General features: G+C 43.6%; 1 protein-coding gene across 1 annotated transcript; it reads left to right on the top strand.

The window, feature by feature from the left end:
* The first annotated feature begins 4,695 nt into the window (after window positions 1-4,695).
* LOC135552128 (zinc finger protein 516-like) lies at window positions 4,696-35,021 on the top strand. The gene is made up of 5 exons (XM_064983550.1): window positions 4,696-4,766; window positions 21,769-23,453; window positions 25,287-26,672; window positions 30,471-30,535; window positions 31,229-35,021. The coding sequence occupies exons 2-5, from the start codon at window positions 21,920-21,922 to the stop codon at window positions 31,277-31,279; spliced, it is 3,036 nt and encodes a 1,011-aa protein (XP_064839622.1). The 5' UTR covers window positions 4,696-4,766; window positions 21,769-21,919; the 3' UTR covers window positions 31,280-35,021.
* Window positions 35,022-64,819: the final 29,798 nt, after the last annotated feature.

The following is a 64,819-nucleotide window of genomic DNA, read 5'->3' as shown; positions in this document are numbered from 1 at the left end:
AGAAATCAGAACAAACCAATTGCTTTGCTCGTCGAAGATGATATAGAATTTCACTGCTCTATCTCGGTAGCCTGTTGGGTAGATTTAGACGAGGCAGATCTTAGTGCAAGACCTGTCGGTGATGTTCCCACCGCAGACTTGCGTGCACTGAGACGTTACGTCAAAAGGAGGTGTGAGCTCTTCCTCCCCACCATGCTCTGTAGGAGGGTCTGCTTTTTTGACCCAGAGGGTGGTCCTGGATGAAGGGAGGTGTTATGACTCTCGCTTTCACATTCTGAGCAGCTAACGCTTGACTTGCAGTTCTTGGCAATGTGAAAGGAGGATGAACAACATTTAAAGCATATGCCATTCTCTTTCAGCCTTGCGTTGGTCAAGTGGTTACTCGCGGAAGGCGCGGCACTTCCGTAAGGAGTGAGGCTACTTGTGGATAGGGCACTGCCGTTCAGAGTTCTCAGCTTTCTTGATAGGCTTGTCTGAGTCTGAGGGGGTAGTGGGGGATACCTCTGTTTTGTGAACTGAGACTTCAGTCTGTCTGCTTTGCTTCCAGGGAACTTTGTCTGCTTTAGCAGAAACATCGGCAACAAGGTTGAAACTGGGGTCGTTCATGATTCTGGCTTGCTGGATGACGAAGTCAACAAAGAAGGCAACAGGAGGGAACGGAACATGATATTGTTGCTTGTAGTTGGAACCAATGGAGATCCATTTATCTTGTAACCCGAAGGGCAGTTTCTGGACTATAGGGTTAACAACTCGAGCTCTATCAAGAAAAGCGAGACCACGGAGGTCTCCTTCGGACTTGGCGGACTGAAGCTCCATAAGCAGGTCGCCCAACTCCCTCAGCTTTGGGTAGTCCTTGTTGGAGATCTTGGGGAAACTGTTGATTTGTTTGGTGAGCTCACTTTCTATCATCTGTAGCATTCCTCAAGTCTATCCCAAACAATCCCCAGACCTTATTCTAAATGGTTTACATAAATGGCTCGGATTTGTTTTATATGTTCAGCAGACTCTCTTCCAAGTGAAGATCCATTTCTTCAGTATAGGTTAAGTCTAAGCCTCTGATGGCGTTGTGAAAGGAGCGCCACCAAGCCACCAAGCCCTGTAGCTTGGTATTTTGGTATTTTATTAGGATCCCCATTACTGTTGCAAAAGCAGCAGCTGCTCTTCCAAGGGTCCGCACAAAACATGAAACATAATACAGAATGACACAATACAGAACATCATTAGACAAGAACAGCTCAAGGACAGAACTACATACATTTTTAAAAAGGCACACGTAGCCTACATATCAATGTATACACACAAACTATCCAGGTCAAATAGGGGAGAGGCGTTCTGCCGCAAGGTGTTGCTTTATTTGTTTTTTGAAACCAAGTTTGAGGTCTATTTGAGCAAGAAAGTTCCATGCAATAAGGGCTCTATATAATACTTTACGTGTTCTTGATTTTTTTCTGGATTTGGGGACTTTGAAAAGACCCCTGGTGGCATGTCTGACGGGATAAGTGTGTGTGTCAGAGCTGTGTGTAAGTTGACTATGCAAACAATTTGGGACTTTCAACACATTAATATTTTGTATAAAAAGAAGAGGTGTAACGGTCGTCTGATGAGGAAGGATCGGACCAATGCGCAGCGTGGTAAGTGTTCATGATTTTTATTCAAACTGAACACTAGAACAAAATAACAAAGTGAGAAATGAAACTGAAACAGTCCTGTCAGGTGCAGAACACTAAACAGAAAACAACTACCCACAAAACACAGGTGGGAAAAAGCTACCTAAGTATGGTTCCCAATCAGAGACAACGATAGACAGCTGTCCCTGATTGAGAACCATACCCGGCCAAAGAATTACCAAAACATAGAAAAATTAACATAGAATGCCTACCCAAATCACACCCTGACCAAACCAAAGTAGAGACATAAAAATCTCTCTAAGGTCAGGGTGTGACAGTACCCCTCCCCCCCAAAGGTGCGGAATCCGTCCTCAAAACCTGAACCTATAGCGGAGGGTCTGGGTGGGCATTTATCTGCGGTGGCGGCTCTGGTGCGGGACATAGACCCCGCTCCACCTCTGGCTTGGCCCACTTTGGTGGCGCCACTAGTGCGGGGACCGTCACCGCCGACTCCGGACTGGGGACCCTCGTTGTGGGCCCTGGAATGGGCACTCTCGTAGCGGGCCCCAGACTGGGCAACCTCGTTGTTGCATCCCCCGGACTGGGCACCCTGGTTGCGGGCCCCGGACTGGGCACCCTCGTTGCGGGCCCCGGACTGGAGGGCGTCGCTGGAGGCTCCGGACTGGAGGGCGACTCTGGAGGGACGAGACGCAGAGACAGCCTGGTGCGTGGGGCTGCCACAGGGCATATATATCCCTGTCTTGTCTCATCATCAGAGGACATCTCTACTCCTGTGAATGGCTTGGGAGTGTAGTAGGATTTAGCTTGCTCCATGAGATACTCCTTAGTTCGCTGTGTGGGGACGAGTTGGGTGGAGTCGAGCTTGAGTCTGCAGCTACTTTTCTGACTGCCAAAATCAGCAGCGGCCTCTAGAGCCTCAGCTTCAGCCACTGCAGCAGCCTCTTCATTTTCCTCTTTCAGCACATCCATAGATGCTTCTAATTGTGTTTTTTTCTATGTTCATTCTCCTTTCTTTCTCCACAAAGGAGAGGCGAGCTTTTACAGCTTCTGCTTTTGCCCTTGCTATAGCGTCTGCAGCTCCAGTAGGTGAGCTGTTTGAATGGTAAGATGAGGCCTAGGCACAAGACCTGGTCTTGAAGGTGCATGCCTGCTCCTCGGCCATAGTGTGTTGGAAGTTGTCTGTACACTGTCGTAATTATCGTAGGCCTCTCTTGGCGCTGTGACGGGTTAGCGGTGTCTGTTGCTTGATCCAACTTGTGGTCCTGCCCACTAGAGTCCTGTCATTTCATGATAGGCCGATGGTTTATAATGTGTAGGTGTATTGTCCATATGCGTTACTGTGCATATTTTGACAGCAAGATAAACGCCTTCACATCAATAATCCTCAAAGCACGATCTCCATGTTCACAAGATTTATTGAGTTGAAACAGCGTGAAATGACAAGGCTTCCTAAGGCATACAACGTAAAGGATGGATGACGATTGAAAGCGGACAACTAAAACAGAGCACTCTCAGCTCTACATGAGTCAATAATGACCAACTTCCTCCTAACAGGTTACATGATGGGTCATTTTCTAGCTAAAGGAAAATCTCCAGCTCAACACTAGGGGGAGCCAAATTCAATGTAAGTAATATGGGTAAGTATTAGAACGAAAACAGAACAGTAGGTCTATGTGAGTTGCATTTTAAGTGTTACGTAGGCCTAAAAGTGTATTTGGTCTGTAATGCAAAATCACATGTTAGATGGTTTGTTGTGTGTGATCGATGACAGTAGGGTAGGCTTTTATGATAATTTAATAATAATCTGAGTTGCTACATTTTTTGCCCACATCTACATTTTTGCTGGCCCTACCATGAACAGATTTCTGCGTATGTCACTGCCTACCTCTACAAAAACATGGTTACTTGGAAGCATTTAAAGACATTTTGGGAATATTTGATGGTACGATAAAGTAATCGAAACCACTATTGATTATGGCCAATGTGTGATTCTTGTTATGTTGGACCCACTCCATGGGACCATGGGTAATGCTCCCAGCTATTTGCCCAGAGATTGGGGGGTGGCTGGTGGGGGAGAGATTATGTTTCTGTGGGGTAATTGGAGATTAGGGGATCGTGTGGCATGTCTTTTCAGACACACACACAAAACTGGAGCATTTGCTTAATGGTAGGGCGAGACAGCAGAGTAGGCTTTGTCCTGTTCAAGCGACAGCTGTTGCCCACATTGGTGAGATGATATACTCAAATCTGTACACTCCCAACTGACATGGCAACCTCAGAAGGTTTCATGGACATTCTAGTTGTTGTGGTGTGTTACTTTCATTATTGGATTGTAACTTTGTATTTAACATAATAGTTTCATACTCACATAGACAATTTTGTTTTGTTTCGTAAATCTAAGTTGGAACCAAATATGTCAATTTGAATGAATACAAGTAATATTGGACCAGATGGGTGAATCTTATTGTCTTCTCCTTGTCCATTTACACTGTTCAAATTGCCTTCTTTTGTGTTAGATTTGACATGCTAAGTGTTTGCCTCCTTTTACAAATTAATCTTAATAAAATAATATAATTCTACCTTGTGCTTTGTATTTATTTTCTAAACATTGAAATCAATGTTGCATCCGTGTTTGCACTTGTGACAATACAGTAGGAGAGAGATTTGAAGGCATTATTTGAGCAGCTAGTGGCAATAGTAGGTAGCCTACATAACATTTTTTATTTGACATTTTAGTCATTTAGCAGACGCTCTTATCCAGAGCAATTTACAATAATGAGTAGATACAGATGAATCTCTTGAGCGGTATGATTGGGAAAGTTATGTCGGTCTATTAAATAATGACATTTTATTGACACACTAGTTTGAAAAACATTTGGCTTGTATTGCCAACAATGGAAACCCACGAGTGTTCTCCTGTGAAATTCCATTCAGCCCACATAGGATTGCTGAGAGCTGTAATGAGGCTACGTGAGTCAGGGTAGCTAGCCTACTTTATTACACATCCAAAACAGAGATAACGTAACTATCAGCCACTGTGGAGGTGGCGTCACGCAGACATCTTCACTTTGAAGTATGCCATCGATGCACAGTCATCTACTCTGCCCTTAGGTTTTTAATAACATCAACAACGTACAGGTAAGAAGAGAACGATTATAGGCTGACATTACCTACATTTACAAGCGTTTTTATAAACGGTGATGGGTTCGCGGGTTATTTTACATAATTATTTGTTTATTTATTGGCGGTGGATGTCCGTGTAGAGGCAGTGTGGAGGGATTATTTAAACAGCGCATTCCATTGAAGAAATTAGATCAAATCTTGCCTAATTTTGTCATAAAATGTTTTTATACCTAGGTTACAGAAACTACGGTCTGGTGAAAGCTTAGGGCGGAGCTTAGCTCCTACTTTTTTGTTTTGATGCGTTTTTGTCTTGAAGCCTATTGCTTGTAACTGTCGAGTACTAAGCCGATTCTATTTCAAGGGTAGCGAGTCGAAACGGGACATGGAGACCATGATTAAACGACTCGCCTAAAATTTTGCACTTCGGGCATATTGAGCGCAGTAAGAAATCACGCCAGGAATTCATCTGGGAGCAGGAGGCTATAAACATATAATTGGAGGATTATCCCCGCTAAAATAATTGGACAACTTTTTAACGGATGTAGGCTACTGTCATCGCGTTTTTTTTTATTTATTCTAGTGTGTTAGGCTACTGGAGGACAGAACAAATTCGTTTAGCCCTTGATTATAGTCAGGTAAGGGACTTTTTTAACTTTAAAGATGGAAACAGACTCAAGTGATATTAGGTTATGCAACGAAAGTCCATATGCAAATATTTGCCATTGTTTTAATTATTGTTTTTCATGGTGTCCCCAAAAAGGTTGAGCACAAGTGCATTGTTCTGAAGAGGAGGGGATGAACCGTCCTTCAATGGTTAATTAATTCACAGTGCGAACTTGATGTTCAACAGGCAGCTTAGAAGGTTCTATAATATCTAGATCTATAATGTATATTGAAGACAACTTGACTTGATTATAGACAGCGTGTCATGTTTGACTTGACTCCACAAGATAACGAAAACAGGCTAGGCCTACTCTGCTGTCACACAATTGCTTATCCTTTTCACCATATATTTCTGCCTCTTTACATTCATAAGGCAGACTATTGGTGCTATCATTGTCAGTGCACATACACAAACTTGTGTTTGTGAGGGGCCCTAACAAGAAACAAGGCGCCTATTGTACAAGATCAGCAACAGATTACTAGAATTCTTTTTCTCTCCACTCGCTCAATGGCTTCTCAGTCTACTCCATCTGGACTGCCTAAAAACCCACACAGGCAACTTTAATATTTGAACGTCTTTGTCCTTCTTCAACTATTGCTGCTGTTTAACCTTCTCACCACAGTAAGGAGACCTATAACGAAAATATGGACAGTTTCTCTAAAGACAGTTAGACCGTCGCCATGTTGAGTTGTATTTCTGTATTGCAGGTAGGTATCCACACAGCATGCTGTAGAATAGTCAGCCATGTCCAGAGACACTAACACAACCCTTTCAAATCTAAGTCTTGTGATTAGGGAGAATTTACAAAACCTTCGGTCACCCAAGTAACAATGGCTTGGGTGACTTGCCTCCTGGATAGTCCTGCACTTTGAAAGAAAGCATAACAGTGTAGGCCTGATGCAGTGGACATAAAGCTTGGCAAAATAGGATGTGACATATAGTAATCTGATGATTAGAGGCCTGTAAAAGTAATGATGTGTGTGTATATAGATGGAGAAAGATGCCTGTAGATGGATCTGGATGGTTGAAAGACTGTCTGTCTTGTCTGTCTATCTCCAGGCCATCAGACTGTTAAACAGTCACCACAAGCCGGCCTCCGCCCAGTACCCTGCCCTGAACATAGTCACTGTTACTAGCTGACTACCACCCTGTACTCTACCCTGAACCTTAGAGACTCCTGCACTATGCACATAGTCATTGAACACTGGTCACTTTAGTAATGTTTACATACTGTTTTACCCCCTTCATGTGTATATCCTGTATTCTAGTCAAAGCTAATCCTATATAACTACTGCTGTACACACCTTTTCTATTCATATATTGTCCATAATGTCTATATACACCATCATGTATGTATGTGTGTATTTACATTTTTGGGATTTGTGTGAATTGTTAGGTATTGCTGCACTGTTGGAGCTAGAAACAAGTATTTCGCTGTACCTGTAATATTGGCAAAATATGTGTTCGAGACCAATAACATTTCATTTGATTTGACAGACATAAAGACAGACAGATATTTTTTTGTACAGACAGATGCAGACAGACAGATATTGTAGGTAGACAGGCAGACGGATACATAGGAGCTAGAGATAGATGGATGGGTAGATAATTATTTAAATAAACCCCCCCCCCCATACACACACCATCCCCCCGCGTGTGGCCAACATGTGGGGAGGTAATCCGGTGCTATTAGGGTAATCTTCTCAGCATGGCGATCAATCGGGAGTATGCTCAGCAACTATCAGGCAGGCAGAGTATTGCCGTCCCCCAAAAAATTAGGGGCAAGGAAAAATGATTTAATCATACAGATTAAGTGGGAGAGACGTGGCGGCTGGGGTGGGGTGGGGGCATGGCGGAGGGAGGTTGAGATTATTCAGTGATAGGGTTTATCTCGAGAGTTGTTTTGAAATCATGTGGATAGGTAGGATCTTGAAATCATTGCAGTTGTGTATTATTACCATGATGGGGGTATTCATGCCGCTTAGTGCTGCGGGTCAATGTATGGTACAGGACAACCTGCTTAAAAAAAAGATGACCTCATATAATCAATAGCCTAATAGTAATGGTTAACCCCCATCTAAGTCATTGTTATTATGCTGAATAGAAGTAGGATCCAATTTACAGCATTGTAGAAATTTACTGCACTTTACTGTAAGGTCAGTTTTCTGAATAACCTACCTCCTGTATCAGGCACAGGGTACAGTAGTGGCATCATTAGTAGTATGCAAATTCTCTGCTGTGCCACTGTGGACCACAAACTGAAAAACACCATTCATAGTCAAGAATGACAGTTTAGCATAACATCGTTGACATGTTTCAAACTCAGACCGTGAGGGTGCTTTTGCTTAAAGTTCTTTGTGCAATAATGTGTGTAAAGGCTGTAGAGAAAATAAGAGGGGTTTTGGTGTGTTATTTTTGCATGCTAATGACAGTGGGCAGTCAACATGTACTGTAGGTAAAAGAGAGAGAGAGAGAGCGAGAGAGAGAGAGCCGTGTGTGTGTGCGTGTGTGTGTGTGTGTGTGTGTGTGTGGAGAGAGCTCACTTGCGGCAGCTGTGTTTAGAACACACATGCTGGTGTCTGGTGAAGACCTTGGCTCTGGTCAGTTGGCAATGCCACAACTGAGAGCAATGTGGGCAAGGGACTTTGTTCTGGCATGGTGTGTGTTTTTTTTTGTGTGTGCTTGTGCATCCGTTAGTGTGTATGTGCATCAGAGAGATTATGCTGTAGGTGCATCTTCTCTTTGGATGTTGGTACTAAATAGAGTGACACAGGAGGATCGACTATCTAACCATAGAGGCTGTTCATGTGTCTGTCTTGGCAGCATTCAGGATGCTTACTGTTCCTGTTTTTGGCTAATTTTGGGATAATTTGAGCATTACCATGCTTCAAATGAAGTCCTGGTACAGTGCTTTCAATCAGGTTAAACAAATAACCAGATGGGTTTGAACAAAATGTATATACAGTACACAGTGGCACTTAAGGACCAATATTAGGCATCTTTAATTTTAAAAATCACTAAGGTCTCCCACTCTATACAGATGGGGAACATGTTGCCTGATTAGTGAATGGATATAGGTGCCAACATTTGTTATTCTACTTGCTATTCTGCAAATTAGGCCTAGTCAGTTAAGATAACTATATTGGGAGGTGTCATGTAGTTTTAAGCAACTGATTATTCATATGGTTTCATGCAAGTGGTTGCATTGTTACTTTTTAAATCTGCAAATTGCCTTGTGCTACTGCTAATACCAGGGGTGGGAAAACTACAGCCTGTGTTTTTTGTTTGTTTTTGTGGTAGATTTTTATTTTGGGTTAAAAAAAAACACTCCAGGCCACACTCAAATGTCTACAACTAGATAGAAAGCATGTAGAAATTATAATGGAACAATATAGTTCCAAAATAACTGCCCCTTTTCTGACCCTCATTGTTTTTGACAAATAAAATCGGTCCCCAAAAAAATCTGTGCAGCCCTCTGTTGAATTTCAAAATCCCGATGTGCCCCTCGAGCCAAAAGTTTGCCCACCCCTGACCTCTACGGTACATTGGATAGAGCCCCAAAAGTCTCTACAATCTGTATTGCTGAATCGTTACAGATTGCGCTATCGAAATGAAAGATAATTTCTGATTGAGTCTCCGCTAACGCTGGAACATTGCCTTTAAATTTCAATCACACTGTAATGCTGCGCTTCCGCAATACAGATTGAAAAAAAAACATTGTCACGAAGGCCGTTATTGTAGCTACACTTCATACGATGAAGTTAATATTCATATCTCTGACTTAATATAGCATTTAATGTATTATTCGTCCATTGCAAATGTGATTACAAACCATTCAGTTGAGTTGGTTCTGTTGTTTGGGTTGAAAACTGACATTGCGTTTACACAGACAAACTCCATCACCCTATTGATGCACGGTCTGCTATAACACTAGACTTGAATAAAAACCGATGTCCTCTGGAGTTGCTGAGCAACCTTTCTTTCTTTTTTTGTCCCATTTGAAATCAAGCTTATGTCACCTTTTCATATCTGAATTCCTGCCTGTTCTGTGTCAGTGCTTCATTCTTTTCTGTGTCTGATCATGCTTCCTTATGGTTGACGTTCAAATAGATGCATTACAGTTATGCAGACTTTCCAGCCATTCAATGATGACATTAATTGATCGATAAAATACTAAGGGAAGTCGATAAAGCAGTAAGACTGTGAGTTTACTCATTAAGGCAGCTCCGATCTATAGTGTTTCTCTTGGTCTGTCTGACTGTGGGTAAATACAAACTAACCAAGATTCATCAGCTGGGAAAACTCGTACTCCCATGGTTCTCCTCTCTCCTCCCACTATTGCTGTTGTATTGACCCCTTGGATTAATTTTCTTACGACAGGTGGCGTTACTTCTCCGCGACGCTCGTCCCTCAACCGACCTGTCTTGTAGGCCATGGAACTCATACTAACATTTTTGTATTCCCGAGCATCCGCCATTCAAAAATGAAAAAAATGTTCCTAATTTGAGATATCACCGCACTCTCGCATGACTCTCAATGAAATAACCAGAATAACTAGCTATATCATTGCAAACGCTGTGACAGTGATTTAATAGTTTGCAATTAAATAAAAACAAAGCAGAGCTATCTCCTGCAAAAGTTATGTACAAGGACGTCAGTCGCCAGTGCAGTGACTTGATCAGCGGCTTCGCTAACTATTGTAGCTAGGTTACAGACATATTTAGCTAGCTAGCTCTACATAAAAACCTTTTAACCTTTTAAAATTACCATGAAGTTGTAGACATGCAGGCCCAAACTTAAGAGGGACAGTTATCAGAAATCAGTCCGTTTCTCAGCAATCGCTAACGTTACGTTGTATCGTTGATTTAGCTGAGCACAGCAGTTTCATGAAAACTCAGTGTAAGCATTAGTACCACTACAGTATATTGCTAGCTAGCTTTTTTGGAAAGATTCAATATTGTGTATGGAGCACTAAATTGGTAGCTAGTTGGTTAGCAACATTGTTTCAGTGACTTGCTCAGCTAGCAAGCTAATGTTGGGCACATTTATGATAGCTTTCATGCCCATAGTCAAAATTCTGAAATACTTCCCATTGAAGTACAATAATCCTTAGCTACATGTAAAACTGGGTGACTTTCTACCCAAAAAACATTATTTACATATAAAAAACATTATTTACATATTCATTGTTTTAGCTTAGATCAACTGTTTTGAGGGAGACATGGGGATCAGCAGACAATGTTACCTACTGTAGGTAACAGTTTCAGATCTTATATAGCACATTGTAGCCAAACTCCTTTTGATCTATCCCATTACTCTTTGTGAGATACGAGACATATCACTGCAGGCGGAATCGTTGAGTTATCTGCCGTAAGACAATGCCCTTCGATTCTTATTTTCAGAATCACCATCCATTACAGCCAAAATAAAACATTTCAATGAGAAGACTTGAAGCCAAATTCTCTGAGGTAGGGGAGGGACACATATTGATTATGGGGCTGCCTTGTCTGTATTTCAATATACAGATGTAAAATCGTAATTTGATCATCTTGTTGCAGGAAAACTTTCCTGCATGTCAAGACATGTAAAACTTGTAGTGTATTTGAGGTTTACAGAGGCTTTTGAAGTTTGTAACTTCCACTTTGAAATTTCAGACTTGATTTTCAACCCCTACAAAAATGTCCATGAATTCTAATCCACATAATTCAAATGTCTTATTGCTGCAGGATTATTTTCCTGCTGTAGCAAACTGGCTCAAATTAAGATCTCACATCTGTAGGGAAAACACTGGTAATTTGTCCAGATGGGAGATGAGGAGGCGAGGCAGTCCCAGATCCCTTCTGTTCAGCCCTCTGAGACAGGGAGAAGAAGACAAGATTGGATGGGTGTCCGGTTACCTATACTATAGTCTTCCAATGAGGCGGTGTTGGAAAAGATGCTGCACCACCTCAGGGAACCTGATCCCGATGCAGCCAGCTGTAATTAAATGCACACATGAAATGAGGACCGATTTGGATACCACTTCATTAGAATGGTCCCCCACAAATGATGTTAAATGCTCAAACTGTACATTTTAAGCTCCAATGTGAAACGTTTTTGGGAGACCCAACCAAATTCACAGACATATCTGTAACGCACATTTCTTTCCCATTGAAAGCAAGTCTAAGAAGATGTAGATCTATTCTATGTGCGATATTTTTAGGCTTCCTGTTCTTAAGTTTTGCATCTTTTACTTTCGGTTTTATACACTAGCTGAAAATACAATATTTTTGGTTATTGAACATGTATTTCACAGCGGTTTTGATGGTACAATGATTCTCGACATTGCTTGTTTTGTCACATTAACTGAAATTAGGCTAACTATTATAATTTTGGCAACCAGGAAATGGTGGAGGGTGTTCTGCATATTGCACCTTTAAAAATGCAAGGAGGATCAAGGCACTCTCTAATTAAATTGCGTTGATTTGTATGGCATGTTGAAGGGAACAAGGATTAAAGACTGACACGTTTCGGCAGCATGGCCTTCATCAGGAAGTACACAGATGTACTTTGCACTTTGCACTTCTATTTACAAAAATACCTACTATTGTGTACCCTAGCAGTGATCCCACTCCTTCTTTCTACAAACTATTGGTTTTATTTAGTGACTGCAAGACTGCAAATGATTTAATAATACTGTTTTTAACAAGTAATTCAGCCTAACTATTGACCAACTAATATATATATATATATATATATATATATATTTTTTTTTTTTTTGTCTGTAAAAATGTTTCAGATATGGCATTTTATCATATTTGAAAAACTCCTGTCCTACATATTGACAATAGGATTTAATGATTTGGTTTATTTCAAGTAGAATTCACATTTGTTGACAACTCAATCCAATGCTAAACAAAATTGGTTGTTAATCTGTTGTCTTTGTGGGTAGTTACTTCCTGCTACATAAGAGTGATAGCTTAGATGTAGCCTATACAGCCTTAGGCTATATGTTTTACCGGCTTTAGACTGCAGTGCCTTTCATTTCATAATTATATAAGCTTTCCTTACTCTTTACTCTTACCATGACAGAGATGCATCTGAAAATGTTGTGCTTATTGCCAGGCTATACGATACTAGGATTATCACTATGTTTAGCACCATTTCAGCGTCAATTTCCACCAATTTCACCTACAATTTGATCAATCAGGAAATTGCCACGTATACTGTTATAAGTATACAATTAGCAAATTTACGCTCATTGTAATCTCTGTATAGTATTCTACAAAACATTAACCTGCCAGGCTGCCACTAATTAAATGTGAAAGATGTGCTGTCTGCGAAATCTGATGAATTGGATGAGATGGATCATATGTGTTGGGCCATAATACTTTAGATATTCTCATTTCGGTATTCGACCCTTGTAGCATTTCAAATGATTATATTCACTATGTTTGACAGAGAAACAGACAGAGGGTTGGATGGAGAGAGAGGGAGTCTGAGCTGACCTTACCATGATAATCTAATCCCTGTCGAGAGTGCTTTTTTTAGAGAGCAAGTTAATGCCACCAGATTATACTCCAGTGTCTCCCACACCGACCAATCGAGGCTGTAGAGATGGAGAGGTCTGTGCTGCACTGTCAGGCCCACCAGGAAAATACAGGAAACACCGGCTCATATACACAACATTCTGGAATTGCTCAAAATCTGGCTTTAAACTCACCTAGGGGAGCTATATGTGTGTGTGTCTGTGTGCATTTGCGTGCATTTTCTTCATTCCCTCAATCTCCATGCTCAAGATCCCTCCCTGGTTTACCTCCAGCACATTTCAGTGGTGTTGCAGGCCTGGAATGTTAAAAGGCAGCTCATTGAGCAGCTCATCACATGCTATCAAGAGTAATCCCTGTGTATTTGTTGTGTAACCGGGTGGAGCATTGCGCACACACACACACACACACACACACACACACACACACACACACACACACACACACACACACACACACACACACACACACACACACACACACACACACACACACACACACGCAGCAGCATAACCACACCAGCTGCTGGTTGCTTTAAGGGCCAGACATGCTGTGTGTTTGTACTAGTGCACATTTTTCACCTCTTATGCCATAATGTTAAAACAAAGAAGGAACATGAGACTTCATCATATATCTTACTCTTATTTTAACAATTACTTGAACCTTTTTGCTTTTCTGAGGGATATAGACTAGATCTTTTTGTTGATTTGGGGAAGCGGTGTTTCACTGTAGAATTAGGTTATAGTCGCAATGGGGACAAGACATACTTCCTAATTTCTGTTTAGCTTATAGAGATACTGTTTATAGATGTCAATCACACACATTTTGTGGACTACATCTATAAATGGTGTTTCTTACCCAGACATGCCGTTTCTTGTTTCCACACAATATTTGACACGTCTACTCAGTGGGCTGTGTTTCTGACACGTCTATAACACAGTGTTTCTGACACGTCTACAACACAGTGCTTCTCACACGTCTACAACACAGTGCTTCTCACACGTCTATAACACAGTGCTTCTCACACATCTATAACACAGTGCTTCTCACACGTCTATAACACAGTGCTACTGACACGTCTATAAAACCGTGCTTCTCACACGTCTATATAAATATAAATATATATATAAATAAATAAATAATATCCCATTTAGCAGACGCTTTTGTCCAAAGCGACTTACAAGTCGGCTGGGGCCACTACTTTTACATATGGGTGGCCCCAGCGGGAATCGAACCCACAACGCTTGGCGTTGCAAGCGCCATGCTCTACCGACTGAGCCACACAGGACTCGTGTCTATAAAACAGTGCTTCTCACACGTCTATAAAACAGTGCTTCTCACACGTCTATAAAACAGTGCTTCTCACACGTCTATAACACAGTGCTTCTCACACGTCTATAACACAGTGCTTCTCACACGTCTATAACACAGTGCTTCTCACACGTCTATAACACAGTGCTTCTCACACGTCTATAACACAGTGCTTCTCACACGTCTATAACACAGTGCTTCTCACACGTCTATAACACTGTGCTTCTCACACGTCTATAACACAGTGGGCCTCCAGGACGTGGATTAGGCAGACAGTGTAGAGCAGTGGTTCTTAACCTGGGTTCGATCGAACCCCAGGGGTTCGGTGAGTCAGTCTCAGTGGTTCGGCGGAGGTCAAGACACACATCCGATTCATATGATTCGTGATGACACGCCCAGCTTGGCCATCATTGGCTGCAGGTGATCACGCTACATCGCTTGGCCTATCTGTGCTGCAGGGAAATTGGTGCGCTCAGTAGTCGACTTGTGACTGTCGTGATGGTACGTCTTGTAATTTCTTTCTTAATATTTTAATCCCTTCATACTTACTATGTCGAGCAAAAAAAGAAAGTGGTCGGACGAATATGTACAATATGGATTCACATGTATAACGGAACGTGATGGGAGCCAGTGTCCTAACTGCATGATTTGCAATGCCAAGTTGAGCAATTCTAGTCTAGAACGTGCAAAACTAAGAGAACACTTCCTTAAGCTGCATGGAGATGGAAAATACAAGAACACAACGCTCGCAGAATTCGAGGTGAAGAGAGACAGATTCGATGAAAAGGCTACTCTGCCTGTTCTCGGCTTTGTACCCATCAACAAACCGATCCTCACAGCATCGTACGAAGTTGCTTACCTGATCGCAAAGCAGGGCAAACCACACACCATTGGTGAAACACTCATAAAACCAGCTGTGTTGAAGATGGTGAATATCATGCTGGGAAAAGAGGCTGCAGTTGAAGTTATCCCAAATTCCTCTTTCAAATGACACCATCAGCGACAGAATAGAGGACATGAGCAAAGACATCTTGACTCACGTAGTTGCAGATCTGATTTCAAGCCCGGCAAAATTCAGCCTTCAACTCGACAAGACCACAGACGTTTCCAATCTAAGCCAGCTTTCTGTATTCGTGCGCTATGTGAAAGACGACGTGATAAAGGAAGATTTTTTATTTTGTAAGCCTCTTACAACAACAACTAAGGCAGCCGATGTGAAGAAACTTGTGGATGACTTCTTCAAAGACTACAATCTTTCGTGGGATATGGTTTCTGCAGTTTGTTTGGACGGAGCTCCAGTCATGCTGGGAAGAAAGTCTGGTTTTGGTGCGCTAGTGAAAGCCGATGCACCACACATCATTGTTACGCATTGTATTCTGCACAGGCATGCGTTGGCAACAAAAACCTTGCCTCCAAAACTGGCAGAAGTATTACAAATTGTAGTGGAATGTGTGAACTATGTGCGAACTAGTGCTCTGCGGCATCCCATCTTCAGTGAGCTGTGTAAAGAAATGGGCTCTGAATTCGAGGTACTTCTGTACCATTCTAACGTTCGGTGGTTATCCCGGGGACAGGTACTGAATCGTGTTTTTGCCGTGCGTGTGGAATTAGCCCCGTTTTTGCAAGAGCACCAACATTGTCATGCAGATTGCTTCAAAATTTCTGAGTTCATTCTCATTTTAGCGTACATGGCCGATATCTTCGCAGCTCTCAATCATCTCAATCAAAAGATGCAGGGCGGTGGAGTCGACGTCATCGAAGCGGAGGAAAACCTGAAGGCTTTTCAAAAAAAGCTACCGTTATGGAAACGACGAACAGCGAACAATAACTTTGCAAACTTTCCCCTGCTGGACGACTGTGTAAGTAAGATCGAAGATGTATCTGGAATCTGAGACATTTCTGTAGCCGTGGAACTGAAGCAAGCAATTGCCACGCACTTAGATGAGCTTGCAAAGTCTTTCGACGGATACTTCCCTACAAGAGAGTCATATCCAGCATGGGTGAGACAGCCGTTCACATTTAGTGTTGAGACAACAGATGTCAATGATGAATTCCTCGATGAAATCATTGAAATTCAGCAGAGCCAGGTTCAACAGCAACTCTTCAGAACAACAACGCTTTCAACGTTTTGGTGTCAACAAATGGTAACGTACCCTGTTATTGCTGAGAAAGCTCTGGAGATTTTCATACCGTTTGTTACAACATATCTTTGCGAGCAATACTTTTCGCGGATGCTGGACATAAAAACGAAGAAAAGGAACAGACTTTGTTGCGAAAATGACATGAGAGTGGCACTTGCCAAGGTGAAGCCGCGCATTTCTGAACTGGTCTCTGAAAGACAACAGCAGAAGTCACACTGATTTGCAGTAAATATTAATTATTATGTTCTTGTTTTTGTGTGAAAATCATGTTTTGATGATATTGTTCTTTGAACACAGTGATGTTGATGCACGGTTCATTTTGTGCACCAGTCAAATATATACCTATGTTTTGAATTTGAAAAAATCATTTTATTTTTCCAATTAAGAAGGGTTCGGTGAATGCGCATATGAAACTGGTGGGGTTCAGTACCTCCAACAAGGTTAAGAACCACTGGTGTAGAGGGTGTTAGTCAGTGTGGCGGACGCTGGAGCTGCCGCGCGGCCTGGTAAACAATGCCTCGTTTAAAGGGCCTCTACACTGTAACCTCACCACGACAGACGGCTGTCATCCCCGTCGCCTCTCACACCTCTGTCTGTCTCTTTTTAGCTGGACATTGTAGCGGACCCTCTGTGGCCAAAATAGGGACACTTTGGGACCAAAGAGCATCCCTTTGTGATCAAAGTGGAGGCGTCTCCCTGCCTATCTCAATTGCTCAATTTACTATGGTTCTCGTTGTGTTTTATGTTGTCTTGGTCTCTTGTTTTGTATGCTGTCTTATGTATTTAAAAAAAAAAATCTTCCACCTACAAATGATCAAGGTGAAACACTGGGATAATTTCACCCAATCCCTAATTGACCCATAGTCTTTATGCATCTGAATTAATTGGATAGTTGTAAGCAATATCATAATAGCTGCACCTTGCCCTTTGATAAACTCACAGGAATTGTGTACTCCAATCCTTACAGATCTAGGAGGGAGTAGGGTCTAGAGGTTGATTTGGGATTGGGCAAGACACACATTTGGATCACTGACAGAACACACTGTATAGCATAACATTAGCATAAGGACTGTCACATGCTAGCACTAGTGGCTATGTTGGCACAACTTGCAGTTGGTTGAGAGAGCATATGTGGGTGACTTAATCATCACACACAGACAACACACTCACATACTCAGACACAGGTTCACTGGTGCGTGCACGCATAGCCACACACATGCATGTATTCACATACTGTCTCTCTCACACACACAGGCTCTTAGCTCAGCACCAGAGCCCTGGCCATGGGGAGTTTATGCTGAGCTGGTTTGGACGTCAGGCTGAATAAATGTGCGGACAGCTGACTGGACATGGCTATTCATCTGCCAAAGAAAAGAGAGCGGGAGAGAGGGACTGTACAGAAAAAGTCAGCTCATAGCAATATGTTTGGCTATCTGCGCCTGTGTGTATCATTCATCGACGTGTCCTGTTTTTTGTTTGTGTGTGTGTGTGTATCTTGAAGTCAATGTCACATCTCTGTTTTCATTGAATGTGTTATCTAGCTAGGCTAAAAGCCTATATCAGGGCTCTCCAACCCTGTTCCTGGAGAGCTACCCTCTTGTAGGCTTTCGCTACAACCCCAGTTGTAACTAACCTGATTCAGTTGATCAATCAGCTAATTATTACAAATCAGGTGTGCTAGATTAGGGTTGGAGTGAAAACCGACAGGTAGAGCTACCGATGGTAGCTCTCCGGGAACAGGGATGGAAACCCCTGGCCTATATTATGTATTGTTTTCCTTTTTGTAGATCATCTGAGAGAACACTGCCCCTCTCATCTTCAATAGAGCTTACCCTCTTTGTAAAGTTCAACGTAGAGCAAATACATCTTTAAAGGCACACTCTTACATTTGTTTTGAATTGTAAATATTGCAGACTGTACCTTTTTTTTCAAATCTCCTCATTTTGCTCTTTGTTTCTATTGCTGTGTTGTCTATTGCACAAATCGAGGATCATTCAAGATCATGGTCTTCTCTATTAGGCCCATTTCTGTTTAGTTTGGACTTTCGAAGAACACAGAGATTTATACGAACAGAGACATAATAAAGGAACAGCCAGAGGTTAGAGAGATCGGAACACACAGCATACTGTCAGACATCTTCTCACTCCACTAAATGACACAGCATGTGTTTAAACCCTCTCATAGAAATACTCTTTTTGGTTTGTTTTTGTGTGTGTTTTCAATTCAGGAAAGTTTGTTGTCCACGGACAACATAATTATGTTGAGACTCAGATTTTTTACTTTAAAATCTATGTCAAACAAAAACCAATGATTGCAAAGTTCAACAAACCATACAACTCTATGCACAAGGGCAACTTGGAAGAATTTCCAGAAAATTTTACAAAAACACATTTTCTTGAACAGTATAGATGCAAAAGTTTGGTAACAGAATGCCGGCACAAGCAGTCATTCTGATACCAAACTTTGCATCTGCATTGTACTTCAAGTAAATGTGTTTTTTCATTGTTAAGTCTGACCATGGAATTGTTCATGTCTGTCAAACATTTTGTGAGAGTTTTTATAAAAGATGGTGTTGCTGCCTATTAGGATAGGTTGCTGTATGGCATTTTAAGACCCCAAACCTAACAATGACCTGGTTGGTACCTAGTTGGAAACACTTCATACCCTCCAAAAAACTTTACCGGGGATGCCTCATTTAGTCTGCTTATAAGACACACACACACAGGCCTGATGGCCCTCCACTACCATCTGTTGCCTCCTTTCGCTCTGACATCATCCCACCATCCCCCATTGTGTTAACCCATCATCACCCGGGCCCGGCCGTCACCTTAACCCCTTAATTTCCACTAACCACCCCCTTCCCTGTCTCTCCCCCCCCCCCCCCCATACAGAGCCAATGTGCCACTCGGTCTGTACGCTAATCCCTCAGCGTCTGCCCTCTTAACACCTGCCACCACACTCGTCTAACTCAACTCCCATTCTGGAGCCCATGCCAGTGTCTTGGCTGTTTCGCTGGAAGAGCACACACAGTGAAAAGCCCATAGCAGAACGCACACACACACACAGACATGCTGGGGCGCGCGCACACACACGCATGGCTCAGAGTGGCCTGAAACGGGACAGATAGGTCTCTTTTGTCATTCCCCCCCCCCGCCACTGCTCTCTCACCCCTAGACATCTTTTGCAGGCCCCATTGCCCAACAATGGCCACTGTAGGACCCCCTGGTAATGGTTGGAGGGCTAGACGTGACGAAATGTGACAGTTCTGGTGCAGCTGACACAATGGTGTTCCTTTCCCGCGGCTGCCTGTACTGCGTTGGCTCTAAGAGAGCCTGGGCACTTTGCGCACCGTTATAGTTTTTGAGAAGGAAGGCACCATCTTCTGCTGTGGTCTGGGAAACCATCCCCCTGCCGCCAATTACTTGGCCCGTGAAGGATGTGTGTGTATCATCCACAAAAAAACACAAAAAAAAACACAACTTGGAACAGATGCCCCTTTACAAAGATACATCTTTTTCTTAGACGTAAATAATAAACACATTGTTTGTTTGATATAGGAACAGCTCACATTTTCTTTTACTTTAGGGTATCTATAGTGCAGGAGGAGTTGAAAATGAAAATATGTATCATATTCTTCTCTTAACGATGCTGATGCCACCTGCCCCATTGCTATAATTATTTGATCTGTGCTTTTCTCAGTGTCTCTTGTATGAGTGAGGTTAACTACTGTTCGTTTATGACATTACATTTCCCTTCATATTAATAACCACTCAATGTGACCTTGAGGTTCACTGTTAATATTGCGAGTGTGTGTGTGTCTGTCTGCGCGTGTGTGACTGTCTCAGCCTGTTTGTTTGTCTGCGAGATAAAGAAATGTAGTTTGTTGATAATGGCGTATTGATGCGGTTTGGAGTGGACTGGCCCTGAGGCCTCATCCTGACTGGTCAGGACTGAATGCACCTCTTCATGCTTCAGTACACACATGCAATTAAGGCATGGGGAACAGAGGACACTCACACGCACACACATACACACTTTCAGTGTACGCTTCCTTTAAGGATAACCATCAATCATCCTGTTGTTGTGGACAATAGCCATTCAAAAGTGAGTGTAATGCAAATTCTCTCCCTCTCCTCTCGAACACACGCCGTTGCATTTATAAAACTTAAATACGCACAGATGTAACACTCTCTTACGTTGTGACAGTGAAACATACACATTCAAAAACCGACCTTATGTGGACATGATGATTTGTTAGTAATAGTAGTCCTATGTAAACTCTTTACACTTGGGCCCAATGCGAGAAGCTCTTTTCAAAATGTATGCAAACTTAAGCTGTGGATGAAATCATTTTAAATGTACCAGGGAATGGGATGTGTATTTTCGACTTATTTGCAACCATCATTGTATAGAGGCTAGTCCTTTAGACAAAGTTGTTGGTGCTCTTTGTATGGTCATAGCGTTGTTTTGTTTTTTTGATGACTGCAGCACGATAGCATTTCCCCTCTGTTTGACCTCCTGGTGACTGTCAAATCAAATTCAATTGTATTTGTCACATGCGCCGAATACGACAGGTACAACCTTACAGTGAAATGCATACTTACAAGCCCTTAACCAACAATGCGATTTTTAAGGAGAATATGTGTTAAGTAAATCATAGATATGTAAAAGAAAATAAGAAATTAAAGTAACGAATAATTAATGAGCAGTAGTAAGTTAACTGTCGCGAGGCTATATACAGGGGGTACCGGTACAGAGTCAATGTGCAGGGGAACCGGTTAGTAATTGAGGCAATATGTACATGTAGGTAGAGTTAAAGTGACTATGCATAGATAATAAACAGAGAGTAGCATCAGCGTAAAAGGGGGGGCAATGCAAATATTCTGGATAGCCATTTGATTAGCTGTTCAGAAGTCTTATGGCTTGGGGGAAGAAGCTGTTAAGATGCCTTTTGGACTTAGATGCTCTGGTACCACTTGCCCTGCGGCAGCAGAGAGAACAGTCCATGACTGACAATTTTTAGGGCCTTCCTTTGACACCGCCTGGTATAGAGGTCCTGGATGGCAGGAAGCTTGGCCCAAGTGATGTACTGGGCCATACGCACTACCCTCTGTAGTGCCTTGCAGTCAGAGGCCGAGCAGTTGCCATACCGGGCAGTGATGCAACCAGTCAGGATGCTTTCGATGGTGCAGCTGTAGAAGCTCTGTCCGAGAACTGTGTTCGCTCTGTCCCTGTCTGTCCCTGTCTGCATGCATCTGTCTCTGGGTTGTAAATATAGCCTAATAGATGTCAGTTATTGTATTGGTTGCGTGGTTATAATAAAACCTATTATTAGATTTATAATATGGCCTAATTGTTTTTTCTTGTTTTTTTAGGTGTTTTTAATGATAATCTCTCCAGTGTTAATGATTGCTAAAGAAAATCCAACATCTACAGACCTATCCCTCATCACTATGAGAACCTTATGACTTTGGAACGCACAAGTCAGTTTTCTTCATCGGGGATCAACAGACACTTGAGCTGCCCATGGAGGTGGTGTCGAAGCAGGAGCGGGCGGACCAAATCAAGGCCGACGCTGTCAAGTGTGACCAGGAGGGGGACAATGCGATGGCCTCTGGCCACACCTGTGGTCTCTGCGGACGGAGCTTCCCTCTCCTTAGCTCGCTGTCCCAGCACATGCGCAGGCACACTGGAGAGAAGCCGTACAAGTGTCCTTACTGCGAACACCGGGCGGCCCAGAAGGGCAGCCTGAAAGTCCACATCCGCAGCCACAAGCTGGGCCTGTTCAGCCGAAGCCTAGGCAAGAAAGAAGAAGAGGGCAAGAAAAGGGAGGGGGAAGTGGAGGAGGATGGGGACCAAGGACAAACACAGAGAGACCCCCAACAACTGCTTAGTCCCGACAACAACCTTGCCAAAGGCACCTCGGCCAAGAAGCACAAAGTCAATGGCAAGACAAAAAAGAAAAGCTCCAAGAAGAAAGACGACGACGCAGTGATCCAGGATGACGGCAAGGAGGACAAATCACAAACCACGGCTGAGGGCAACTCCTTTCCGGGAGGGACCAACTGGATGGATGAAAGGGTCGAGGAGGCCAGTGCTGGCTCCTTCCCCTGCGGGTCTTGCAGCCAAGTCTTTTCCCAGGCCCTGCTTCTCAAGGCCCACATGAAGAAGCACCGCGGCTCCCTAGACCATGGCTGCCGCATCTGCGGCCGGCGCTTCCGCCAGGCCTGGTTCCTCCAGAGCCACATGCGGATTCATCGGGCCAAAAGCCAGCTGCGGGCTGGGGGTGGTGACAGCGGCGAGTCCCCGACCACCCTCAACGGGGTCCCCCGGGAGCCGGCGTCCCTGGTGAACGATGACTGTCTCTACGAGCTGTGTGCCGGCTGCGGCAACTTCTTTTACGACCGCAAGACCCTCCGGCTGCACGAGAGGGTCCACAAGCTGAGCCATACCCCCAACAAGCCACTGCAGCAAGACCCCGAAAACGGCTCGTCATCACCCGCTGCCAAGAGTCGCTTCCTGGAATGCCTTAACCTCAGGGCAGCCGGGGCTGGAGAGGCAACTATAGAGGGGAATCTTGGAAGACGGATCCCTGAGCTGGACCCGGTATGCAGTTACCAGGCCTGGCAGTTGGTCACCAGAGGGCATGTGGTTGAGGTGACAGATAAAAGTCTAGGCTGGGAGGAGAGGCTGGCGGATGCCGACGTGGTGTTTGACCAGGAGAAAGGCGAGTATGTGCCGCTGAAACAGGAGAAGCGGAAGAGGCAGCTTGACTCCTCCCAAAGCAGGAAGAAGAAAGGTTCCCAGGATGTTGTCGTTAATGGTGGTTGTGGTGGGATCTCCCACCAGCATGGTGACAGTAGAAATAGCCGCACCTTGTTGAATGGACTCAGCCCAGAGACGTTTGGAATATTGCAGAAAAAGGTGAAAGATGGTCATCAAGCCAGCAAGCAAGCCACCAAATCAAACTCTTCCAGTCAGCCCATCACACCAAGACAAGAACATTCTCTGTCTGCCTCTTCCATAAAGAGGAATAATATCAGGGACCCAACATATGAAGGTAAGACAAAACCACACTATCACCTAGATTAGCAACAATAGTTTGATTCGACCAAGGCATCTTGGTTGTATTCACACTTCAAATCCTGATTGAAAAGGGAACATTTCTGGAAAAAAAGTAATCCTCAAAAGGAGCATTTGTCTTGGCGCAGCAGTCTAAGGCACTGCATCTCCGTGCTACAGGCGTCACTACAGACAAGGGGTTCGATCACAGGTTGTGTCGCAGCCAGCCGTGACCGGGAGACCCATGAGGTGACGCACAATTGCCTCAGCGTTGTCTGGGTTAGGGGAGGGTTTGGCTGGCCGGGATGTCCTTGTCCCATCGCGCTTTAGCGACTCCTTGTGGTGGGCTGGGCACAAGCACGCTAACTTCGGTCGCCAGCTGAAAAGTGTTTCCTCTGACACATTGGTGCACATCTGGCTACCGGGTCAAGAATCAGTGCGGCTTGGCGGTGTCATGTTTCAGAGGACTCATGACTCTCGACCTTCGCCTCTCCCGAGTCTGTACTGTAACTACCACTTGGATATCACAAAAAGGGTAAAAAAAAATCAGAAAAAAACAAAACAATTTTCCTTACTCTCACAGCAATAATAATGAAATAATCCCCCCAAAAATTCAGACATTACCATATTTCGCTGGTCATTCCCAAAGCCAACGCCTACTTTGGCCGCCTTCCAGTTCTCTGCTGCCAATGGCTGGAACGAATTGCAAAAATCACTGAAGCTGGAGACTTATATCTCCTTCTCCAACTTTAAGCATCAGGGCAGTTTACCGATCACTGTACCTGTACACAGCCCATCTGTAAATAGCACACCCAACTACCTCATCCCCATATTGTTATTTTGTTTTTGCTCTTTTGCACCCCAGTATCTCTACTTGCACACCGTCATCTGCACATCTATCACTCCAGTGTTAATGCTAAATTATAATTATTTCACCTCTATGGCCTATTTATTGCCTTACCTCCCTAATCTTACTACATTTGCACACACTGTACATAGACCTTTTCTATTGTGTTATTGACTGTACGTTTGTTTATGTTTATCCCATGTGTAACTCTGTTTTGTTTTTGTCGCACTGCTATGCTTTATCTTGGCCCAGTTCGCAGTTGAGAACTTGTTCTGGCCTACCTGGTTAAATAAAGGTGAAATAATACAAATAAAACATGGTTACATGGTAAATATGCCCATAACTAGCAACTCTTGTAATGTTTGAAATTACACTCATGACATTGACAAGCAAAATGTGATGGATATATTTATTATTCTGTAGCACTTTTCTCACATTTCGAAGTAGTATGGAAGTGGATGTCTTCGTTCAGTTTTCCAGTTCGAAGCAGTTGTCATGGAGCAGTACTCATACAGGTCAAACGGGTGTTCAACAGTTGCCTTTAGGGTGCCACTGCAAATTATATGGCTTTATGGCGCCATCGTGTGGCATGGATTGTCCATTCCACCCCTCATCCTACATAAAGGAATATGAAAGGCCCTTACATCTGGTACTGTGAGGCATAAACCTTTCTGTACCATTCATATAGCTTGACATTTGTTTGAATGTTTTCTGGAATATACTTAAGGGTTCATAAAGGCTTCATTCAACAGTAAAAGTTAAGTTGTACGTGAACACGGTTGAATTTAGCATGTATTGAAAATAGTTGAGTTGTTAGGCTAAATGACTAAAAAGGACTGATCAAAAGTAGCATTACAATGTCCTTCTCTCTCATCCACATGTTTGTGAAAGCTTAGTAAATCTTCACACCTTCCTGAAGCTCATTTTCTTAAAATGTCTGTTTTTCAATGTGAGCTTAGTCTACCTGTACTCTGCTATCCACAGATACCAAGCCATACTTCTGCGAGCACTGTGACTTCCACACCAGCGACCCTTCTTGCCTCACGTTCCACATGCACAAGCTGCACAAGCACATCAAGGATGCACGTCATCACATACTGGAAGCAGTTATAGAAGACCCGAGCCACGGCACTCCCAAAGTCTCAGGTTACATGGAATATCTCCGGCTGAAGAGCACACTGCTCAGCCAGCCCTACTGGAATCCTCCTGGCCAGGAGAGGGCGGCATCGAGCGGACAGTCTGAAAATTCGAGGAGCCTAAAGGTCAAAGGGCAATCCTCTCAGGAATCTATCATCAACGCCAGCCTCCTCAACCTGTCTGCCCCGCCCGAGGGCCAGCAGGAGGATAGTGGTGCAAACCCTGTGGCAGCGCTGTCTGAGGGTAAGCTAGTCAGACACCGGTGTCCGTTCTGCACCCACACCACCCATTACCTGGAGGTGCTGTGGATCCACCAGCGTGTGGCCCACAGGGTGGATAGTGGCAGCTCCCTGGCCCCCAAGTGGGCCCCCTACGTCACCTGTTTCAAAGGCTCCAAGGCTGCTGGACGACGCACGGGGCCCCCGCCTTTCCTGGAAGGAAAAGACTGCCCAGCGCTCCCAGTGCCCCGGTCCCAGCGCACCAAAGCCCCAGGTTCCACTGCCACGCAACCTTCAGGTGGAGGCACCAAGAGGCCAAAGACCCACACAAGCACCACAACTACTACTGTCCAGTCCAACACCAGCCAGGCCATGGTGTCAGGGTCGCGTACCTCCACAAGGTCACCCACTGGTGGTGGGAAGTCGCTCCTACCTCAAAAGAAGAAGTTGTCAAGCCTCCCAAACCATACGGGGGAGGTGGCAAATAAGAGCGCCCGATCTAAAACAGAAGCCCACCCTAAAGTTCCTGCCGCCACCACCACCGCCGCCTCAACCAGCATCCGAGGATTCTCCCAGCAGTCGACAAGCAGACCCAAATCTGGAAGCCATCATCGGGCTGCTGCCGGGAGAAGCCTGCTTCCGCAAGAGGGCCTTGGCTTTATTCTCGCCAGGAACCATGGCAGGGCCGACCACACATCCCATCTTACCCCAGACAGAACTCACTTACAGCCCCCGCCCCGTCCACACCCACACAGCCATCCACAGGATCCCCCTGCAGCCCTGAAAGGTCAAGACCTTTGGTCAGTCACAAACATGTTTGGGGCGCAGGGCAGCAGTGGGTACCTGGCACCCACCACTGTCTTCGGCCATGGGAAGAGGGAGTTGACTGCTGGGGACAGCAGAGACACCCCGATGGACATGGACATCCTGGGTCTGTTGAAGAACTACAACCCCCATGACCTGGCAGCTCTCTACCAGCACTGGGGCTTTGTAGATCCCAGGCTTGACCAACAAGGTAAGGGGTAGTCCTTTTTTTCTACCTTTTATTTAACTAGGCAAGTCAGTTAAGAACATATTCTTAGTTACAATGACAGCACAGTGGGTTAACTGCCTTGTTCAAGGGAAGAATGACAGATGTTTTACCTTGTCAGCTTAGGGATTTGATCTCGCAACCTTTCCGTTACTGGCCATACGCTCTAACCACTAGGCTGCATGCGGCCCCAATGCCATTAATGACAATGGCATTGATTTTGTATTTTTAATATCGTTCAAAACAGCCCTACATAATTCAGCATGTTGAAGAAGAGAAATATGCATTCACAAAACTGACCATGTACTGTACACTCAGGTCACTTTGTGAGAGTAGCAGCTCTAACCTGCAGCCTGTCGTCGTAGATCCCATCATCATCCTCTTTAGCCCTTTGAGTCACATGTAATAACGTGACCTTTTGTAGTATGAGTTTTTCATTTCATTTGTCCGCCGCCTTTTCTGTTTTTCTACGAGTGTTTTGGCATGAATGCTAATAGCTTGGGGGAAACATGTTTACCAAGGCCGACAGAAGGACATTGCATGTTTCTGCCGGTGATAGTACCAGTCAAGGAATAGGTCTCTCTGTCTGCTGTCGACCTGTGTGTGTGTGTGTGTGTGTGTGTGTGTGTGTGTCACAGTGGACAGGGAGGACGGCTCATAATAATGGCTGGAACAGAGTATTTTGGCTGGAATGGAGTGATTGGAATGGTATCAAACACATGAATGTGTTTAATAGCATTACATTCACTCCATTCCAGCCATTATTATGAGCCGTCTTCCCCTCAGTAACCTCCACTGGTGCACCAGTATGTGTGTGCATGGATCACAGTGACACAGATGGGCAGTGGGCACCCAGTACTGTGTGACAAGGATAAGGGTGTGTGTGTCTGAGCGAGAGAAAGGGAGAATGAAAGAGGTGGCATCGAGGCTTCAGACACACACACACACACACACACACAGTAAATTCCACTCCCAGAACATCAGAGACCTGACACAATTGGGGTGACAGCAGGAGAAAGAGCAGTGAGCAAGTACAGGGAAAGAGAGGGAGAAACAACAAGGAGCGAAAGAGTGACCTAGTGAGAGGGATATGCAGACATAGAGAGAGAAAAAGAGCAAGAGGAGGACATCTGACATGTGACACGGGAGCGCTGGCCAAAGGCACATCAGAGGCCAGGCAGTTTAATTTGCGGTAATATATGCGTTACTTCCCAGGCAGCCAGGGGCTGTGTCAGGGCTGTCAGATTTGGTACGAAAGTTGTCATCCACTGCTCTGAATGAAGCCCAACCCTCCCCCATCTTTATGGCACATCGGAAGTACTAATGAGCCCAATACTCTGTGGCTTAGGTGTTCTAGCGGTTAGCGTCACTGCCTCCAGCACACATGTATACCTGTGTCTGCATGAGTTAAAATCTAACCCACAGCCCTTTGTCACTCTCCTATTCTTTACACGCTATCACTCTGACTTTATTCTGTTCAATAAAAAAAATCTGAAAGAAAAACCCAATGGGCTAACTAGCTAACTACTGTTTCTGCATAATACGTGCCTGCTGCACAGCGCCAGTAAAAAGATTGGATAAGTTAATATTGCGTGAGATAAACAATTTATCAATGGAACAGGTTCCAACACTGCAATTAGAGCTAGCTGGCTAGCTAACGCTAGCATACTTTAGCAGGTCAGCTGCAATGGTAGATAGCTAGCTAACATATACTCCATGAACAAAGCAAACTATCTAGCTCGAACAATAGAGGAAAGAGTGTGGTGTTAATGATTTTTTAAAAACTGGTACCAAACGGAGTATGTTCGTTAGATAATCCATCTGGTCCGACGGTGTTCGGCATTGTTTCCTATGCATTCTTGTGTTCAGACTTTTGATGGTAACAACCCAGAATTGGATTGCTGCAAGCAGAGGCTGAATGGATTGGTGCAAGAGCAGATTTGCACGCACAAAAACACATACCCACACACACACAAAGTGTGTTGTGCCTGTGAATGCCAGTCTGCCTGTGTGTGTGCTTTTGTCCTTGGATGGCAGTCCCTCAACTTTGAACAAACACATTTGCTTGTGACACTGACCTGTGAAAATGTTTATACATGATTCATCAGTTGTCAGTTATAGGGGATGTACAGTAATTGGTGTGTGTGCATGCTAATGAGATGCCTGACCACCAGCACAGTGACCATTGGTCCTCTGTAGCTCAGTTGGTAGAGCATGGGGCATGCAAAGCCAGGATAGTGGTTTTGATTCCCTGGACCACACATAAGTCAAATGTATGCACTTATAACTGACTAAGTTGCTTTTGATAAAAGTGTCAGCTAAATTTTTAATATATATATATATATATATCACACACACACACACACACACACAAACACAGACACACACACACACACACACACACACACACACACAAACACAGACACACACACACACACACACACACACACACACACACACACACACACACACACACACACACACACACACACACACACACACACACACACACACACACACACAGTACCAGTCAAAAGTTTGGACACACCTACTCATTCAAGGGTTTTCTTTTTTTTAATTAGAAAAAAACAACTATTTTCTACATTGTAGAGTAATAGTGTAGACATCAAAACTATGAAATAACACATATGGAATCATGTAGTAACATAAAGTGTTTAGCAAATCAAAATATATTTTAGATTTTAGATTCTTTAAAGTAGCCACCCTTTGCCTTTTATGACAGCTTTGCACACTCTTGGCATTCTCTCACCCGACCTAGAATTATTTTCCAACAGTCTTGAATGACTTCCCACATATGCTGAGCATTTGTTGGCTGCTTTTCCTTCACTCTGAGGTGCAACTCATCCCAAACCATCTCAATTGGTTTGAGGTGCAAGTTCTCCCACTTAAAAAGATGAGAGGGGCCTGTAATTTTCATCATATGTACACTTAAACTATGACAGACAAAATGAGAAAAAAAATCCAGAAAATCACATTGTACGATTTTTAATGAATTTATTTGCAAATTATGGTGGAAAATAAGTAAGACACATGCACATTTGTGGCCTGCTGGAGGTCATTTTGCAGTGCTCTGGCAGTGCTCCTCCTACTCCTCCTTGCACAAAGGCGGAGGTAGCGGTCCTGCTGCTGGGTTGTTGCCCTCCTACGGCCTCCACCTCATCTCCTGATGTACTGGCCTGTCTCCTGGTAGCGCCTCCATGCTCTGTACACTACGCTGACAGACACAGCAAACCTTCTTGCCACTGCTCGCACTGATGTTCCATCCTGGATGAGCTGCACTACCTGAGCCATTTGTGTGGGTTGTAGACTCCGTCTCATGCTACCACTAGAGTGAACGCACTGCCAGCATTCAAAAGTGACCAAAACATCAGCCAGGAAGCATAGGAACTGAGAAGTGATCTGTGGTCCCCACGTGCAGAACCACTCCTTTATTGGGGGTGTCTTGCTAATTGCCTATAATTTCCACCTGTTGTCTAAGTGGACAGTTTGATTTAGTGTATATATTTGTGTGTGTATATATATATATATATATATATATATATATATAGCCCACAAATCAATTGAAAACCAAAAACAAGCCATCGCTTTTTCCCGCTTGTCACTCCAAGGCAATATTACCCTGAAATCTAAACGGAATATTTCCCTAAAAATAAAACAGATACCTTAACTTACTGTGATATATTTTCATTTTTTTTCTTCTAACTTTTCATTGTGAAGGTCTTGGGATTCTGAAGTGTTGCTCTGTCTCTCTTGTTTCTACAGCGATACTGCAGTACAATGGACATTTTGGAAATGAAGTCCATTCCTCCACGGAGGCCTCCAAACAAGTATGCTACTTTCCATGTTTGGGTTTTGTTTAGCTAGAAATAGAATCAGTCTCCTTACTGTGTGCCCTTCCATGTATATCTCCCTCTGCATTCCCCCTATCCCGTCAATAACAAAATACTAATAATATTTAGACCTTTAAAAAAATCCCTCACCACTCTTTTCTGCTCCCAGCTCTGAGAATCCAAAAGAGAAATCAGTGTTTGAAACACTAAAGGCGAGGCAGTGATACTTGAGCGTCTGTGTCAGACTGCTGTCTCCCTCTTTCTCTGTTTGGTACGAGGAGCTGACAGGAACACAAAAAAATAAAAAAGCCTTGACATCCCCCCTTGGGGTAAACAATCGTGCGTCTCCATATGGCATGTCAACATCCTGCCAATCATGACCACACGCAGGCCCTCCTGGACTCTCTCTACCTACCTGTCTGTTGTTCTCTTCTTATTTTCTTCCTCTTCTGTTGCCTTTGTAATACATGAGACGTGAGGACACACTGACACACACCGAAAGATTAACTCACACACACTCACACAAACTGACATTTTTGCATAATCCGAAACACACATTCAGACACAGAAGCATACTTGCACACACACAAATACACTCATAGAAAGACAACTGACACTCAGCAACACAAACATGTCTTGGTGTGATCTGTGATCTGACTCCGCTTTGCCCCTTGTCTCTGTCCTCTACAGGTGAGCGGCCGTTCCTCTACTTCCACAACCTCTCTTAGGAAGGGGACATGAAAACTCTGCATGCCACATGCCCTGAAAACTCGACTTCCCAAAATGCACTGCTGCAAGATGAGAAGCCTGCAGTCCCTCACAGGAACCAAGCCATGACTACAGGAGAACAGTGACTCTTCACTTGAGGGGCCCAATTGTCTCAAGGGACACTCTTTGTCTACAACTAACTAACCCTCCCGGACTGATAAAGCTACCATTACATGTGGACGTGACAGAGTGGAAATTCTTCCCCAACTGGGGTGTGAACTCACAACCCTCTACACTGTAACTCAACATACTCAAGAAGCACCGTCAATACCTCGGACACAGAAAGGACAAGGCATTTCTGCATCCAGAGTGGCAGAACTTCTCAGGAATGCAGTAGCGATGCACTTAACCATCTGCTACATCACACACGGGGCTTAGATGTTTATGTGGTGACAGGATACTGACCTAGAGATGGTGTAGTTGTTTAGCTCATGGTGATTGAGTTCAGGCTGGGTTAGTGATAACTGATTCTAAAACAGTTGTTAAAGGGCAGAAAACCAGGATCCCCCAGGGTGTTTTATGTAACCTTCAATGCAAACCCGTTTAATCCATGTCAGAGCAAAAAGACAAGCAAAGACTGAAACATTCATATTATATCCCTCCAGAGAATTGATAGAACATTTTGAAGTAATCGGATTGGTATGTGTGTTTACTGTGAATGTGTGTGTTAGTGTGTTAGTCATCTGTTTATTTGAGCTTTTGACACTTTTTTTGTGTGTTATTTGGAAACTGTTTGGATTGGTCAGCCAGCTCACACAAGCAAAGTTACCATCCACCTTGAAAGCTGGAATCTTTAATAGTAAAACTGCCATGTCCATTTGTGATATTACAACAAGAAACAAATTACTGCAAACAACAAACACATTTTTTTCTCTCGGACATCATAGAACAGCAGCATATATTCATTATTCTTAAAACAAACAAAAAATTATACCTTATATTATACAACACTCCCCACCTCTGCTTCGTCCAACAAACAAAATCAATAACAATGGCCATGGGGTGGACAGTGGTATGGTTTCCCCCAATGAGGAGTTTCTCCCATCTTTAAGCAACAATAATGAGGCGGCTGTTTGTGGCTTTACCGTCTATCTCCAGCCATGTTTACATGAACAACAACGATGCTAGACTCTGCTGACCAAGGATATAGTGGAGGGTAAACACACAAAATGCTGGCAAGTAGCCTCGAGGTTGGAGCGTTGGGCCAGTACCTGAAAGGAATACGAATACTGGAGCCAACCATGTGTCGGGTGTGCCCTTGAGCAAGGCACTTAACCCTAATTGCTCCAGGGGCGCTGTACAACGGCAACCCTGGTCGTGACCCAACTCCCTGCGAGTGACTTGAGGAGTTGGGATATGCAAAGAAATATATATATAATCCATTATAAACGTATGATTTACTCACCTTTTGTCATTTGTGAAATGACGTTTACCCACTTATTATTGCGTTCCCAGCGTAGATCAAAGCTCAGAACGCAAATTTTCTTGATGAGTTCTACCCCGCCTTCCTTCTTTTAGCGAACAGCTAAACTCTGCCCTCTCGCGAATGGCAGCACAGACCGAGGGCCAGTGAATCAAACTACCCCAGCAGACCAACGGCAAGTGGCTATAAAAGTAGGCAACTAGAGACGCCGCTGACAGACTAGTGGGTTTGCGAGATGCCGTACATAATTGTATTATTTTTTCCTAAACGTACGCGACTCCAGCCGTGTCTACAGACATCCCTCAAACAAACAAAAAACCTGACTTTTGGAGAATGAGTGTACAACTGGCAAATAGTTGCGTATAGATATGTCAGTCAGGTGGCAGAGACTTCTAGTATTGCTATAACATTTTAAATTATTAAAGGGCTCTGGCTAGTGTTAGCCAGCTAGCTAGCTGGATGAAGAAAGAAGCTAATGTTAAATGGCGCTTGACCAGAGCAGGGGCAAAATATAGGCTACTAAGTTCTCATCATAAATTTGCTTTACAGAGAGTACTGAAATGTTTATAACTAACCCAAGATAGACCAGAGCCTGTCGTTTCCAGTGGGAGCAAATGAATCATAGTGGGCAGAATAACTAAGGAGGTGGGCAGAGCCAAGCACAAGTTAGTTGGATCCTACTGGAGCGTTCTAGCATTTATTTGCATATGTCCTTTAGGGAACGCCTACACTTACCCTCCTACTAAATAACACAACTTTGGGAAAGGGTAAAGTCTACAAAACACAGTCCACTGTTACAGATTCTAGTTTTGGAAACAGAAAACTGTATGGAGATCAAATGTTTAATCAATTATTTATTTTTGCGGAATGTTGGCCAAAATCCATCTCGCTCTATCTTCTTCCACTGCCGGCAACAATGCTTCCTCTCATCACCATATTTGGTAGTGGGTGGAAATGCCAACCGGATGCTTCACATTTATACATCAGGTGAAATATCTGGCTCATTGTTCTATCTGTGGGACTAGTCAGACAGACGATGGCGAGGCTGCGGCAGGCTGCAAAGCATGCAGGAGGTGGCAGAGGAGACCCAGAGAGAGGGGAAGCAAGCAGAGAGCGAGAGGTTAGTACAGTGGTTCCCAAACTTGGGGTCGGGGCACCCTGTGGGGTCCCCTGAGAAAATCTGTACTAATCTTTTTAGACATTTCAATATCCCCCCATATCCTACCTTCCCTATAGGCCTGCAGTAAACTGCAAACAATACAGATATAACAATGTAACACGTCTTCCTGTATTTCGTTAGTCTTCTCTTGATCGCCCACTGGACTTTATAGTTTACCCACCCATTGTTTTACCACTATGTCAATGCTGCTGACTATGTATGTTCTGTCGCGTTAAGCTGTATATCCACTCAAGTGGTTATCCCAACATTGGAAGACTGACTTCCGTTGCTAGGGAGCACTGACCATGTGGAACATTTCAAACATGGTGTTTCTCAGACCTCAGAAAGTTGTCTTCTGTTGAGGTAAGTCCACGTCCCGGGCTATGTGATCCAGACGGAATGGAAAATGAATCCAAAACAAATGCATGGAAAAGGAAAGCACTATGTAACTTACAGATTTGCAGTGCTTCATGCATATAGCTGGATCTATACAACCAATGGTGTTGTGGACTTGGAACAGATGGCCACTTTTGAGGTCTGAGAACAGAAAATGTCCCTTAGATGGTAATGTGCAGTTTGACTCCATGAAAATGACTACTCTTCAATGAGGAGGATTGTGGGTCAGTCTTGGATTGTTTGTTTTGAAAAACACTGTTCTTTAGTTCCTTTTTGCTGTGTTTTACTTTTTGTGTTTTGCTGGATCACTGGATATCTGTCTTAGAAATGGCTTCTGCAGTTTTTTTCCCCAAGTTATTTTAGCTGCGCACAAGGAAAGAAAGCCATCCATGTTAAGGAAGTACCAATCTTATGTTATTACTACATTATTTATTGAATATTATATGATAGTTATCCACCTTGAATGATTGTCGTATGTTAAAAAAAAGGTTTAAAAAAGGTCTAATGAATTGAAGTCAGAATTATATAGATCGTAAAACGATAGACGTTTGTAATAAGAAAAGGTTGGGGCTTAGATGGACATGTGTCAATCACAACGCTTCATGATGATTTGCAATGTTCACTCAGTGCTGAGATATTCTGTGACTTTTAGGACTGTAGATGACGAGGCTGTATTTTCAAAGTATTTATATTGCATAATACCTGTTAGTACAAATAAAACTTGATATATTTACATGGGCTTGATATTGGTCATTTACTTATTCAAGAGGCTCTTTCATCAGCCTTTGAGGTGGTATGTTTATGACAATCACACACATGAACATATAAATGGTTGTGATTATGTTACGTGAAAAGTTCATACAATCACAGGTATTTGTAATCGGCTTAATTTATCTCTCATAATTGTTAAAAAAGTGCTTGGTAAAGCTCTTACACCAATTATTCTAGCTCATATAGTTATATTAGAAGGTAAAAAGTGTTACAAAGCCATATGGAAGGATTTTGACATTCATTTTCTGAGAGGATGAATATACAACGAGTGTAGAAAACATTAGCAACACCTTCCTCTTATTGAGTTTCACCCTCTTTTGCCCTCAGAACAGCCTCAATTTGTCAGGCATGGACTTTACAAAGTGTCAAGTGTTCCACAGGGATGCTTGGTTGGCCCATGTTAAATATCCTTCTTTAACATGTCTCCTCGCCTTCATCTACACTAACTTCAGTGTATATTTGGCCTTACGTTTCAGGTATTATCCTGCTGAAAAGTGGATTTGTCTCCCAGTGTCTGTTGGAAAGCAGAATGAACCAGGTTTTCCTCTAAGACTTTGCCTGTGCTTTGCTCTACTCCTTTTTATTTGTATCCTAAAAAAAACTCCCTAGTCCTTGCCGATTACAAGAATTACTGATAACATGATTCAGCCACCATCGTGCTTGAAAATATGAAGAGTGGTACTCAGTGATCAGTTTCGTGTTGGATTCGCTCCGAACGCTACGCTTTGTATTGTTTTGGATGCATGTTTTGAAATATTTGTATTCTGTACAGGCTTCCTTTTTTTCCCCCACTGTCATTTAGGTTAATATTGTAGAGTAGCAACAATGCTGTTGATCCATCCTTAGTTTTCTCCTATCCCAGCCATGTAACATTGTAATTGGTTTAAAATCACCATTGGTGAAATCCCTGAGTGGTTTCCTTCATGTCCTGCAACTGAGTTAGGAAGGTCGCCTGTAACTTTGGAGTGACTGGGTGTGTTGATGCACCATCCAAAGTGTAATTAGTAACTTTGCCATGCTCAAAGGGATATTCCATGTCTGCTTTTGTTCTCTCTCTCTTTTTTACCTATCTACCAATAGATGCCCTTCTTTGCGAAGCATTGGAAAACCTCTGGTGTTTGTCCTTGAATCTGTGCTTGAAATTCACTGCTCGACTAAGGGACATTACGGGTAATTTTATGTGTGGGGCACAGAGATGGGGTAGTGATTTAAAAAATAAAGTTAAACACCGTTATTTCACACGTAGTCCGTGCAATTTATTATCTGACTTGTTAAGCACATGTTTACTCTGGAAACGTATTCAGGCTTGACATAACAAATACTTATTGAATCAAGACGTTTTAGCTTTTATTAATTTGTAAACATTTCGAAAAACCATAATTCCACTTTGATATTATGGAGTATTGTGTGTGTAGATCAGTGACACAAATCTTAAATGTAATCCATTTCATATTCAGGCTGTAACACAGCAAAACGTGGGAAAAGTCCAGTGGTGTGAATACTTTCTGAAGGCTCTGTATGTTGTTCCAAGATAAACCATGTTCAAATGAAAATGTTAAGTTAGAATCATAAACATGAACATAATTCAAATAATTTTGCTCAAAGAATCGAAAAGCATAGGCAATAAAATCTCAATGTGTGTAACAATCTTCTTCTTCATCGGATGAGGAGTAGGAAGGATCGAACCAAAACGCAGCGTGGTAAGTGTCCATGATTATTTATTATACCAGAACACGAAAAATACAAAATAACAAAGTGAATGTAAGAAATGAAAATCGAAACAGTCTTGAAAGGTGAAAACACAAAACAGGAAACAACTACCCACAAACACCAGGTGGGAAAAGGCTACCTAAGTATGGTTCTCAATCGGAGACGACGATAGACAGCTGCCTCTGATTGGGAACCATACCAGGCCAAACACATAGAAAAGAAAACATAGAACAACAACATAGAATGCCCACCCACATCACACCCTGACCAAACAAAAAATAGAAACATACAAAGCAATCTACGGTCAGGGCGTGACAATGTGGCGTTCAGCAAGGATCTAACCTTTTCCACAGGTCACACCACATTCCCTGCCATTGTGCCCTGGAGGTTGTGCCAACTGACAAGGTCCCTGGCTTAAAGCTGGAGCAAAACATTGATTTATTTTACCTTTATTTAACTAGGCAAGTCAGTTAAGAATAAATTCTTATTTACAATGACTGCCTACCCCGGCTAAACCCTAACGACGCTGGGCCAATTGTGCACTGCCCTATGGGACTCCCAATCACGGCCAGCTGTGATACAACCTGGAATCTAACCATGGTCCGTAGTGATGCCTCTAGCACTGAGATGCAGTGCCTTAGACTGCTGCGCCACTCAGGATGTATAAGAAAAAAACTGAAATGTCACATTTACATAACTATTCAGACCCTTTACTCAGTACTTTATTGAAGCACCTTTGGTAGTGATTACAGCCTTGAGTCTTCTTGGGATAACGTTACAAGCTTGGCACAAATGTATTTGGGGAGTATCTCCCATTCTTCTCTGCAGATCATCTCAAGCTCTATCAGGTTGGATGGGGAGTGTCGCTCTACAGCTATTTTCAGGTCTCTCCAGAGTTGTTCGATCGGGTTCAAGTCTGGGCTCTGGCTAGGCCACTCAAGGACATTAAGAAACTGGTCCCAAAGCCACTCCTGCATTGTCTTGGCTCTGTGCTTAGGGTCGTTGTCCTGTTGGAAGGTGAACCTTCGCCCCCAGTCTGAGGTACCTGATCTCTCTGTACTTTGTGCTGTGCATCTTCCCCTTGATTCTAGGGTTGATGCCGCTGAAAAACATCCCCAGAGCATGTTGCTGCCACCACCATGCTTCACTGGCTTCTGTCTAGCCACTCTACCATAAAGGCCTGATTGGTGGAGTGCTGACGAGGTTGTCCTTCTGGTTGTCCTTCTGGAAAGTTCTCCCATCTCCACAGAGGAACTCTGGAACTTTATCAGAGTGACCATTGGGTTCTTGGTCACCACCCTGACCAAGGCCCGTCTCCCCATATTTGCTCAGTTTGGCCTAGGAAGAGTCTCGGTGGTACCAAACTCCTCCATTTAAGAATAATGGAGGCCACTGTGCTCTTGGGGACCATCAATGCTGCAGAAATGTTTTTGTACCCTTCGGGCAGATCTGTGCCTTGACACAATCCTGTCTCGGAGCGCTATGGACAAAACCTTCAACCTCGTGGCTTGGTTTCTCCTCTTACATGCACTGTCAACTGTGGGACCTTATATAGACAGGAGTGTGCCTTTCCAAATCATGTCCAATAAATTGAATTTACCACAGGTGGACTCCAATCAAGTTGTAGAAATATCTCAAGAATGATAAATGGAAACATTCAAAGATTTTTCTTTATTTTTTGCTATTTTCTACCTTGTAGAATAATAATGAAGACGTAAAAACTATGAAATAACACACATGGAATCATGTCGTTACCAAAAAAGTGTTAAACAAATGAAAATATATGTTAGATTTTGCTGTCATCAAGGCACATGGTGGCCTGATTTGTTTAACAGTTTTTTGGTAATGACATGATTCCATGTGTGTTATTTCATCGTTTTTATGTCTTCACTATTGAAACACACATTGAAAACCTGTGGTCTGAATGGAAGAGTGCAGTCCATTAACACAGACGGAGGATCTGGAAGGATTATGTATGGAATAACTTTCTAAGATCCCTCACAATGTGTTTTCCAACTCCTCTTAGAACAGTTGAGAAAAAGGCTCAGTGCTGTTATCCTCGTGGTATTGAAAGATATTGAAAACTTATTTTTAGTATACATACATTTTTGCTCATCTTTATCAAGGGTGTCAATAATTTCAGACCCCACTTTTCTCATTGATTCTTGAAGAACTTAACTTATAAATGTCTCATGAGCTTAATTAATTAACCCAACTTTCGTGCCACAGCAGAACCCAAAATATAAACTTGTTTTACTCAAATGAATGTCAATAAACACTTTAGAGCCTCAAAACATGGTTAAAACTATAATGTTGATATCATGGATGGTCAGTCCTTGCATCCCTTGCTTTGTCTATGAATTTGAGATTTCGTACAATTCTCCAGGCCCATCCTTCAGCTTTCACCAAAACAGAAGGCGGTTGGCCCTACCCTAACCTTAACTTTATGTCCACATCTCAACTCAACCCTAAGCCTAAGCCTAACCCTAGCCTAAACCCTAACTTCATATCCACATCCCAGTTCAACCCTAACGCTAGCCTCAACCCTAACTTCATATCCATATCCACATCCCAGTTCAACCCTAACCTTAGCCTCAGTCCTAACTTCACATCACCATCCCAGTTCAACCCTAACCCCAGCATCAAGCCTAACTTCATATCCATATCCACATCCCAGTTCACCCCTAACCCTAGCCTCAATCCTAAGTTCATATCCATATCCACATCCCAGTTCAACACTAACCCTAGCCTCAACCCTAACTTCATATCCACATCCCAGTTCAACCCTAACCCTAGCCTCAACCCTAACTTCACACCCCAGTTCAGCCCTAACCCTAGCCTCAACCCTAACTTCACACCCCAGTTCAGCCCTAACCCTAGCCTCAACCCTAACTTCACACCCCAGTTCAGCCCTAATCCTAGTCTCAACCCTAACTTGACATCCCAGTTCAACCCTAACCCTAGCCTCAACCCTAACTTCATATCCTTATCCACATCCCAGTTCAATCCTAACCCTAGACTCAACCCTAACTTCACATCCCAGTTCACCCCTAACCCTAGCCTCAACCCTAACTTCATATCCCTATCCACATCCCAGTTCAACCCTAACCCTAGCCTCAACCCTAACTTCACATCCCAGTTCAACTCTAATCCTAGCCTCAACCCTAACTTCACATCCATATCCACATCCCAGTTCAACTCTAACCCTAGCCTCAACCCTAACTTCACATCCCAGTTCAACTCTAATCCTAGCCTCAACCCTAACTTCATATCCATATCCACATCCCCAGTTCAACCCTAACCCTAGCCTCAACCCTAACTTGACATCCCAGTTCAACTCTAACCCTAGCCTCAACCCTAACTTCACATCCCAGTTCAACCCTAACCCTAGCCTCAACCCTAACTTCATATCCCTATCCACATCCCAGTTCAACCCTAACCCTAGCCTCAACCCTAACTTCACATCCCAGTTCAACTCTAATCCTAGCCTCAACCCTAACTTCATATCCATATCCACATCCCAGTTCAACTCTAACCCTAGCCTCAACCCTAACTTCACATCCCAGTTCAACTCTAATCCTAGCCTCAACCCTAACTTCATATCCATATCCACATCCCAGTTCAACTCTAACCCTAGCCTCAACCCTAACTTCATATCCATATCCACATCCCAGTTCAACTCTAACCCTAGCCTCAACCCTAACTTCATATCCATATCCACATCCCAGTTCAACCCTAACCCTAGCCTCAACCCTAACTTCACATCCCAGTTCAACTCTAATCCTAGCCTCAACCCTAACTTCATATCCATATCCACATCCCAGTTCAACTCTAATCCTAGCCTCAACCCTAACTTCATATCCATATCCACATCCCAGTTCAACCCTAACCCTAGCCTCAACCCTAACTTGACATCCCAGTTCAACCCTAACCCTAGCCTCAACCCTAACTTCATATCCTTATCCACATCCCAGTTCAACCCTAACCCTAGACTCAACCCTAACTTCACATCCCAGTTCACCCCTAACCCTAGCCTCAACCCTAACTTCATATCCCTATCCACATCCCAGTTCAACCCTAACCCTAGCCTCAACCCTAACTTCACATCCCAGTTCAACTCTAATCCTAGCCTCAACCCTAACTTCATATCCATATCCACATCCCAGTTCAACTCTAACCCTAGCCTCATCCCTAACTTCATATCCATATCCACATCCCCAGTTCAACCCTAACCCTAGCCTCAACCCTAACTTGACATCCCAGTTCAACTCTAACCCTAGCCTCAACCCTAACTTCACATCCCAGTTCAACCCTAACCCTAGCCTCAACCCTAACTTCATATCCCTATCCACATCCCAGTTCAACCCTAACCCTAGCCTCAACCCTAACTTCACATCCCAGTTCAACTCTAATCCTAGCCTCAACCCTAACTTCATATCCATATCCACATCCCAGTTCAACTCTAACCCTAGCCTCAACCCTAACTTCACATCCCAGTTCAACTCTAATCCTAGCCTCAACCCTAACTTCATATCCATATCCACATCCCAGTTCAACTCTAACCCTAGCCTCAACCCTAACTTCACATCGCAGTTCAACTCTAATCCTAGCCTCAACCCTAACTTCATATCCATATCCACATCCCAGTTCAACTCTATCCCTAGCCTCAACCCTAACTTCATATCCATATCCACATCCCAGTTCAACCCTAACCCTAGCCCCAACCCTAACTTCATATCCACATCCCAGTTCAACCCTAACCCTAGCCTCAAACCTAACTTCAAATCCACATCCCAGTTCAACCCTAACCCTAGCCCCAACCCTAACTTCAAATCCACATCCCAGTTCAACCCTAACCCTAGCCTCAACCCTAACTTCACATCCCAGTTCAACCCTAACCCTAGCCTCAACCCTAACTTCATATCCTTATCCACATCCCAGTTCAATCCTAACCCTAGACTCAACCCTAACTTCACATCCCAGTTCACCCCTAACCCTAGCCTCAACCCTAACTTCATATCCCTATCCACATCCCAGTTCAACCCTAACCCTAGCCTCAACCCTAACTTCACATCCCAGTTCAACTCTAATCCTAGCCTCAACCCTAACTTCATATCCAAATCCACATCCCAGTTCAACCCTAACCCTAGCCCCAACGCTAAACCCCTAAATGTAGGTATGGTGTAAGTACAATTTCTATCAGGAGATGGCGCACAATACCAAGGATTGGGTGGAGAAGAGTTCAGCTGCAAAGGATGAAAGGCATAAAATAATATTACTGTCCATTCAGGATAAACTATGGCTCATTTATAGACAAACGTTAGAAAACGTCACGCACATCACATAATACAAGGAATAATAATGCCATAGCAACATTATTAAATATATATAGTTGTGTGTGGATTGTCAAAAGACAGTAACAACCCTCTGTATAGCCATCCGCTAAAACAATGGGCATACATTGGGCAGCTAAGCCCAGATCCATTATCAGTTTTGCTCTTTTAATCAAAACGATTGGGATTGGGTTTAAGCTGAGGTAAACTGGCCCCACTCAGGTGTGAAACTCCAGGTGAAAAATGTTTGTTTACCAAGCACAAAACATCTTAAATCTAAATCAACAGTTTCCGTCCATGCCTCAAATCCTTACATCCTTTCTGTTCCGTCGCATCTGCTGGCAACACCTCGGTGAACTCCTTCCGATGCTTTTTGAACACACACACACACACTAACACAGCAGCATGCACCTATCACATCCTGTTTGTCAATGGGACCACATCATCTCTAGGCGTAGTGACAGTGTCAGTCATCCGCCTAAAATACACAGATCGTGGCTAGAGGAACGAGCAGAGGACCAGTGAGTTTTGTGTTGGCCATAGGGCCCAGAGAGTAGATCATGTCACCAGTCAGTCTGGGAGAGGGAGAAGGACATGGGTTGGCATATGTTCTTTGATGGGAAACTGCCTCGCTTTAGTTCAGCCCTCTTACAGGCAAGAGGAGAGACGGACTGGTGGCTGATTGGAGTGACAGGCGTCTCCTATCCTTTCGGTCCTTGTGAGGAGGATCTCTCTCTCTCTCTCTCTCTCTCTCTCATATGCACACAGCTCGATTACTGCAGAGAGAAGCGGTCTATTGTGGGAGGTAATATCACATGTGCGCGCACACACACACCCTTAAGGTAGTCCATGTTGTGTATATAGACATTATGGACAGTATATGAATAGAAAAGGTGTGTACTGCAGTAGAATACAGTATATACACATGAAACTCTCTTCAATAGCCATCCAAAGGAGGATGGGCCTGGATATCTGGATATCCTGGTCAATGATGCAATCTCCCAAGAGTATACTTCCAAGATATTTAACGTGTGGCAAGTGAGGAGAGATGGAGAGTGCAGTTGTTTCAAGTGGAGGATCAGATGACCACTGATATGTGGGGCGGCAGGGTAGCCTAGTGGTTAGAGCATTGGACTAGTAATCGAAAGGTTGCAAGTTCGAATCCCCGAGCTGACAAGGTACACATCTGTCGTTCTGCCCCTGAACAGGCAGTTAACCCACTGTTCCTAGGCCGTTATTGAAAATAAGAATTTGTTCTTAACTGTCTTGCGTGGTTAAATAAAGGTTAAATAAATATAGGACCTCTGTTTTTGGGATGTTAACAGACAGCCCCATTCTGCTCTGTGCCCTCACAGTTGCTGTGAAGTTGGCTTGCAGAGCTTCTGGGGTATGGGCCACAAGAGTACAATCATCTGCGTACTGGTGCTCGTTCAGATTTGAGCTTTGCGGCAGCTTGGAGCCTCCTAATGTTGAAGAGGTTGCCAGTTAATCTGAAGTCCAGTGTCACCCCACTCTCTGTTTTCATGTCCTTGTGCAGGAATGTTGTGACACTCAGGAGGAAGAAATTGAATTGGACCGGCGCTAGCACACACCCTTGCCTCACACCAGTGCCAACTCCAAAGGGTTCAGACTGCTGACTGCCAACTGTAACTCAGGCCACCATCCCCTCATGGAACTGATGCAGGATGTTCACACATTTCCCAGGGCAACCATGCTGCAGGAGGACCTTCCAAAGGAGTTCACGGTGTACTGTGTCAAAGGCTTTGGAGAGGTCCACAAAGGCCATGAATAGGTCTTGTTTCTGTTCAAGGCACTATTCCTGCAGTTCGTGTGCACTGAAGATCATGTCCACTGGGCTTCTGTTCTTTCTGAAGCCCACACTGGGACTCAGTTATCAGGTCCTCAGTGACGGTGCCGATGAGTCTGCGGAGCATGACCTTTGCCAAGACTTTGCCAGCAACTGCAAGGAGGGATATGCCCCTGCTGTTGCCGCAGATGGATTTGTCCCCCTTGCTTTTGCATATGGTGACAATGTTTGCGTCCCTCCATTGATGGGGGATGCTCTCTTGTCTCCATATCTCAGAGATGAACAGGTGAACTCCTCTGGTACAGAGATATATCCTCTGTTTTAGGATCTCAGCAGGGATGGGGTCAGGTCCAGAAGTTTTGTTGTTCTTCAGTGACCTGATGGTGGCGCAGACCTCAGAAAAGGTTGGTGGGAGGTCAAGACTCTGGATGGTGGTCAGGGTTGGGAGCTCATCCAGGACTGAGTCGTCAACTGGGTTTGTCTGGTTAAGGGTGCTTCAAAGTGTTCACACCACCTCTGACCTACCTTAGTTTGGTCTTTTATGAGAGTGGACCCATCGATATTTCTGAGAGAGCAACTTCTTTGGCTGTGGGGTGGTCTTCAGTAGATCATAAAAGTTGTGCATGTCATATCTGTCCGCACAAGATTGGAATTCTTATGCTTTGGAGATCCACCCCTCATTTTGTAGTTGTCGTAGAATACTCGGTGCCTCCTTCCGCTGCTCTTGCCATTGCTTTTTTTAAGGGCCTCAGAAAGATTGTTGATTTTTCGTCTAACATGCCTGATGTTTCTTGCTGCTGTAGCTGATGGAGTGGGCTGCTGACTCAGTGATGTGCTTAGGGAGGCCCACTTGCCTTCAATCGCAGCCTCCGCTTTCAGGAGAGTCCTTCTTGTTCATTCGTTTTTCTGCTAGAGAGCGACGTAGGTTGTTACATGCTTCTGTTTCCTGAAGTCGAGCAGAGTGCAGCCTTTTTTGGTTGACCTCTCGAGGCGGATGTCTGGGCGAACATTCATTCTGACCCTGGTTAATTAAGCTCATTCAACGATCTGTCCAGCATTCCGCTCCTCTCAATGCTCGCGTAATGAGGACACCTCTGATATCAAGAGCTCCTGACAATCATGTAGTCTATAATGTGCCAGTGCTTTGATCGTGGGTGCATCCAGGATTTGTATTTGTTTTTCATTTGGAACATGGTGCTGTTAATGGTCTTTTGCATCATCTTCTGATGGTAGAGTTGGTGCATAAGCACGCTGGTTTTCAACGAGGAGAATGCGGAGTGACATTAGACTTTTGCTTATGCCAGTTGGTGTTTCTGTGAGATTTGGGAGGAGGCAATTCTTCACGACAATGCCCATGCCATGCAGATGCTGCTTTTCTGAGAGGTATCCCTTCCAGAAGAATGTGTAGCCCGCTCCAGCCTCCCTGAGCGACCCTTCACCCAGGAGTCTGGTCTCACTGAGAGCAGCGATGTCAATGTTATATCGCTTTAGCTGCTGCGATGAGTGCAGTCCTTTGTTCGGGCCTGTTGGTGAGACTCCTTATGTTCCATGTTGCAAGTCAAAAGAGGACATATTTCTTATTATTTTGTTTTCTATCGCTGAAACGGAAAGTCCTGGTAGGTGCAGCAGCCTATCCAGGAGAGTTAGAGTGAGTAATGTTTAGGTCACCTTTTCCAGGCCTTTCCCCAGCCGGGGTGAACAGTGTGGTTCCTAAATAGGGCTGCTCAGATGTATAGGGTTCTGCCGGGAGCAGCTCCCTCTCAAATTCCAGCTGCTGACGACCAATAGCCCTGTGCTTCTACCGTGCAGGGACCTGGCTAGGAGCTTTCAGGCCTGCCCCCGTTACCAAGCACCTCGTCGCCAGTAGACTTTAATGGTGCAGCTGGGACTTGCTGAACACACACACACACACTAACACACACACACACACACACACACACACACACACACACACACACACACACACACACACACACACACACACACACACACACACACACACACACACACACACACACACACACACACACACACACACACACACACACACCTGATAAATGCACAACTTCTTCAATACAACGACATAACCATCTCCCATGTGATTGACACAGCATGGTGACTGGTAGACACAGTCATTTACGGGAGCTGTATTCATTTCAGGAAACAACGTTTCTCTCAGACCCTGTTTATGAATCATTAGTTAAAACCACTTAACACACAAGGTTAATGATGCTCGTACTGCTACATTACCTGCAGAGCTAGAGCACCGTTGTGTGTGTCATGAACAGCCCATAGTCTATTCTACTATGGATTTGAAGGGTCTGACTGGGGAAACACCAAATACGATCTGCCCACACAAAGTTGGGGAATTGTATATATTTATTTCCAATTCAAGTGCCATTTTATTTTCAACCAGGGCCTTTGAATTTAAGGATATCATGTTTTGTGATGAGCAACAGGATCCGTTACAGAGTCCGTATTGGGACAGACTCAGAGAAAGTGTCAGGCTGCCTCACAGTCTGAGGCCGTCCTAATATGGACATAGAAGTTGTATAGCTTTACTGTACATTATGTGCTTGTTATGCTCTGGCACGTGCAGCATGTGTAAATTGTCTGTCCTTTGTCTCATCTCAGGAGAGCAATGGGGACAGGTGGCCATCTTGACAATAACAGATGCTGAACCAACAACACGTTGATGAAATTGTGTGGAAAGTAAGACAAGGGGTGTGAAAATCAAGTCAGCACTTTTTTTTCTTTTGGTGTGGGTGGTGGTGGGGGGGTGCTCCTCCTCAAGGCAGGGTCCTCCATTTTATTAAGCGTGTAAGCAGTTTATTCCCCCGTGACAAAGAACCAAACAACAGCATCCGTGTCGTCTTATGAATCGGTCGCCTTTTGAAATAGAAACAGGTGACGATGGGTTATAAATCCAGCCTAAAGTCCACAGATAATTTACAGAATAATGTGGCTTCTTCGTGTGAACAGTACTGCGTACTCATTGTTCAACAAACAACTATGGAAGTCGAGGAACAATATGCGTAGAACAATGGAACAAAGTGGGCCTTTGTTTGTTTTTGCTGAGGGGTACAATTGTGTTCTGGCATTATGGCTGTGTACAGTTAGTGTAGCATCCAATTTAGGGTGTAAAAGTCTCCTCGTTCTGGAAAGCTTAGCTTCATTGTGTGTGTGTGTGTGTGTGTGTGTGTGTGTGTGTGTGTGTGTGTGTGTGTGTGTGTGTGTGTGTGTGTGTGTGTGTGTGTGTGCGACTAGTTTATTTTAGAGTCTTGAGAATTCACAACAAATTCTTTCCTATTCCACCCACAATGTGCAGACACACTATAAGAACCCCCAGTTACCTCAACGGACGTAGCAAACCTCTATCCAGAAGAGAACCAGTCAGTCCATTCATGCTTTAGAGAGCGTTTAGATACACCCTGAACTTGAACGTGAGGTCAGTCAAGGATCAGTTCGACCTCAACTCAAGACATTTCAGTGGATTGACAAAACATTTAAGAATGATCCACTGTGGTTTCCATCAGGGCTGTTAATTTATGGAACAAATCAAATGTGTTGAATTAACAAAGTGAATTCCAGAATGGATCCAAACCCTGATTTTGGCCATTTAATTGAGCTGTAAAACTTGTTATAATACCTTTTTTTGCTACTGTGTGCTCTACTGAACATGACACAGGTCTTGGTCTTGAGGACCAGGATTGAAGAGCACTGTACTTTCTTTATATATTTGTTGCTCTCTTTAATGGTCCCATCATTATGCTGTGTGGTTCGTTGTAGAAACTTAGTAAATGTAGCTAACTCAATTGAGATTCCAAAGCTGCATCATACAAAGAGTATGAATCCTTCTGGCAAATGTCATAAATGTAAAATAGATTTTGCTATCTAACCACTGCAATTTAGTTAGACAGTGTAAAGGAGTACTTTGCATCTTGACTTGTTTTACATTCATGGAGAAGACCAGTCATGAATGGTTCATGTTACAGTTGTGAAGGCCTTATGACTTACCATTTAACTGAAGTGTAATGTCTCATTTGAAACCCCTTTCAAAATATTTGTTTTCCTATTTGTGGCCGTTCCTGGACCATTTCAGTACCTATACACTCTCTCTTGCTTTTTCATTATTTTTCTCCCTCCCTCCCTCCCTCCCTCCCTCCCTCCCTCCCTCCCTCCCTCCCCCTCCCTCCCTCCCTCCCTCCCTCCCTCCCTCCCTCTCTCTCTCTCTCTCTCTCTCTCTCTCTCTCTCTCTCTCTCTCTCTCTCTCTCTCTCTCTCTCTCTCTCTCTCTCTCTCTCTCTCTCTCTCTCTCTCTCTCTCTCTCTCTCTCTCTCTCTCTCTCTCTCTCTCACACACACACACACACACACACACACACACACACACACACACACACACACACACACACACACACACACACACACACCTCCCCCTCGGGAGTGCAGAGAAGTGATGGATGGACATGTGTCTGCATCACAAAAGCACCTATCCACGCTCCGGTGTCAGCTCGCCTTTATCAAACAGCGGCCTGGGTATATTCTGCTGTGATGCCTCATTACCCAGTGCCACTGGGGCGTCGTGCCTGAAATGTTTGAGCTGCTCCCGTCGCTTCCTCAACACCTTCACCCCTCCTCCCTCCTTATTGTCCTCTCCTTATTGTCCTCTCTTTCTCAAAGAGATCTCTCCTATTCTCTTCTCCACTCTTCTTTTCTCCATCTGTGTTCAGTATTTTCTCTTACACAGGCCTCACCCTTCCCTCCATTCTCTCCCTTCCTCCCTTTCTTCCTCCCTTTCAATCCCCTCTACTCCCCCTATTCTCTGTCAGGGGACTTTGTCACACCTCTTGAGGTATGGACGACAATCAGTGGCAGCCATTACGGGGCACAGCAGCGGCAGTTGCAGCGCTCTCGCTGGGCCGAGTGATGGATCTCATGGCGACTGACGCCGTCTCTCCGGCTCAAGCACTCAGTGATCGCCTTGCTAATGAGGGCGCCATCACTTTAGCCCCAACCGGGGTGAAGGATGGCCATCGGCGGCCGTTGGTATTGGAAAACGATTGACGGCGACAGGGTGATTAGAGGACCCCTGAAAGCCCCCTTACCCCATGACCCCTCTTTAGAGCACTCTCCCGCCCCCTCACTCACTGTCACTGACCGCTGTTTGACATCCCACGATAGGAAATTGAAGTGGGTTTGGGGACGGGACAGAGAACGATGGTTCGAGGTAAAATCACCTGTACACCTGGGCCATGTTCCTTAGCGCATGGACAGTTTGGCAGCATTGTGATCTAATATTTTTATGGCAAGACATTTCAGTTACTACAACTTGTGTGATGTCGAACCATCAATCCCATCGAAATAGTTGCCATTTCCCAAGAAATGGGCTGTGTTCATTAGGTTCAAAACGGGTGACAAAAAAAATACAGAAACACATTTTTCTTTGTGTGCCCGACCCTGTTCTACGCTGTGATGCGTCACCCCAGAGCAAAGTGGCATCCATTTTGAGCCACTGTAATTGGTCCGCTTTGCCAACGTTTCCAGGGGAAGGAAATAAAGAGAGCGAAGGAGAGAGGAGGGAAAGGAAATGTAAAAACTCATCTTGTTAGAGAAAAACAAACAGCCTTGGGTCTCCTGGTTAGCAGTGCAGCACTATTACTCTCCTGATAAAGAGCCATCACCACACCAGGCGGGGAGAACACTCCATCTTTATAGAGGGGAAAAGGCTGCCTTTTCAGCTTGCTTACTGTATCTGTTATTCTACTGAAGTCCAGGGACCGCAAGAAGCCCAAACGGACATAATGTTCGACTAAAACATCATCATTTCAAACCCTGCGTACATTTGTACACGGTCTCTCTATTGTGCCTGGGAATACTTGGGAACAGATTTCTTAAATTAAAATCACTTGGGGGTGATTTCCTAGTGTTTTTGTTTTTTGAAATGATTATTGATTTATTACAATTTTGGTGGGGGGGCACCCAAAACCCCCCGCAGGCCTGCCAGTTTGGGGACCCTGCCATATACTATGACACAGACTGGTTAGCTGACAACGTCGGAAAACCATGCACGCACTGAAGGATGTATGTCGTTACGGTTCTGGATGGCCAGATAGCTAGCAGCATTGACAAGAAGCTGCCATGTGGTGAATCGTAAGTGGCTCATTTCAGCTCATTTGATCTTGTTTGTTGCATTGTGCAACTTTATTTATGTTTTCAATCAACTTTGGAGACAAAATATTGTTTACATTTTATCAACAATCTAAGCCAACCCTGTCTGTTTTGCCCCATAGTTGCGCACGCTTCGGTTTTGTTGCTAAACATCCAACCCATCTATATTACATTCTTAAACATATGACTGAAGCCATACTCATATCAGTGCTGCCGCTACAGGATCGGTGTGTCCCCCAACCCCCGCTGGACAGTTGAGCTAACGCAGGCTAATGTGATTAGCATGAGGTAAGTAACAAGAACATTTCCCAGGACATAGACATTCCTGATATAGGCAGAAAGCTTAAATTGTTGTAATTCTAACTTCACTGTTCAATTTACAGTAGCTATTACAGTGAAATAATCTAGTGGCCAAAATCGAAATTGTGCACAAACTGCAATAATACATTGTGACCTTTCTCTTGCATTTCAAAGATGATGATTTATAAACGCATAAATACATGTTTTTTTCTTTGTATTATCTTTTACCAGATCACTCCTACAGTTTACTTTCTGCTTATTTGCACATAGTATTTCTACTTGCACGTCATCATCTGCACATCTTACACTCCAGTGTGAATTTTCTAAATTGCAATTACTTTGCTACTGTGGCCTAATTTATTGCCTTACCTCCTTATGCCATTGTATATAGACTTTTTCTATTGTGTTATTGACTGTACGTTTGTTTATTCCATGTGTAACTCTGTGTTGTTGTTTGTGTCGCACTGCTTTGCTTTATCTTGGCCAGGTCGCAGTTGTAAATGAGAACTTGTTCTCAATTGGCCTACCTGGTTAAATAAAAGGTTGAAATAAAAAAACAACAAGATTAATTTCACATTTCCACAAATTTCAAAGTGTTTCCGTTCAAATAGTATCAATGTCCTTGCTTCATGTCCTGAGCTACAGGTAATTAGACTTGGGTATGTCATTTTAGGCGAAAATTGAGAAAAAAGGTTCCAGTCCTTATTGAACCACTAAGGTTTGCATCTACAACAGCAGCCCCACTTAACTCTTTGAAAGTACTCGCTTCAAACCCAAGAGGTGTGGTTTGGTTTGTGTGTTTAAATTTACCGTACATTTTTGTTCCATGTATTGTACGATTATGGGTTTGTAACATGTAAAAAAGCAGGAAGAAGTATCCCACTTGGCAAAAACTGGTTGAATCAATGTTGTTCTCATGTCATTTCAATATACAAATTCAATGTGATGACGTTTAATCAACGCGGAAAACTGATGGGATTTGAAAAATGTAATGAACATTAACCTCTTACATCTATGGGGGCGCTATTTCATTTTTGGATGAAAAACGTTCCCGTTTTAAACAAGATATTTTGTCACAAAAAGATGCTCGACTACGCATATAATTGATACCATTCGAAAGAAAACACTCTGACGTGTCCAGAAATACCAAGATATTCTCTGTGCGTGCCCTAGAACGTGAGCTTCAGGCAAAACCAAGATGAGATGGCATCCAGGAAATGACAAGGATTTTTGAGGCTCTGTTTTCCATTGTCTCCTTATATGGCTGTGAATGCGAGAGGAATGAGCCTGCCCTTTCTGTCGTTTCCCCAAGGTGTCTGCAGCATTGTGACGTATTTGTAGGCAGATCATTGGAAGATTGACCATAAGAGACCACATTTACCAGGTGTCCGCCCGGTGTCCTGCGCCGAAATTGGTGCGCAAAAGTCACCTGCCAGTATTTTTCCATGCGATACAGAGAGGAAAGCAAGCTTCCACGAACTGCATATCAATGAAGAGATATGTGAAAAAACACCTTGAGGATTGATTCCAAACAACGTTTGCCATGTTTCGGTCGATATTATGTAGTTAATCCGGAAAAAGTTTTACGTTGTAGGTGACTGAATTTTCGGTTCGTTTCGGTAGCCAGACGCAATGTAGAAAACGGAACGATTTCTCCCACACACAGACGCTTTCAGGAAAAACTGCGCATTTGGTATGTAACTGAGAGTCTCCTCATTGAAAACATCAGAAGCTCTTCAAAGGTAAATTATTTTATTTATTTGGTTATCTGGTTTTTGTGAAAATGTTGCGTGCTAAATGCTACTCAAAATGCTATGCTAGCTTTGCATACTCTTACACAAATTAGTCAATTTCTATGGTTCAAAAGCATATTTTGAAAATCTGAGATGACAGTGTTGTTAAGAAAAGGCTAAGCTTGAGAGCAGACGCATTATTTTCATTTTATTTGCGATTTTCAGAAATCGTTAACGTTGCGTTATGCTAATGAGCCTGAGGCTTTAGTCACAAACCCAGATCCGGGATGGGGAGTTTCAAGAAGTTAAGGGAATTTGGTCTTTGTTTCACCAAACTTTTAGTCTAAATCCAGTGCCATGAAGCTTTTCGTTGATTTCACATTGAATTCACGTTAGTTGACAACTCAACCAAACTAGACGTTGAACTGAAGTCTGCCCAGTGGCATGAAATATGTATGAAGAATTCTGCTAAAGTCACAGAATTGTGATTATATGACAGGTGGCATGTTGTCAGCTGGTTCAACCACGTGGCTATTGTTGGCCAAACGAGGGGACCCATATGCAAATATAGTATATTCAATGTTAGTGTTTCATCTCATCAGAATCCTATCGAATCAAATGTAGCCACTGACTTCAATCCAAACTCCTCTCTCTCTCAACATTTGAGTGCCTATCGTCAACCTCAGGGCCATGTTTATTTAGGTATCAAACAGAAGCAAACTGGGTCAAACAGAGTTACTACTTGTACTTGTTTCAATTAGAAACATGTTCCATTGCAGAAAGCTGTAAAATGTTTTCCCTTGTGTGCCCTAATGAACACAACCTGGATACATGCAATGGCTTGGGACTAACTAAATCATGCAGATACGGAGCAGGGAAGAAATAATGGATTTGGGACTGCGGCACTGCTGAAATTCTTAACTTGAGATTATAAACAACAGTACGGTAGGGCACTGTGAAAAGCAAATCCATTATTGGTTATTGATAATAGTAATTGGACTTTGAAAAGGCTAATTACATTTGAGCAAAACAGTTTGTACCAGTAACCAATTGTGTTGAATTTGTTGGAAGTATTAGAGTACCAATATTGTCGTGTGTGTGTGTGTGTGTGTGTGTGTGTGTGTGTATGTGTGTGTGTGTGTGTGTGTGTGTGTGTGTGTGTGTGTGTGTGTGTGTGTGTGTGTGTGTGTGTGTGTGTGTGTGTGTGTGTGTGTGTGTGTGTGTGTGTGTGTGTGTGTGTGTGTGTGTGTGTGTGTGTGTGTGTTAGAGAGAGAAAGAGACTGAGGGCTGAGTTAGGTAATGGACAGCCATAAATACTGCACAAATGCGATTTGTACTGAGCCATTGTTATGAAACTGTGTTCCCGAGACTAAGAGAGATGGAGAGAGAGACGGAGCGAGCCAGCTAAGAGACACAGAAGAGAAATAAGACATATCAATCAAATTAACACATGGGCGACTTGATTGTTATCTCCCCCAACTCTATTGTAGCCAGCCGCGGTCATGGCCGAGCCCCAGGCCAGGGTGATTTATCAATGCAAAGCTAATAGCATCAATATGAATCTAACTAAAAATCTATATTTCATTACCAAATTGTTAGCAGGAATGAAGAGGGATGAGCGGGAGCCGACTCCGTTCTCCCGGGTGGGAGCATCTGGAGTTCACGGAGAAAGCATGAGTGATGGGCGACTTCAGGGTCGTGGGGAAGGACACTGTGAGGACATGAAGCTTGGCATACAGTGGCCTGAACCTGAACACTTCCTTTCTGGTACAACTAAACACAACACACAGACCATTTTCATCTGATGTAGCCTAGCTTGTAGTATTGTGTCAGATGTCTGACGTAGCTTTGTACTGTATGTCCTAATGTAGGTTTGTGGTGACTGAACCGATAACAGCACACAGGCAGGTCCTGAAGTACACTGAATATTCCCCCATGTGCTCTATTTCAGTTGAACTGTAAGGTACAGGCTGAGTACCTTCCAGACCACAGTGGCCTGAACATTCTGTTGTCTCCCACTCTATTTAAGCATTCACTCTTTTGGTTTCTCTTAGACAGAACACTGCATTCTGCATTCTCATCTCCATAATACATTCTGTCTTTCTTTGCATTGCTCTGATCCCCATCTGCTCTTTGCTCCTCTCCTTTCACCATAGACCCCCTCCAGTTCCGAATAGCTCAAACACCTTCCACCTTTTTTTGGACTCCATCCCAACCAGAGGTTGATGGCACCTAAATTGCGGAGGACGGGCTTGTGGTAATGGCTGGAGTGGAGTTAGTGGAATGGTATCAAATACAGGCTTTTCTCTTTTTACTCCCTGTGTCGATTTTGAGTGCAATTTAAACAAACAACTACGTCTGAATCACCTTCATCCAGTATGCACGACTGCACGTCTTTGGTCTTCAAACCAATGGCAAAACATTTAGATTTTACTCACAACTGAAACGGCGTTTTATTTTACTTCCCTAAGTGAGCTTTTGATGAGCACAGATCGAAGTCCCCCCTTTGTTTATGAAGCCCCGGGCATAAGCTCCGGAGTTACAGTAAAACTAACAGACTTTTCTCCGGATGTCGGGAAACATCATTTGATCTAAGAGAAGCAGCTCCAGTGGTATATGATGATATGATTGCGCTGACTGACTTCAGGAAGAAAGCAATAGATTATGAGTCCCTAAGGTGGTCTCTGGGAGTGGCTTGCCAGTGTGCATCCTTCAGAGTCTGAGATAATTTCTTCCTTTGGTTGGACGGTAATTGGGTGCACATAAGGCCGTCAAGATATCTTACATGAACATTGCATGGCACACATGTTCACTACGGTTTCCACAGGAAAATAGATGCACTTCAACTTTCATTACAAAATACTTTCAGGTTTGTGTTCAGTGGAAATTACCAGGTGTATTAGAATCACATTCCTTAAAAACAAGGCATTTTAAGGTTAGTTTTAAAAAGCAAATATTTCCATCACAACCATCTTAATTTGTATTTCCTTTTATGTTAAGCTAGTTATGACACACAGGACATTACACAGCATCTACAGTTGAAGTCGGAAGTTTACATACACCTTAGCCAAATACATTTAAACTCAGTTTTACACAATTCCTGACATTTAATCCTAGTAAAAATCCCCTGTCTTACGTCAGTTAGGATCACCAATTTATTTTAAGAATGTGAAATGTCAGAATGAGAGTAGAAAGAATGATTTATGTCACATTTTATTTCATCACATTCCCAGTGGGTCAGAAGTTTACAAACACTCAATTAGTATTTGGTAGCATTGCATTTACATTGTTTAACTTGGGTCAAACATTTTGTGTAGCCTTCCACAAGCTTCCCACAATAAATTGGGTGCATTTTGGCCCATTCCTCCTGGCAGAGCTGGTGTAACTGAGTCAGGTTTATAGGCCTCCTTGCTCGCACATGCTTTTTCAGTTCTGCCCACAGATTTTCTATTGGATTGAGGTCAGGGCTTTGTGATGGTCACTCCAATACCTTGACTATTTTTGTCCTTAAGCCATTTTGCCACAACTTTGGAAGTATGCTTGGGGTCATTGTCCACTTGGAAGACCAATTTGTGACCAAGCTTTAACTTCCTAACGTATGTCTTGAGATGTTGCTTCAATATATCCACATAATGTTCCTGCCTCATGATGCCATCTATTTTGTGAACTGCACCAGTCCCTCCTGCAGCAAAATACCCCCACAACATGATAATGCTACACCCATGCTTCACGGTTGGGTTGGTGTTCTTCGGCTTGCAAGCCTCCCACTTTTTCCTCCAAACATAACGATGATCATTATGACCAAACAGTTCTATTTTTGTTTCATCAGACCAAAGGACATTTCTCCAAAAAGTACGATCTTTGTCCCCATGTGCAGTTGCAAACCATAGTCTGGCTTTTTTATGGTGGTTTTGGAGCAGTGGCTTCATTTTTGCTCTATGGCATTTCAGGTTAGGTCGAAATAGGACTCGTTTTACTGTAGATATTTTTGAACCTGTTTCCTCCAGCATCTTCACAAGGTCCTTTGCTGTTGTTCTGGGATTGATTTGCACTTTTCGCACCAAAGTACGTTCATCTCTAGGCGACAGAACTCGTCTCCTTCCTGAGCGGTATGACGGCTGCGTGGTCCCTTGGTGTTTATACTTGCTTACTATTTTTTTGTACAGATGACCGTGGTACTTTCAGGCATTTAGAAATTGCTCCCAAGGATGAACCAGACAGAGGTCTACAATTTTTCTGAGGTTTTGGCTGATTTCTTTTGATTTCCCCATGATGTCATGCAAAGAGGCACTGAGTTTGAAGGTAGGCCTTGAAATACATGCACAGGTACACCTCCAATTGACTCAAATGATGTCAATTTGCCTGTCAGAAGCTTCAAAAGCCATGACATAATTTTGTGGAATATTCCAAGCTGTTTAAAGGCACAGTCAACTTAGTGTATGTAAACTTCTGACCTACTGGAATTGTGATACAATGGATTATAAGTGAAATAATCTGTCTGTAAACAATTGTTGGAAAAATGACTTGTGTCATGCACAAAGTAGATGTCCTAACCGACTTGCCAAAACTATAGTTTGTTAACAAGAAATTTGTGGAGTGGTTGAAAAACGAGTTTTAATGACTCCAACCTAAGTATATGTAAACCTTCGTCTTCTGTATGTTACGTGTCATATTTGACAACATGATTCCAACTGATTCTTGAATGAAATCTGGACCCTAAACCATCTACAGAAATGGGCTTTTTCTCATGTTGTCTTTCTTCAATTCCCTCGGTTCTCCTCTCCTTCCCGCTTTCTCAAACTGCATTGGAGGAGAACACCTAAGGTCTGTCCCCTTGCACCTTCTCCTCCAATGTGTTTGAAGAAGGAGGTGAAGAGAGAGGACTTGAGGAAACATGAAAGAAAGAGCCCAACTCTTCTACCGCATCTCAGGGAATGTGGTTATTCCAGAAGGTATCGAATCGAACTCGTTCTACCCAGAGACGACCAAAACCACCTATGCTGGTGAGTATAATTTAGTAGCTCCGAACCAACTCATCTTGAACACTATTAGAGTGGGAATAAGAAGTGCTCCAATTGTAATTGTCAAAGGAGAGGAGAAACAGGTGTTTAAGCTCTCTGAGACTGAAGGAAAAGTGGATTTGTGGGGAACAGCTCTGTGAACAAAGCCAAGAGAGAGAACCAAGAGAGAACAGCAGTGTTCCAATGTTCTTCAACAATCGTGTCCCATCCCTCGTTTAACTTTCATTCGTGACCAATGATATAAAAACAATCAGTAGGTAATGCAATAGTTTCCTTGGCCATCATCCATTTTGTTTTCACCTGCATGTCGTCCCTTAATATCATTGTTCATAATGACAAGAAGATTAATTTAAGGAATAGCCAAAATGGAGATTGAGACACACATGCAAAACAAAGATAAATTTAACAATGGCGTGTTTAAGAAAACTACATTGACGCTATTTCGATCCAATTTGCAGCTTTTTTCCCCTCAATGTCCCTTGACTGTCACGCTTGCTGTGCATGTGATTATAGTGGTGAGGATCTGTTAAGAAGGAACAGTGTGGAGGGAGGTCCCTTGAGTATCCTGGCAGATGTTTGCATTCAGGAGGACGGTATGTGAGGCTTGGGCATTTTACCCCCTGGAGGAAAAGCCTGTTCTGACTACTCAGGTGTTGGAATAGCTGGAACGGAGGCTGTTTTAGTACAATACAAGACACTTTTGTTACTAGCCCCGTAGAGAGTAAAATAAGTCACTATGGGAGACAGGGCAGATTGCTGGGTATGTGGCTGTTGATCTGTCTTTCACTTTACACACATTTGGTGTCTCCAAAAAGATGGCCAGATTAAATTGACATACCGTTGCCAAGAAAACAAACGATTGGGTTTGTTCCACAAAAAGGTTGTTTGGTTTACTATGCCTATTCAGTTCCTTCTATAACCATCACTTTCCATATCTAAGTGTCTGTTCTTGTTGCCAATACCCAGGTAACATCCATGGTGCATTCATTCCCCTGATTCTGTTGACAAAAATGTTTCTTAAGCAAACGGAGCAAACGGAACATAAACGGGGATAAACATAGCTGACTGTTGGACTAATGATTACACCCTATATCAGCTAGATGTAGGCGAGAGTGTGCAAGGCAGAATTTAATGTCACTGCCTGTCACCTCAAATGTGTCTCTCGACCTGTGTGCACCTACGTTGCAAACTTTCACTCATAGGCTAGGTTGTAGCAACCTCATGATGGGTATAGGGAACATGTTTGTATCATATAGTAGCTTAAACCTAGCGATATTACATTGAACTGGGTGAATGGAATATGAATGAGAGTCATCCAATATGCTGTAATAGAAATAAGGACATGGTTAGGAAAAATAATCGTCCTCCCTCATCTTAAACGGCACTGACCGCCACTGCACTATTCTGTGTAAATTATCATGAATTGAAATGTTTTCATAGCGATTTCTTTATTCGCAGAGCATTATCCTATCAAGCCAAACTTATAATTTGGTTCAGGGCAAGAAGTTTGAGTAGAATCTTTGACCGACTCTGTGTCACCACCCCTGTCGTTAGTTACCCTTCCCGGGCATCCCAAGAGAACAAGTCCTCACCCTATAGTGTTACATGCACACTCCTGTGCCCACATTCGCAATCTCTAACCTTGGCCCACCTGCTTGTGTGTCACTGCTGTCAAGAGGGACTGTGAATCTGGCCTAGTGGGGGCGGGGCCTTGACCAAGGGGTGACCGTTTCAATGGCGATACACACACTATCCCCTCAGGGTTACCCCTTCATCCCTATAGCGAAAGGATATGCACTCTCTCACCTCACCACCTATGTTTTTTTCATTTCTGTTTTTGATGTGTGGAACAGAGGTTAGGAGCAAATGAACAGCAGGATCAGCACACTGGTTGGCCAGGGACCAGCTATATGGAAACGTGCTACTCTACATCTAACTGGTGAACTCTTAAACCTCTACGACCCAACACACACAAACAGACACCCTGAGAGATGATTTGTATCGATGTTGATGTCCTCTTGCGAAACTTCTTTGAAACGGTTGACATTTGTTATTCTATTTCAGCGTTGATGTAACAGTACAGAGTCTGCTCTACATTCAGTGGATGGTTCTACATGTCCACATGTCGTCCCGCTCAATTATTATTTGGTTCCATGCATTAATACACTCTTAGACAAAAGGACAGGTAGGGGTTTGGGGTCGGGTTCTATGTAGAACCTTTTATAGAATAAAAAGTGTTTTCCTACAGGGACAAGCCTAAGGGCCCTTTCAGGTTATAGCACTAAGAGTGTATAGATGAAACACAATAGCATTCAACAAAAATGACATTTCTCAGAACAGCGTACAAGTAAGAGGACATAATGCGTGTTTTTCACCTCCGCTGCCAACTCTCACATCACTCCTCTCACGAGGATGGAGAGATGGATAGCACGTCCTCCACTCTTCTGTGGTGAGAGGAGAGGAGAGGAGGTGAGAGCTACATATTGGATCAGTGTTTCCAAACACAATCAATCTTTGTTTGAACAAATGTTTAGCAGATGGCTCTGAGTTTTTGACAAGGGGCCTCCCACGTAGCTCATTGACTCTCTGTCATATCTCTACAATGGATTGTTATGAGTCGAGATCTATTGAGAGAAGACAAAGCTGTGTGCAGTTAAAAAAAGGAATGGTTACTGTGTTATGGGCATCATTATTATCTAAAACCTGAGATACTTGCAGTTTAACAACAGCTAGTTATTCACCTGTCAGTCATAGAAATACAATGAATAGTGTGTAAAAAAACAGTATAAGCGTAACATTGGCATGCTCTATATGACCAGCGTATAAAGTTCATGAGCCACAAAACATTTTGTAATTCACATAGATGTGAGAAGAAATTCAGGGTGGGAGGGACCGAAAGTAAGTCAGAGGAGAGATATAAGATGGCAATCTCTATCAATTCTCTCCATCAGTTATTAACTGTCCTCAGCTGGATATCCTCCAAACTGCTTTGCCACTCAGTCATATGTGGCTCTGAAATCTCCTTATCGCCAGTGTCCACCTGTCTGGCTCAGCAGTCTGTCTTTGGCCCGCTGTCCAACCATTACTGGCACAGTAGGGTCTGTTAAGCAGGTTCGAGCGACAGCCACCTCTACTGCTCTGGCAAAACTTTGAAAAAGGCAACAATGGTAACAACTACCACATACTGTAACTCCCATTTTGGTTCGAGGTAGACTTGGCTCGAGTTGAAAAGGTGGGAAAGCAAACAGTGGAGGCAAATAACACATTGGTATAATGGAGGAATGTCTTGCCTCTTTTGGTCAGACTTTGATGATATTCAGTACCATCTCAGGCATGAATACCTGAAAAAAATGACACTTACAAAATCATCCTACCTAGGTCATTTTTTGTTTAAATAGTCTGACTATAACCCTGCGTTAGTGGTTCCAGATTTAATAGAACTTTGTAAGCAAATATCACCCAAAATGTGATTTATTTAACCCCCACATTCAATTGTGAGGCCAATATTTACTTGCCCTCTCTGTAAGTGTAACAGCTACTGTTCCCCCCTCAGGACAAGGCTGGCATGCAAGTGGCAAACACTGCCACCACGTCGCCACCCGTTAAGGCAGCTTCTCACACATCTTCTCGGATTGACTCGGCAAATTAAACTTGTTTACCCGGATTCCTCCTGTCCTCCCTCCGATGTATCCCTCCGAACAGAATGAGGTCAGACGTGCATTAGGAGACATACAGGGGGAGATCAGCAAGATTAGATTAGTTGAAGCGCTTCGCAAGGCCACTGTTTTGACAATGCATATCCCCGAGCCACCCGGTGATGGCTACTCGGTTTGCTGCTCCCGACGTTGCCGAAACAATGTGTTGATTTGAATTTCCTGTTGCTGGACGCTCTGTGTCCATACAGTTTATGGAAATAAACGTGTCATTGCGTTGGGGTTAAATTCATTCCGGCCCCCACTATTTTAGATGAAGTCAAAAGAGGGAAAGGCAGAAAAACATGGCGATGACCTCTAAGCTTAGGCCTCTGCGGTTCATGTACGTAGCACCAAGTTCAAGTCACTAATGCGTGTCACTAATGTGGATGTGGCGGCGTTCAATTCTATTGTCGGTTTCACTCTGGAACATTCTGCATTTGGAAAAGGAACACAATGATAGTTTGACCTGGGAGGTGTCGGAAAAAATAAGTGCTCTCTTATGTTACCATGAAACACAGCCAAAAGGAATGAACTGTATTGCACTCTATCACTATGCTTGTGTAACCTTTGAACCCTTTAACATGTGTGATTACAGCAAAGTGATGTGGGGTGTGGGTGTGGGTGTGTGTGTAGCTATGGGAATGCGTAGCCAGATCTCATGTCCTTTGCACAACCAACTTGGCTTTCCTACCCAGGAAAAACTTGCTTTGCATCCGTTGCATCCTTCCCTTCTTTTGTTGTTTTCCTCTAAAGAGAGATTTGTCAGGGCCTTTTGTCTTCCTATCCCATCTCTTTTTGTTCTCTACCCCCCTTTTGATTCCTTGGGATCGAGGAGGAAAACCATGATTGTATAGCCTCAGGTAAAGATTTGGTAGGTTTACATATCAAAGCTGCTCATTTTTTTCTCTCTCCCTGTCTTTCAGTTTCACAGAAGATTGTTTGCCTTACCGCACGAGAAGAGCAAATCCGCCGAAACAAAAGGGATTATCCACGCTCTGACGGCGTTGTCTTATTTATCTGTTTTAACTCCTTGCCAGGGTGACATGTCAGTGTCATGACAACCCTACACGATGCACACAAGGTAAACATGTGAACAAAACAGGGTATTTGCAAGTGGCAAAGCAAGTGAATGCTCTCTCAACTGATTGTCTTGTGGGTTCCGTTTGGAGTTCACTCGGTTTCCTAATATTTCTATTGAGTAAGAAGTTTGCCTTCAATAAAATATATCTCATATCGGAGAAAGGATTTGTATCTAAGGCTGCAAACTACTGACATATCCTTAACTTAAGTTATGTGTCGCAGTTGACAAACAACATTTCGTTTTTTGGGACGAATTAACTTGATATTCTCACAGAAATGATTGAATTTTAAATGTTTTCCATTGAGTGCTGTAATGAACATGACCCTGGAGGTTGAATTTACTCTGTTAGGAGAGGGGAGGTCAAGGCAGAGACAATGCTACTGATGGGGGCCATCCGCGAGAACATGTTGCAATCTGGAGCAGCATCACTGAGGGAACTAAATGGACATGACAGTTATTGAATACAGTCATCATGCGCTTCTACCCTGATGCTCCGTAATGCACAGCATCTTTTAGTATTGTTGCCCGTAACTCGGGGAGAGCAGAAGGCTATAGAAGAAGGGATGTGAAAAGGAGGAGTCCGACTGTAAGAATCGGGAAGAGAGATAGAGGGTAAGCAAATGTAGCATGATGGGGACAGACGAAAGGAGGATAACTGTTGAATCGGAACTGTATATCTACTGTCCGATGTCTTAAAAATACTATACTGTTATACATATACATGCTGAACATATACTGTATGTTTCTAGATATATGTATGTATACATCAAATACTGTATATTGAAAAGGCAACAAAGTTCCTCACCCTTGTGCCATCCTCTTGATCATCAACCTCCGACTTATATATGGACTTTTTCTTGAAATGATCCTCATCAGAAGTTGAAGCCCACACCTACTCTGTCAACACTTGACACTTACATGTGACTTCTGCTATCCAAATATGAAGATCACATTGAAAAGACAGGTCGGATTGTATTCAGATCTGACTGACCACTTCAGGTGGTGGTCAGGGACGTATTGTGTTTGGATTTCTCCTCGATCTGGATGCAATCAGGCTACTGAAAGTGCATACAGTGAGCGACGTTATCAGCACTCTGACCACAAGTCTCCATGAAACTTGTGTCTTGGGAGCGAGGGGCAGCTTTTTTTAACTAAACATTGGAGGAAATATGTTCCTTGCCTGTGAGTAACATTTTTTCTGTCTTCATAAATGGTTTTGAGCTTATTTAGAAAGAAAGAGTTAGGCTAACCTGTTGGCAATCCCCTTAGTTTTACTAGCTAGCTTGCTTGCTAGTTTTCTCCAGTAGTTAGCTACTGCCCTCAATAGTTGTTGGCTACTGCCATGTTGTTCTGTTATTATCAGATTTAGCCTCTTTCACCGTTTGCAGAATGCATACTGGCATTTGAATAGAGTGCTGGAAAAGGGAACCGGACACAATGTGGACATGGTAGATATTTAAATGTAGGTGTAGACACATGATGTGTCCGGAATTCCATCATCAGAACTTCACGTTCAGAATACAAAAGCTGCATTAACTGTCAAGTCTAGACATAGCCATTGAGTATTCCATGGGACCTGTCACCTCTCTTTCCATCAAAACACAGCGACTAGAGAGAGAGAGAGAGAGAGCGCACGAGCGATGTGGGAGAATTAGAGGGAGCATACTTAAGCTCACACAGGACACAAGATAAGACAGGATAATTACACCAGATAGGACAGCTTGACCCTAGAACCCCTACACACAGACTATTGTAGCATAGATACTGGAGAATAAGATGGGGGGGGGGCTCAGCCCCTATACCACTAGAGGAATATCAAGAGACCACCAACTTACAAGGCTGAGAATAGCCCACAAAGATCTCCCCTATCGCACAAGCCCGAGGGAGCGCAAAACCGGACAGTAAGATCACCTTAGTGCCTCAACCCACTCAAGTTGATTATAGCAAAAAAAGCCTGGCATGACCTGACACAACCCTGCTAGGGACGGCATGGGAGAGCACTAGTAAACCAGTAACTAAACCCCTGTAATAGGGTCAGAGGCAGAGAATCCCAGTGGAGAGAGGGGAGCTGGCCAAGCAGAGACAGCGAGGGTGGTTCGTCCCTCCAGTGCCTTGCCGTTCACCTTCGCACCCCTGGTCCAGACTACACGCTATCATAGGACCTACTGAAGAGATGAATCTTCAGTGAAGCCTTAAAGGTTGAGAGTGAGTCTGTGTCTTTTCCATGGATAGGCAGACCATTCCATAAAAATGGAGCTCTATAGGAGAAAGCCATATCCCCAGCTGTTTGCTTAGAAATTCTAGGGAAACAAAGGAGGCCTGAAGAGTTTTGTATACATTATTTGTCCTTAGGAAGCCAGTCCTTTTTATAAATGTTGAGAGGAATGAGAGATTCGATAGAGGTCAATAGTTTTTTTTTAAGGTTTGGCTTTTATTTACCTTTGTACACATCTGGAGGATAGTTAGCTGTTTATTATGTTCATAGGAAGGTCAAGCACAGGAAGTATCTCTTTCAAGGCGAGACCCAAATGCAGACACAGGAGGCCGATGTTTGAGCTCCGATATTTATTATACCATAAGGGGTGGGCAAAAGGCAGGTGGGGGACAACCAGGACAACCAATACCAGACGATAGGCAGGCTCGAGGTCAGAACAGGTAAGGGTTCAGTGATCAGGTCCGAGTCCAAACAGTACAGGGGGAAAGGCAGGCTCGAGGTCAGAACAGGCAGAGTTGTCAGGCAGGCAGATACAGCGTCAGGACAGGCAAGGGTCAAAACCAGGAGGGCCAGGAGAAAACTGAGACTGGGAAAAATAGAAGCTAGGAGAACCGCTACCTCTACCCTACCTGACACCCTAGACCCACTTCAATTTGCATACCTCCCCAATAGATCCACAGACGATGCAATCGCCATCGCA

Source organism: Oncorhynchus masou, chromosome 13 (genome assembly GCF_036934945.1).
Source record: "Oncorhynchus masou masou isolate Uvic2021 chromosome 13, UVic_Omas_1.1, whole genome shotgun sequence".
Taxonomy (NCBI): Eukaryota; Metazoa; Chordata; class Actinopteri; order Salmoniformes; family Salmonidae; genus Oncorhynchus; species Oncorhynchus masou.
This window is presented reverse-complemented; position numbering and strand designations above follow the sequence as displayed.

What these genes read in the sequence shown, in the direction of transcription:
- LOC135552128 (XM_064983550.1), top strand. Translation starts at nt 21,920, where the DNA reads ATGGAGGTGGTGTCGAAGCAGGAGCGGGCGGACCAAATCAAGGCCGAC. An exon ending in CAGGGACCCAACATATGAAG is followed by an intron (nt 23,454 to 25,286) that starts GTAAGACAAAAC and finishes TGCTATCCACAG; the next exon opens with ATACCAAGCCATACTTCTGC. An exon ending in TCCCAGGCTTGACCAACAAG is followed by an intron (nt 26,673 to 30,470) that starts GTAAGGGGTAGT and finishes TTGTTTCTACAG; the next exon opens with CGATACTGCAGTACAATGGA.